The sequence below is a fragment of the Chionomys nivalis genome, chromosome 6 (assembly GCF_950005125.1).
Source record: "Chionomys nivalis chromosome 6, mChiNiv1.1, whole genome shotgun sequence".
NCBI lineage: Eukaryota > Metazoa > Chordata > Mammalia > Rodentia > Cricetidae > Chionomys > Chionomys nivalis.
Window position 1 is genome coordinate 1,141,671 of NC_080091.1, and position 71,503 is coordinate 1,213,173.

A 71,503-nucleotide genomic window follows, 5' to 3' on the forward strand; every position below is an offset into this window, starting at 1 on the left:
TCTAATTCTTTTCAGAGACTTCCTAAACCCCAGAGCAAACTGTAACATCCCCACTCGGGTACTCTGTCCCTGTGGCTGTCCTGAGTTTGGGCTTGGCCTGCTTCTTTGGAGACCCCAAAGTGTTAAGAGTAAAGGGGACAATAGGGAATCAAGAGGCTAGTGACAGCTAGTAACTGTGTGTATTAGAGTTTGGGGACAATAGTAGGCAGGCAGGAACAAGGAGGGGACAGACAGGTCATCTCCGCCTCCTTCCTCCTTCCTTCCTCCTCTGCCCTCCCCACCCCAACAGCCCCTATTTGAAGTGTCAGCCAGTGGAGCAGAAACCACAGATACTTCCTCAAAGCAGCAGCCTGAGTTCAGAGCCCACTCGCCCCCTGAAGCCACATCGCCCCCTAAGCCACATCGCCCCCGGAAGCCATGGTGAGTGAGTCCCCAAGCCCTTAGTAAAAGTCCATTCTGCCCAGAAACAAGGGGCACAAGCAAAAACTGAGAAACTGGTAAACAGGCTCCATGGGTAGCCCAGCAGAATAGAGCTGGCAACAGTCTTGAGGATGAAATGCTACAGGCAAAGGTAGAGAACAGCCATGTAGCAATCGGAGCGGCGGGCTATGTCCCCGGCACCCGGCCACCCGCATGGCTTTACCAGAAATAATTACACGGACCTGTATTTTTTTAATCACTGTCTGGCCCATTAGTTCCAGCCTCTAATTGGCTAGTTCTTACATATTGATCTAACCCATTTTTAATATTTTGTGTAGCACCACGAGCTGGCTTACCAGGAAAGATCTTAACCTGTGTCTGTCTGGAGTGAGAGAATCATGGTGACTCACTGACTCAGCTTCTTTCTCCCAGCATTTTGTTTTGTTTACTCCGCCTATCTAAATTCTACCCTATCAGAGGCCAAGCAGTTTATTAATTAACCAATGAAATAACAGATAGATACAAGACCCACCTGACTGCTCTTCGGGCTGCTGAGGGAGGGGGAGTTGATTGGGGGAGGGGGAGGGAAATGGGAGGCAGTGGCGGGGAGGAGGCAGAAATCTGTAATTAATAAATAAATAAATCAAATAGGGTTGTCTCCTTAAGGAGTATTGTCACAAAGACAGGGAGGAAGAAGAGGACAGACCCGTGTATTGAGATCATGCATTACAAACATGACAGAAGCTATGAGCTGGGGGAAGTTTTTGCTTTCCCTGGAAAGACGAAAACTGAGAGGTTGGGAACAGAGAGACTCAGCAGGCCTCCTTCAGAGCAGCAGACCTGGGATGAGCCCATTGGAGTACTCAGGGCTACGGGGATAGCTCCTCCAGCTGGGGTGACAGTGAGAAGCGGTTGGATTCCGGATGTAGACCAGGCTGGTCTCGAACTCCCAGAGATCCTCCTGCCTCTGCCTCCCGAGTGCTGGGATTAAAGGTGTGCGTCACCACCGCCCGGCCCGAATGTATTTTGAAATCAGAACAAAACAGGCTGGGGAGAACCTGGTGGTCAGGCAGGGGGCAAAGAGGGAACCAAATGGGAGCAAAAGGCGCAAAGGTTGAAGATATTGGGAAGTACTTCACTGACTGGAAGTACCGTGTGGGGGTCATGGGCTAGTAGAGGGCTAGGAGAGGCATCAGGAGCTAGGTCCTGTTAGAGATGAGGTTTGACCCAGCTTAGGTGGAGGAGTCAGGTTTCTGTGGCTTCCAGGAACCTGAGGAATAGTTCTTACCCAAAAAGAGAAGCTGGCTGAGGTAGGTTGAGGAAGACGCAATGGTAGAATGGGAGCCAAAGGGAAAGGGAGGGTGATGGGTTTGTGTGTCTATGACCAACTGTATCTGTAGGTACCTAGTTGTTTCTCCATCTGCTTTCTTGTATGAGACTCTTCCTGAATAATCTGTTTTCTTAGGGAAGCAATCAGGACTTCCGAAACCTCCAAGCTAAGTTCCAGGCCTCTCAAGAGCCTGGAGAACCATCCAGAAAACTCATAAAGCCTGAGTTCAACAAACTCCTGAAGAAGTTTCCACAGACTGAGTTAAGTGAGCAGCCCAAGAAGGCCTCACAGTCTGAGCTCAGCACAGTGTCCCTGAAACCCCTGCAGCTGCAGTTTACGGACATCCCCAAGAAGACCTCACAGTCAGAGGATCTCAGAAAGTCACCACAGCCTGAACTCAAAGATTTCCCAAGGAAGCCTCCACATCCACAGTTCACTAATCTCAAGAAGCCCTCCCAGGCTGAGTTCACAGATTCCAAGAAGCCCCCACAGGCCCAGTTTGCCAGCCTCCCTAAGCCCTCACAGCCTGAGTTCACTAATCTCCCCAAGAAGTCCCTGAAATCTGAGCTCAGCAATCCTGCCAGGCCCTCAGTAGAGCTCAAACCTACCACATTTCCCAAGAAGTTCTGGCAGCCTGAATCCAGTGAGGCCCCTCTGAAGTCCTTGCCCAAGAAGCCACTGCAGTCTCAGGCTGCTGGTTCCTCTAGGAAGTCCCTGACACAGGTAGAGTCCAGCGAAGTTCCTCAGACATCCAAGCCTGGGTCCAGTGAGTTTTACCCCCACTCGCCAGAGCCTGACGTCAGTACCTTTCCCAAGAAGTCCCTGCAGTCTGAGCGCAATGAGAATTTCAAGAAATCTCCATCTCTTCAGGCCACTGGTTGCACAAAGTATCCACAGCAGCCCATGTCCTATGAGGTCCCCCAGACAGCCCCCTGGAAGCCTGAGTCATATAATCCCCCATCTCACTCCCTGCAGCCGGACGTCCATGCATTGCCCAAGAAGCATCCACAGCTCCAGCTAAGTGACCTTACCAGGACATCCTCAGAGCCTGAAGTCTGCAAATTTCCCAAGAAGCCTCAGCAGCCAGCCCCCAAAGTGCTTTCTAAGAAGCCCTCGCATCAGGAACTGGGTCATCTCCCTAGAACATCCTCGGAGCCTGAGTTCAGCTCACTCCCCAGGAAGTTTCTGCAGCCTCAACATGGCAAGTTCTTCCAGCCTGACTTTCCCAAGGGTCTGCCCAGAAAGTCCAAAGTTCCTGTTTCAGTATCTGAGTGCTCCCTGCCCTCTGCCTTTGAGGGTTCCAGCCCTCAGTTGCCCCTCAGCCTTGGGTATGGAGTCTCTCGGACACCCAATTGGAGATCAGAAGACTTTCAAGTCCAGCACCCGCCCCAGCGAAGGCCTTTGCCTTCAGCCAGCAGCCTGGGATCTCCTCCAGCCAAGCCCCCATTACCACCTGTACCCATCAACATCCAAAGCTTCCAGAGAGCCTCAGCAACGGCCCCAGGTGAGTTAGAGTAGGTGGTTCAGGCAGAGGAGGGGGGAAATATCTGGGTAGAGCCACTTCCTTCCTGTCTTCTCTCTTCCACAGCTGTACTGAAGACTGGCTCTTCTGAGACCCTCTTCCCAGCCCAACCTCAACAGACCCTGCAGTGAGTGTTGGGAGAAAGGGGCCAGGCATGGGTATAAGGCTAAAGGAGGCCCTCATCTCAGGTATCCCTGCAGGAACCCGGACGAGATCTATGAGCTGTATGATGCTGTGGAAGCCACAAGTGACTCTAGTCTCAGCCCGAGAGGCAGAGGTTTGTAGGTGGTCTAGGTGGTTGGCTTGGGTACCCATGAAACATTAGTTACAAAGGCATGCTCGCATGATCCAAGTTTAAGAACACAAAGTGATCCAGACCAGACTGGATGCTGGTGGGCCAGATGGTAAGGAAGGGGAAGCCCAGAGCCAAGGAGCCAGGCTTTCTGTAGGTAGAAGCATTTGACAAGAGGCCTGTACAACAATGGAAGAATTGCAGAAACCACAGTTGGCAAACCAACAAGATGGCATATCAGGCAGGGAATGAGTGGTACGCTCCTTTCATATAACCTAGCACTCGTGCAAAGGAGTCATGGCAGGATCATGGATAAGGAAGGCATCAGGTTCCAAATGTACACCCCTGTAACTCCAGCATTTAGGCAGCAGGATGATCTGCCTTGGCTACTCAGCAACCAAGACCAGCCTGGATGAGACCCTGCAAACAAAACCAAAGCAAATGCCACCCACCAGGTTCCTTGCAGTTCATCCCAAGAGAATGTCCCAGAAAGATGTATACACGCAACAGCAGGTTTTCCTTCCTTCTAAGTCAATCTGAGGGGCTCCACGATTGGTGTCTCCATGGCTACAGCATGGGGTTTTATAGAGCTTTGATGATTTTGTAGCCAAGGGAGTTACCCCATTGCCAATGAGGAAGTTCAAGGCTCTGAGACTAGGCCCAGCCAGTTGATTTAGAGCTGTGGGGATTCCAACTAAGTGCCCTCCCCCCCCAGCTATTCCCTGTTTTCCTAGCTTACTAGGGCTCCTAGCAGGGTCTTTTGGCCTTGGGATGTGCTGGCTCTCACTGTCCCAGCTGGAGGTCCTGATACAAAGACAGATGCTTTCAAATTCTCCAGCCCTTGCCCCTTTCTGGGCCCTTTTTGTTTGCTTCTCCTGGTTCATCAAGAGAACGCCCATAGTGCTTCTGTGGAGGGGAGGGGTCACTGTTCAAAATCATGATCAAATATCAGACCCCTGAATTTCTCCGTTCAGAGCAATGTGTGAACCTTCCTGTGGCACAGAGCCTCTCCAAGTCTGTTTTGAGTATCTCAGAGTGATCTTTCTAGTACCAGAGTGGCCTTCGGACCACCTATTCTTTGGTTCCTTTGAAACATGGCAGCCCCCCTACATCTTTTGTCAATTGGGAACTCACCTGGAGGGGCAGGGTTCAGCTCTGCTCAGAACAAGCTGCAGGATGACCCAGAACCAGAGAGCCCAGTATTGTCATAGTACTCCAGCTTCTGGCTGTGAGAGCACTCAAGGCTGAAAAGCGGGTGCAGTACAGGTTCTGAGTAGGACCCAGATCTCTGCCTACAGAGTAGAAATCAAGCTCAGCACTGACTCAGTATGACAGACGCCCCTCTGTGGGCTATAATCAGAAAGGACAGTTGGTCAAAAGTGACATTTGGGTTATCAACAAAATGGGACCTCTGATTCAGATCCTCACTAACCCCGATCTTGAAGAGGCTGTCACCCAAGCCTCCAGCCAACAGTTGGTCTCATTCTGGAAGCCTGTCCTACTGCTGGGAAGTGATACAAGTAAACCCTCGGGGAAACCTTACCATTCAGTCTCAGCAGCGCAGCAGAAGGTTCAGGCTAAGAACTCCACCCCAGGGACGTGGTGGTGGTGGTGCAGGCCTTCCAAGGCAAAGGAAGGTGGATCTGAGTTCAAGGCCAGCCTGGTCTAGGACAGTCAAGTCTACACAGAGAAGACCAGCCAACCAACCAACCAACCAACCAACCAAAAAACTCCACCCTGGTTGCTCCTCCTTAGAGGCGAGCTGGATGGCTACAATGGAATTACTTGTTTTTAGTTCTGAATCCAAAATCTTATCACAACTCCCAACATATTCTGGGAGGTAGAAGAAAAATGGCTCCCAAAGTCTACAACTTATGGGCTGATCATGGTGACCACAGCTTTTAATACTAGCACTCAGGGAAACAGGCAGATAGACCTAGGACAGACTGGTCTATATAGTGAGAACAAAATCCAAACACAAAGGCCTACAAATCCATCCCATCTCTACAATTTTAGACAGTTAGCCAACTTCTCAGCCTTTATTTTCCTCACCAAAATGAACCTTACCCACAAGGACTGATAAACCCTAAGAAGAGTACAGAGTGGTCAATTCAGGGAAGCCCCGAGGATCCAGAGAGCAGACTCAACCCATCAAGTCACTAGGGTAGAAAGAACTAGGGACCTTTGTCCTGACTCTGCCCAATGCCCTCAGATGGAGTGCAGACTACCCAGCAAGTCACCGGATGGCCTCAGCAGGACGCAGAGCTCAGGTACGTGGGGCTGAGATCTGGGACTCTAACAGCGAACACTTCTCACTCATAGGACTCCAATGTCTGGGTCTTCTAGGAAGGGTGCTACTCAGGTACAGCAGCTGCCACCCACAGACCCCAAGCTGCTGAAACAGATCAGGAAGGCAGAGAAAGCTGAGAGAGAGTTTAGAAAGAAGTTCAAGGTGAGAACATGGAGTGAAGAACGAGTCCTGGGATGACTGGTACCCAAGGCCCATGATTTCCATCCTGGGGAAGAAACCAAGGTCACAGCAGATACAGAAAGTCTAACATTTTAACATGATGTTCCCCAAGTTTGAAGGTGAGATTGTGATTCAAACAAAGATGATGATTGACCCCAATGCCAAGACCCGGCGTGGGGGCGGCAAGCACCTGGGTATCCGGCGTGGAGAAATCCTGGAGGTGATCGAGTTTACTAACAAGGATGAGATGCTGTGCCGGGACCCCAAGGGCAAGTGTAAGTGTGTTTGGCCCACATCTAGGGAAAGGAGTGAGAGTGCTAAGGTTGAGAATCCATTCTATCTGCTCTCCCCTGCAGATGGCTATGTACCCAGAACTGCACTGTTGCCCTTGTAAGTACTGGTATTGCCTGGGTAGAATGGGGAACACCAAGGTTGGCTCCTATTGACAATATTATGCTCTCTGCCAGGGAAACAGAAGTATACGATGATGTCAGCTTTTGGGGTATGTACAGTGACTCCCATGGGGATACTTGCTATCATGCCTCTGTGGCACAGGATCACTTGAATTCATCCTTCTTTGCAGACCCTCTGGACAACCAACCATTTCCTCAGGGACAGTAAGGCAGACAGACAGGTGGGTTCCAGAACCACCAGCCTAGCCACTGCTCACCCAGGAGCCCTGGATTCCAGCCTGGCAAACAGATACCCAACATGACCACATAAAAACCCCCTTTCAAACATTCTTGTTTCTTGTCCTCTTCTTACTGACTAGAACACACAGCAGAACACAGGCACATGCAAGGGACCAAAGGTGAAAAAAAAAAAAATCAATTGCCCACCCAATAGGAAAGGAGCTGCTGAAGACGCACCCATACATATCCTAGATGACCAGTAGCTGTATCCCAAAATTCCTTGTAGGCTTCAGGCATTTGCATTGCCAAGTGAGTCTATAACAGCCCTTCACTGGCAGAACTCCTGCCTAACAGGACTTCAGTATGAAGTATTTCCCAAATAGTGACATTCTTAGTGGTCTTGAACAAAGAAAAGCCAAATTGAAGTGAGCTTCACTCAGTGTCTGGGACTCACAGAATAAAGCCACAGGATGATTTTCAGGATCGTTATTATCACTCCGGGGAAGATCTTGGATCTGTACTAGTGTCCCTACTATAACTAGGGTCTGCTCTCCAAACAGTGGGATCCACAGACAACAACAACTGGGTGAGATCCCTGGAGGTCACAGCTCCCAGGAAGGAAGAACCAGCTGCCCCAGTCTCACAGAACTCGGATGGCCACCTCTACAACACATACACACACAAAAAAGCAAGCCGCTTTCAGGAACTGGTATTTATTATCAAAGTCATATTTGATGTCAACAAGATGCCACAACTACAAAAAAAATTGCGCCCATTGCAATCTCAATGCAAACAGTCAAATGGAACCCCAATCATTAAAATATTAATTCAGATCACCCCAAAAAGCAACTGAATTTTTTAAACATCTTTATACATCCAGCCAACAAATTAAAATGGTTAACAAGAAAAAATACAAATTCAGAGGTCTGGTATTGATGTTTAAAAAAAGCAACTGCTTAAGCATTTCTATCGATTCGAACATCAATCTCTCGGCCACTCAGCTTCATGCCATTCATCATCCGGCAGGCTCTCTCAGCCACCTCTGGAGATTCAAACTTAACCACACCGCACCCCTTGGACTTTCCGTTCTCCATCTTGATGTCGGCGTACAGCACGTGGCCTGGCACAGGGAGGGAAGAAGAGACCACACGCATCAGGCAAACCCAGAGCTCAGCCTCAGTCTGGGCTCCACTCAGTCCAGATCACCTGTTGGATTTCGGTGACAGAGTCAAAAAGGAGAGAGGCCCTTGCGCATGAAGCGAATGCTCAGAACACCACGTATGGCGCCAGCAACTATAGCCCTCTCCACTCTATTGCCATTGTTCTCCTGCTGTGAAGAACTTGCCAAGCAGCTTCAAATGTTCATCTTTCTGCTCCAGCAAGTTACACGGAGAGGGGCCTATGTGGAGCCAACTTTTGATTAGAATTCTAGAGGCTTGATTGTTGAATACTACTATCTGGTCACAAGGCCACTACCAGTATGATACTTCTATACTGCCCTATGTAAGCCAGGTACACCTAGTGAGTAGCTTACACATATCTATTCATAGACCTATTAAGCACCCAGGTTATTAAGTACCCAGGTATGTGTCAAGTACAAAAGAAATGGGTCTATAATAGAGCAGAAGTCAAAGACACATTGGTGCTGTTATGGCCCATAATTCTTGTGCTAATAATAATAACGGCTTGGGGAGAGAAGACACTCCAGTGGCTACTCATGATAAAGTTCTGAAAGATATTAATGAGCAATTCATCAGAAAACATGCCTGCCAAAGCAGGACACAATGGTACACATCTGCAACTCAGCACGTGAGAGGTTAAAGCAAGATTTTGAGTTCTAGGCCAGACTGGAGCTACATGGCAAGACCCAGGCTCAAAAGAAGGGAATGGCAAGACAGAACTAAAGGAGGGAAGACAGAAAGGAGAAGAGAAAGGTAGCTCACCTGGAATCCCAGCCCTTGGGAAGTGGAGGTAGGAGAATCAAGAGTTCAAAGTCACTGAGAATGTAGCTCAGTGTATACAGTGCTTGTTTAGCATGCACAAAACCCTGGGGTTGAGTCCTAGCACTTATACAAACCAGGCACAGAGGCACACCCATGTAATCCCAGCATTCAGGAGTTAGAAGTTCAAAGTTATTTTCGGCTTTACAATAGTAAATTTAAGGGCCACTCTGAGTTCAAGAGACCCAATGTTAAAACAACAACAATAACAAAAGCAAGGCAAAACAAAACGAAACAAAAGACAAACAAACCAATCAAAAACAAAAACCTCAGAGTTCAAGATCATTCTTGGCTACATAATGACTTTGCAGTCAACTTGGGCTAGTTGGATCCTAGTCTCAAAAAGGAAAAAAGGGAAGGACAAAAAAGTAGGGAAAAGGGAAGGTAATCTTCTGGCAAGTTCAAGGGCAGTAGGGAGTTAAGTTTCCAGAAGATTTTGAGTTTGCATTTTTTTCAGAGGTGGGGAGAGTGGCACGTTCCAATCTGAGCTTTTGGAATATCTAGTTATAATAATGACTAATGTGAAATTTGCAATGGAGAGAATCAAAGAACCAGAAAAGAAGGTGGGCTTTGACTCTACAGCTTATACTAAAGAACCAGGGGAAAGCACTACTTCTGAATGCTGAGCCATTTCTGAATGAGGAAACAAGAAACAGGTGTTTTGATTGAGCTTTTAACTGAGAACGTGCAATGGTAAGGGAAGACTGCATCGTGGTCACCAAGGAAGCTTTCCAGAAAGGTTGCCTAGGTGTGCCTATGAATCCACAGAGACTTTCAGTCTATACTGTGTGCCCAGACCAGACCTACAACTGCTGAGCATATGTGTACCCTGGGCAACTAAACCAGCTATGGGCTTCATGGGGGAAAGCAACTTGTCTTGGATTTACTTCTTTTGTTTTTGCTTCTTATAAGTCTGTGACTTCAGAAAGATGGCTTTTCTGACTCTTATGTAAAAAGATGACAATATTGCCTTCTCTCAGAAACTGAGAGAAAACAGTGGTGGCATTTGCCTGTAGTTTCAGAACACGGAAGGCCTGAGAGGGAAAAGAATCATGAACTCAATTCCAGCTTAAGTTGTAGCAGAGACAGAGAGACTCTCACAAACTAACTAGAGAAGAACAGCACAGATGGAATGAGCACATGGCATGACACATACCAGGACACCCAACACCTGCCTAAATAGCTGCAGAGGCAGAACAATGGCAAGGCCATGGACACTTGAGAGCCCATGGACAGTGGCTAAGGCTAGGAAGGAAGCTTCACTGCTACAACTCAACAGCATCACCAACAAGCCACAACACAGAAATGCACATAGACAGTCTTTCTCAGACAGACACTTACCACATTCGTTGAATTTGTCTTTTAGCATCTTCCATGTAAAATCAAATGGGAGCTGAGGAAAAAAGAGCAGACTAATCTGTGATGCAACCAAATCTCAGTGTACAGACATCACAACAGATACAAGATTATGATTTGAAGGTTTCCATGGGCTGGGGGTGTAGCTTATTAGGTGCAGGGTGATTTGCCTAGTATGTGTATAACCCTAGAGCACCCATGTGCTCCATGCCAGCACCACCAATGGGGTCAATGCCAGGACCCATCCCCAGTAGTACCCCCAATTCCAAAACAATCTCCACTTCTCATCCCAGAGAGGCAGGCTGACTTCTTTATGAAAATGAGGAGAGAAGAAAACAAATCTCTAGCTTATGGGTATATCCTAAGAGCTAAGTGGGCAACCCACGATCCAGTGACAAAATATAATTCTATCACAACCACCTTTCTCTGAATCACTGTGCCAAGACTAAAGTGTCCCTCAAGCCAAGGGAATCAGAAACCACAAACCTTTAGAGCCCAGTCTACTCTACTGACCCACACATCCGAGGCAAATGCCAGACTACTATAATTTTGTTTGTGTTTTAGAGACAGGGTCTCACTTGGCAGCTCTAGTTAACCTGGATCTCACAGAGAACCACCTAACCTTTATCTCCAGAGTGCAGAAATTAAAAGAATGCCTGGCCCTGGGACTATTTCTTCTGTAAACCCTCAACCTCCAGTTCAGTTTTGGGGATGGTCAAGTTACATTCCCCATGCTACCCAGTTCTCTCTTCAGCAGAGATCCCTCTGGTTTACATCACTCAGCCCACTGATCTCCCCACCATTCATTCACAACAACACTGAGGAGCTCCTGAAGAACCACTTACATTTCTCACAAATATCTGGCAAGCCTTCCTGGCTACTCCAGGTGCATGGCCTCCAGCTCCGCCAAAGGAACCTGCGAAGCTTCCTCCAAAGTTGCCCCGCTCCATCTCAATGGCTCGGTCAAAGCTAGCACCTCCAGCGCCACCCATGGCCAGGCCCATTCGCTCAATGCCAGCGCCCAATGCCGGGCCCATGGCAGGGCCCATTCGCTCCAGGCTGTTGGCGCCCATTCGCTCCAGGCCCATACGCTCCAAACTGTTGGCTCCCATGCGCTCCAGGCCCATGCGCTCCAGGTTGTTGGCGCCCATGCGCTCCAGGCCGGTGGCCATACGATCCATCACAGGGCCCATGCGCTCCAGGCCGGCCCCCATGCCTGTGGGCACCATGCGATCCATGCTCAGGCCCATTCGCTCAATGGCCGGGCCCATGCGCTCGACACCAGAGCCCATACGCTCAATGGTCTGGCCCACTCGGTCAATGGGCGCGGCCATTCGCTCCAGGCCAAAGCCCATGCCGGCACCCATGCGCTCCACGCCAGAGCCAATGCGCTCCATGGTCTGGCCCATGCGCTCAATACTGGAGGCCATGTGGTCAAGACCTAGTGGGCCCATGCGCTCAATGCCAGAGCCCATGCGCTCAACGGAGCCCATGCGGTCCATGACCAGGCCCATGCGCTCAATCTCAGAGCCCACTCGATCCATGCCATGGCCTAGGCCTGCGCCCATGCGCTCCATGCCAGCACCGCCAATGCGGTCAATGCCAGGGCCCATCCTCTCGATCCCAGGGACACTGCCTCCAGCTCCACCTGAAACAGGAATAAAAAGTACAAGCAGAAGTCAGGGACTTGTGTAGGCATTCATATACCAATGCATGCCTGGCTGGGCACTTCAGATCCCAAGTTCAACCACAAATCAGGAAGTCATGCTCAAAATAATTTATTATTAAGAAAACCCAATGTTAGCAACAAGATCTCCACAATCATCCTTTCCACTCCATAGCACAGGCACAAATTTCACAACAAAATTTAAGTAATAAAAATTCACCCTCACTGGGTGGTGGTCACATACCAGTTAAACAACACTGGGGAGGCAGAGGCTGACCTGGTCTACAAACTGTAAGTTCCAGGGCAGCCAAGGCTACACCACAGAAAAAAACCCTGCCTCAAGAGGGGGTTTAAAAAAAGACAAAATAACAAAAACCAAACAAAAACAACACCCATCATAAAAAAACAAAAACAAAACTTCATCTTCATGCTGGTACCTATGACAAACCTGAGTCACACATCAATTCCTGAAAACTTTTTAGTTTCCTCATCAGCAGACATTGAGAAACCCCCTCAAAGAAGCACACAAAACTTCATACTCAGTAACTCATGGTAACCGATAAGTTACATGTAGACAATCCAAAGCCACTTACAACCTTTATCCTCTTTCAACTTGTTCCTCTTAAGATACCCTGCTGACAGCTAGTCTGGCTGCATTTCCTTAGCGCTTCCAGGGCACAGTGATTACACAGCCATGTAAGCAGAAGGTAAAGTTCGTGTACATAGGCACACAAACTGGTCATTTCCTGGGACCTTTCCTTCTGTGCAAGAAATTGACAGCTTGTGTATATTTATCTCATTGGCTTTGGAAGAAAGATGCTGACAGCAAGGCAGGGTCAATTATTGAAGAGGCCAGGGGTCAGTGACCAGTGCACAATGACACTCAACCATGGTGCTTGCAACCCTGGACAGGGAAGTCTGGCTCTATCCAAGCCCTGACCAATCACTTCACCATGCAGAGCTCAAAACCGAAATTTCGTAGTGCCCACCACCACTCAACACAGCAGTCTAGCCGATGGTTAGCTTACTACTGACCCAAAATATAAAATTCAAGCTGGGTGATGGTGGCACATGCCTTTAATTCCAGCACTTGGCAGGCAGATCTCTGTGAGTTCAAGGCTAGCCTGGTCTATAAGAGCTAGTTCCAGGATAAGTTACAAAGCTACAGAGAAACTTTGTTGGGGAGGGGGAGGTTCAACAAGAGAACAATCAGCAATTTTTATAACAGTATGTAACTCTAAAGTTATATGGCCTGGCACAAGTCAATTCACTTCTCTATGCCCACTTCTGTGGCTGAAATGCAGCACACACACATACACAAAAAAGCAAGCACAACTTCAAGAATGTTAGTGTTTCACAATAGAAATAGCTCAGAAAGTAACTTTTTCACATTACAAGAGGAAAACAGGTTCTGGCTTGACATATCAGGGCTAGCAATGATGCTGGCAGCCCCATGCCAACAGAAGCAAACCAGGAAAGACCTAAGCAGAGCTCCCATAAAAATGCCTGGCAAGTGGGCTGCCAAAGGAAGGCCAAACTTGAAGGCTGGAGGAAAAAAGGGGGAGGGGGGACTTAAAAGGTACAGTTAAGGCTAGAGAGCAAGCTCAGAGTTCATTCAGTTCCCAGCACCACACAGCTCACAACCACCTACAGTTCCCTGCCTCTAGTGTCTACTGGCACCTGTACTCATGTGCACATTCCTATACACACACACACACACACACTTACACCTTTTTAAAAAAAATGGTACATTTAATTCTAAGTGCTCATAAAACTATCATGTAAGAACATATACCAAAATATTTGCAATATTCATCAATGGACACTGGTCCTATAGATATTCATTCCTTGACTCTTTCTAATGACACAAATGTGTTTCAACAAGCATTTATCATGTATGAGGTGGTACACTTTTCAGTTTTAAAAGTTTTTACATGCACTGGCTCTTTTACAAGCTTATGAGGTGAAACCTATTATTCCCCCATTTTAAAGTCGAGCACTACAAACATAGGTATTGTCACTTACCACAAGCCACACAGCTATGGAAAGGCAGCGATTGCTCCTACCCTAGGTAATCTGTGTCAGAGCCCATGTTTTGCCACACTACTGTTGAGTCCCCATTAAATGCCTGTTCTAACAATAACAACAACAACACAGAATCAGAATATCAAGCTAAGTGATTCCTACCTCCTCCCTGCTTTGCAATGATCTCTCCTCTCTTCAGTGCATTACTTAGGATTTCTAAGGAAATCAGGAAAAAAAAATAATTAGTCAAATTTTTCTGCAACAGAAACCTTCCTATTATATTCCAGAAGCATAATAGTTTTTTGTTTTTATTCTTTTTAAAAGAAGTTTAAGAAACACACATAAACAAAATCAGTTTACAGAAAACAGGAAAGCCACAATGCTCCTTATAGCTTCAGAGTCAGGCCAGTTTGCAGGGGTGCCTGCAAATTTGTCCAGCAGAGAGGTGGTGTGCATTAATGAGCTAAACTCAAAGACAGGAGAAGAGGTCCCTCAATCTTTGCTCAGCAGCAGTTTTCTAGAGGTGTTCTGGACATTTTGTATTGAGGCTTTCCCAGTGAGCAGGAAACCAAGGCCTTTCTATGTCTTCTGCTCAGAAGCCTGAAGCCTGCCTGCACAGATTCACCCTTCTCTGCACCACAAAATAAATTGAAGCTGTAGTTGTATAGAACCAGGAAGTGAGAACCATCAGTACTCAAGGAGCAAGCAGAATGTGATACTGACAAAGACACAGGAGAATTATTTCCCTGCCCCATCAAGAAAACACCCAAGCCACCTTAAAGTCTGCTACTATCATTAATATCCTCCTCAGAAATTAAAGTTTTAGCTTCTATCATGTGAGAACAGAGCTACGAGCAGAAAATAGGTCCATAACCAATCACAGGACTTCCCAACTGTCAGAACTGTTTGCAACGAGATACAGAAAAACTTTTCTGGAATGATGTACAGAAGCAGATGTGTTTTCTGTGGGCGTGTGGCCATAGCAATCTTAAGAGCATCCTTGCCAATGGTAGGCCATCTGATAGTACAGAAGGAACCCCTACCCATTGTAACCTCTGTCACTCCTAAAGACCACTGTCACTAGAGACTCTGCCATCTCCCTTTAGTTGGGGAACACCTACTACTATGTAGTGTTTATAAGAGTAGAGGTGCCAGGAAGTGGTGACGCACACCTTTAATCCCAGCACTCGGGAGGGCAGAGGCAGGCGGATCTCTGTGTTCGAGGCCAGCCTGGTCTAGAAGAGCTAATTCCAGAACAGACTCCAAAAGCTGCAGAGAAACCCTATCTCAAAAAACCAAAAAGAGTAGAGGTAAGGGAAGTCACTGTGGTCATTTTTGCTGGATGCACGAAAGTATGGACAGTATTTGCAAGGTACCGGGAGAAGATTATTTGAGTGTACTACCCTGACTACTGATGAAGAAGTGGGATGATTGCCTTCTAGACATGCAGAAAAACTACGGCAGACATGTTGTGGGTGCCTAATTGGCTAACCACTTCATCACAGTTTTGAGAAGGTGTCTGAGCTGTGAATCCAGGTCCACAGTACCTGGTAGACGGGAGATATTCCTGAACTGCTTTTGGGAACAAAAAGTGAACTTCAGTCAGAAGGGAAAGCCTGTGATGCTGTGTTATTCAAGGACATTATACACTGGTCCATCTGTGTTGGAATAGCAAGAATAAAGCAGAGGCCTGCCTACCAGAAAAGGCAGGACAGCATCCCCCCAAAAGTTAGGTGCTTCTGCCAATATCATAGTCCAAAACCAGGAAGAATATGGCCTTCAAAACAGGTCAAGATCCTGTCATGGCTTCTGTTGTGTTCTAGGCACTCTGTGTCTCTCAGATGGAGATGGTTACAAGCTTTTGTGGTGAATAATCTGCATTACATTGGATATTTAAGTATTGTTGTTAGACATGATTTTCCCATTGCAACTGGAAACCAACATTACCTCATGGGCAACAAAATGCACAGAAAATGGAAGATCTATATTGAGGATCAGTATTCATCTGGAAATGTTCAACCTTGCAACATAAGACACCTGAGACTCATTTCAGGACATGTGTAGGGTTCACAGCAAAATACTGACACTTACTAAGAATGCCTACGACAGCTGGGTGGTGGTGGCGCACGCCTTTAATTCCAGCTCTCTGTGAGTTCGAGGCCAGCCTGGTCTACAAGAGCTAGTTCCAGGACAGGAACCAAAGCTACAGAGAAACCCTGTCTCGAAAAACAAAACAAAACAAAAAAACAACAAAAGTTTTGCTCACTGTCCTTGTATGTGCATTTGGGGTCACCAGATCATAAGGAAATCTAGGGAAATGATCACATTTAATTAGCTCCCATGGAGCTACTCATAGAGAACTGACCACCATCATAATCATGACTATTATTTGATGGAGGTGGGTCATCTTTCTATCTGTTGTTTCATTGGTTAAGTAATAAAGAAACTGCCTTGGCCCCTTTAATAGGACAAAAATTAGGTAGGCGGAGTAAACAGAACAGAATGCTGGGAGAAAGAAGCCGAGTCAAGGAGTCGCCATGATTCTCCCACTCCAGACAGATGCAGGTTAAGATCCTCCCTGGTAAGCCAGCTCGTGGTACTACACAGAATATTAGAAATGGGTTAGATCAATCTGTAAGAGCTAGCCAATAAGAGGTTAGAACTAATGGGCCAGGCAGTGATTAAAAGAATACAGTTTCCGTGTAATTATTTCGGGACCTAAGCTAGCCATGTGGGCGGCTGGGTGCCGGGGACGCAGCCCTGCCACTTTTATTACAACAGAGTGGCGCCCAGCGTGCTAATGAACTCCACGTAAAACCTGAGAGGGCTTAAAAAGGAGAGAGAGAGAATTTAAGAAAGCTTTTTGCTGTTTGTGGGTTGCGTGCCGCAAAGAAATTGTCCTGACTCAGCAGCAGGAAAAAACTGGCTGTTTTAAAATGCCGGCTTTCTGGGCTGTGCCACCATCACGATCTCTGTCTGGCTCCTGCGGGAGACAGAGCTTTTGAATGGAGCATTTGGAGTAAAGTGCTACGGCTTGCTTGATGGCAATGTGGACTACTGTGTGCCTGGAACTGTGAGTGGTTCAGGGGCACCAAACGGCTCAGAGGCACATGCAGCTCCACCACGCTACTGGTGCAATGTGCAAGGATCAGAGGCACGAGCGGCACCGCCATGTTGGACTGGGCGGGGCAAGCAAGCAGTACCTGTTTTTGTTAGCGATTTAAAAGCACAAAACAAAGTGCTCCTGGATAGTAAAAAAAATACAGATTCACAATAAAACAGATTCAGACATAAAAGATCACAGTGTTGGTGACTGTACGTAGGCTTGAGAGAGAGAAAAAAACAAATGTAGAAATAAAGTTAATGGTTTTAAAAAAAAGGGTAGTCTTTAAAGAGACAGAGTACAGATAGTTGTAGATTAAAAGAAATAAAGAAAAATAAGCCACGTAAAAATGGAAAATTCACAGAGAGTCTGGATTCTTTGTATTATTGTGTTTTCTTTAAAATTTTTGACTGTAAAGGAGCTAAGTGCAGAGAGACATTTCATTATATGGGCTGCCAAGCTAAACCAGAATGGATACAAGGGTATTATGATTTCAGAATATGGGTCTAAGGATATGATGCTTTGGAGAGGGTCTTCTTTTGTTTTCACAGAGGATGCGACCCTGTGGATTTCTTCTATCCCAATATGGTATGATAGACCACGCCCTCCTGAAAGGTTACTGTGAACACCCTCAAAAAATTACTTCATTCAACTGCCAACTGAGATGACCCTGACACACAGGTTACACCATGAAAGATCTGAATAACAGCGCCCCCATTCAGCAGGAAGCAGTTTGGAGAAAAAAACTGCGCCCATGTTCCCAAATATTGTTTATGAATATTCTTTTACATTTAAAGGGGGATATGATATAGGTATGAATAATTTGCATTGGTATGGATTTTAAGGTCAATTTTGTTATATGCATATGTATTTCTGATCTTGATTAAGGTATTGTGATTGTGTAGTTCATTTAAAAATGTAATGTATAATTAGGAAATATAGGTTGTTAATGGATAATCATCAATAATAATAAAGCTTGTAGTTATGTTAGTTAGATTTTCTAGATATATAGAGATATATTTCAATTAGATAGGTATTCTTCATATCTTTCAAAGACTGCAGAATATGGCATTTAATGTTTTAATAACTTAGGGCTTTTCATGACAATGAGACATGTCTGCTCCTGGCAGCACCAATCTACTTCAAGAGGATGATGGGCATCGAAGAGGCTCCTTAAGGAGTTTGATAGCCATTTGGGCAAGAAACTGCTCTTGCCTGAACTGTTGCATAAACTGGACACAGAGAACCTGCAGAAAGAGGACTGCTGAACTTGCCTAAAGGTGAGATGGTTTTTCGGGGTTCCTGACTCATGAAAGAGTCTGCGAGACATTCTGTAGGATACAGCAAAACGTGACTGAACTGTCTTTAAAATTTCCTGCTTGATGAAAATGTCTGCTGGATACTATGGGCCTAAAGGCTGAAGATGGATGCCCCAACGGTACAGAGAAACTTTGGATGACTGTCCAGGCAGCGAGATGTCTCTGTCATTTCTAGAGTTTGAAGTATCTTACTTCTTGTTTACTTAGGTAATATTATATCCTTCTGGAGTCTTTGATGGAGTTGAAGAATGGATAGATAGTTATAGTTTTCCTTAGTTATGATAAAATAGATATAAATATTGTAACTGTAATTTTTGCTTGATAACTGTTTTGCTATATGTAATCTTACTATGTCAAAGTGAACGCCTTTCTTTTTTGTTTAAACAGAAAAAGGGGAAATGATGGAGGTGGGTCATCTTTCTATCTGTTGTTTCATTGGTTAAGTAATAAAGAAACTGCCTTGGCCCCTTTAATAGGACAAAAATTAGGTAGGCGGAGTAAACAGAACAGAATGCTGGGAGAAAGAAGCCGAGTCAAGGAGTCGCCATGATTCTCCCACTCCAGACAGATGCAGGTTAAGATCCTCCCTGGTAAGCCAGCTCGTGGTACTACACAGAATATTAGAAATGGGTTAGATCAATCTGTAAGAGCTAGCCAATAAGAGGTTAGAACTAATGGGCCAGGCAGTGATTAAAAGAATACAGTTTCCGTGTAATTATTTCGGGACCTAAGCTAGCCATGTGGGCGGCTGGGTGCCGGGGACGCAGCCCTGCCACTTTTATTACAACAATTATTGTTCCATCAAAGTGTGACAAGAACTGATGGAACTTCCTGGAAACTAAAAATTTGTTGACAGCAGAGATTTGTTTAAACAGCAGAGATTTGTAGGCTTAGAAACTGGTATGTGGCTAGGAGGTGGTGGCATGTGCCTTTGGTCCCACTCTGAAGGCAGATGAATCTCATTAAGTTCAAGGCCAACCTGGTCTACAGAGCAAGTTCCAGGACTACACAAGAGACACCCTGCCTTGAAAAAAATTTAAAAAGTTTTTTTTTTTTTTTAAAATTCAAATAGACAAAAGGCTAAATATTTATAAAGCCAAAGCTTCTGGTCTTTTGGGTTGGTCCTTGCATTCCACAGTTGTGTTCTATTTATTGTTTTGCAAAAATAGCCATTTTCACATCTGATAAAGCATATCTATAAAAACAGGCAAGGAGAAAGTTACCTACTTTATTACCCTTTCTGTATTTTTCAAGGTAGGCAATTTTAACCTGTACATCATATAATAAAAGAAAATATCTGAGAAGGAAAAAAACTTACATTTCCCCCGTCTTTTGCAATGTGAGAAAATGTACTTAACTTTTGTGGTCCTTAAGCACATCAAAGCACATCTTGTACCATTATCCCTGTAACCACAAATGAAAAGCTAGCCCATCGCTGTTTGTTTCTTGTATTTCAAACACGTGGGAGGAAGGTTGGGAAAGTAGTGAGAGAGACAAGGTGGTTCCTGTCTGTTGGCAAGTACACAGTTCATTCCTCCATGGCACCCAAGATCCTAATATATCAACCTATTCCCTATGAGAGCTTTACATCACTAAACCACATATTTAAGAAGTTGAAACACTCAAACTCTTTCTACAGACATTCTTCACTAACTATTCCCTATGCTTCTCTCCAAACCAATATATATATATATAAATTGCCCTGTTTGCTGGCACAGCAGTTGCCTGTGCCAAAGCTCTGGGTTCTCCAGTTGTCAGCTTCAATTGTTCCTTTGCCCTGTTTCCCTACACTGTTGCTTTGGGCACAGCTTATCCCCTGGCTGTCCACGACAATCCTTTCTAGGTCTTAGCATATTTCATGTGCTGCTGATAGAGCCGCGAAGGGCCTGGGAACAATACTCTCACACACTTTCTCATTAGACTACTCTCCTGGCCTTTTATAGCTATTATCTCTTCAAGTGCATCCTATCCCAAGGTCAACAGCCACAGATACATTTTTGAAGCATGAAAAACAGCTGCTTGCGGGCTGGAGAGATGGCTCAGTGGTTAAGAGCACTGTCTGCTTTTCCAAAGGTCCTGAGTTTAATTCCCAGCAACCACATGGTGGCTCCAAACCATCTGTAATGAGATCTGGCACCCTGCTCTGGCGTGTGGGTATACATGGAGGCAGAAAGTTGTATACATAAAAAAATAAATAAATCTTTAAAAACAAAACAAAACAAAAAAACCAGATGCTTGTACAAAGAAGTGAAATATCTACTTACTGCCATGATATAAGAGACTGTGCAGGAGGTGAGAGAAATGAACAAAAGAACAACAATAAAAAAAAAAAAAAAAAACACAAAGAAACCAGAACAAACTCCAAACCAATGAATGCTATTACTCTGAAAATACAAATTAACTATTTTATTTGGTATAATCTGTCCTATTCCTTTGTGTTGCACAGGGAATTCAAAGAATAAATATTATCAGTCAAAAAAAAAAAAAGGGTGGCATAGTACCAAGGCTATCAAGGGGCAGTAAGGCCTGCAGATAATGTTTCCATCTAGGTCAGGACAGGACAAATTTCCTGTTGCCATGAGAAGTACCCTCACAGACCACTTCAGGATAGGAAAGGTTGACGCACTGGTCACATAGGTGAGGCAGGCAACAGAACTGCAAAATGATGGAAGATTCGGAACAAAACATCATGTCGTTTTCTTTTGGTCACAGACATGTTTTAAAACATATCTTTAATACAGGACAATTCTAGACATAGAAACAGTGGCAATAAGAAAAGTAACCTTCCTAGTCAGATACTCAGAGCAACCAAGTTAAGAAAAAGTAAAACCGTTTCACCTTTTTCAAATGTAGATGCCTTTAATTTTATTCTTTATTAACAAACCAAGCAGGGATTTCCTCATCCATTTCTATACCTACTAGGTTTTGCTTGACCTTTCCCTCGACTCACCCTCCCTAGGACGCTAAAACCCTTTCCCTCTCATAAACATCCCTTAAAGCCTCTTTCTTCTCTCTCTAGTCCCCCACACCCTTGCAGATTCACATATATAAAGTCATATATAAAGTTAATTTGTGCATCTATCTTCACTAGTAACCAAGTTAGGTTAGACTTAAGAAAACCATTTGTGGGATGAAGAGATGGCTCAGTGGTTAAGATCCACGGGTTCAATTCCCAGCACCCACAAGGCATCTCATACTCTGTAACTCCAGTTCCAAAAGATCCGACACTGCCTTCTGGCCTCCTTAGGTACCAGGAATGAAAGTAGCACATGCAGGTAAACGCCTATACATATAAACTACAATTAATATAAAGACAACCTGTAGAGCTGGGATGTTTACCTGAACACAACTAATATCAACCGGACACAAAAGTTGGCAGTTTGCCTGGGAAAAGAATCCATGATACTGGGATGAGCTGGGCCTCCATAACCTACCTGTATGCCCAAAAGTGGACACTGCCTACATGGAGCCCATGGAACCTTCTTATTCATTTCCCCTGTTAAGGGGTTCTCCAAAGCTCCAAGGCAGTCTCATTTCTGGTAAAATTTCTTTCACATATACCATACTCCATCTCTGTGGAAAAAAATATTACCCTAGACCTTCCTAGTAACATCACATGCTTTAAATATTAAGAGTTACAGACAAATAAGTTACACGAAGTCAATGACTAAAGCTCTTCTATAGGAAACTGCCCACTCACCCTTAGTCCTTAAAGATGGGAGGCACTGCACACAAATGACCTACCTTATTCTGAGGACTAATCTACAACTTCTGCCACAAGTACACAGTGGGTACACTCATCAACAAACTACCGACTCAAAGGCAGGCTACAGAGAAGTCTCTCACATAGAGCAGATGGTACCATCTACTAGGCATTAACACACATTAACCAAAAGCTGTTATCTCACCAATACTCGCAACCACCACTTCCTCTACATAAAGAAATCGAGACTCAAATCTCTTAGTAACTGCCAAAGTCACGTGCTGGTAAGCACAAGGCCAAGGCAAACTAAATGGAGAAATGTGTCTGGATACAAACTTCTACCCATTTGACCATACAGCACTATTAATACTGCTGTGAGCTCTCTGTCATCCTTTACAATACAATGTATTAAAACATGCAGAAGCAAGCTGTGGGGGGAAGGCCAACCACAGTGGATACCTGCCCAAGATAGTCTTTCATGGGGCTGGAGAGATGGCTCCAGGGGTTAAGTGCAGAGGAGTTGGGTTCGCTTCCTGGCAGCATAGACTTACAACTGTTTGCTCCAGTTCCAGCAGATCCAACACTCTCTACTGACCTCCAAAGGCACCAGCCACACATATAATGTACACACATACACAGATACTCACCTTCACAAAATAAACTTAAAAAACAGAACCTTTTGTGTGACTCCTATCGCTGCCTACTTTCTTCTTACACATATGTGCCCATCTCTCTCATGCAAGATACAAATGTGTTACCACTTTGCTTTTCTCCTCTACTGAGAGGCTGTCAGATAATCTAGTAGTATTGGATAGGGGAGTATGAATCCGTGTTAAGTTTGCCTGGCATACATGAGGGGAAATAAAAACATTACTTTTCCCCTTGGGAACACCAGACAAATTGGTGCTGTGCAGTAGGTACCTTTTAGTGTATAAGTTTGCTTGCAAGCAGCTTGCAGCCTGATCTTTTCAAGGAAATAAACAATTAGAGGCGGAGCAGGCTTAGGCATACTCTCACATTTACTTGTTTAGACTGTGTGTGTGAGTGTATGGGCAAGTTACCATAGAACAACTTGTGGAAGCCAGTTTTCTTCTTCTACCACATGGACTCTGAGAATGGAACTCAGTTTATTACGCTCAGCAGCAAATGCCTTTACCTGTGGAGCCATCTTACCAACCTGTTAACAATTTAATAAAGACTCTGGGCAAAGGTGGAACTACAGCTTGAACCAACCCAGGTAAAGCCCATAGATCAGTCTTTTTCATTTTTCAAACGTGTCCAATTTGAGTGTGAAGATGGAAGGCAAGAAAGTTAAGTCTAACGCAGGCCTTACTACATAGGTAGAGGCCTTCACCATCCATGTGTTAACAGGGTCTTCTTATGGCCCCAATTTTACTTATAAAAGTGAAATTTATTATGAAATGTTGTTCTGTTATCTCACTAACATTACCACAACTTTATCTATACAGATTGATTCACTGGCCTGAGAATCTATCTATATAATGTCAATAATCATTACATGGGACCAAAAGGGCTGAATAATGATTATCAATTAAATCAAAATGCCCACATCTCTTTTTAGTTTCTTTTCTTCCCCCTTTTAAAACATTTTATTTAAATTCAATGGCTCCAGAGCTTGGTTTGTCTAAATCTCAGAACTTAGTTGCTGCCTGTGGAAGTCTCTGTTCTTTGTTGAATGGACAAAGAGGGAGATACAACAAATACCTGCATCTAAGAACACGTAAGAACAGACTGTATTTCTCCAGCACCTTAAATCTTAATTGCTGTACTAAACCCCTTACTTTCCCAAAGCCTTTATTACCACCTCAGCAAGGCTTCAAGGCCCACCCCATTCATTTTTATCTACTCCAAAGGTACACCACACCCCAGTTAGAACAACAATCACATATCCTTCCCAATGACTTATCTGAGTCAACATTATATCAAGCCAGACAGACTTTTCTTTCATTTTTTATTAAACACACACAAGTATGGGTGCACACTGAAAACATAAACCTGTCTCTGCATCACTGACGGTGTAGCCATCCTACATCTCTTCACCACATCTATGTATGTTAGGTACCAGAGAAAAGGTAACAAAAGCCACATATAACTGTGTTCTCTGGAAACCAGACAGTGTGCTCCTCAAAAACACCTTAGAAGATGCTCCAAGTCTGCCCCACACTACTTGGACACTTTATTACAGACCAGCAAAGAAACATGTAAGCATAAATTCTTAATTACTCTCATTCCAGTAAAACTTTATGAATAGTAAAAGTAGCATTCCAGCAATTAGAAATCAAACTTCCACTGGCATACAGAGGATTTTCAAAAGCAAAGACATCCAGTTTCTCAGCATGAGACTGCCACTGTGCTGGAGGCAATTCTAAAAGGCAGGATGGAGGCATGAGGAAGAGGCTAAAGACAGGCTGAATCCACATCATAGTATCCCTATTTACTGGCCACATGAGTTTAGGTACGTTACTCTCTGTGCCCCAGTTTCTGACAAAATGAGAATAACAATACCTACTCATGTGAGTCCTTAGAAGGACTGAACATAGCAACACTGGTTGTTCTTTGTTTTTAAAATATATGTGTTGGTTAATGTGTCAAGTGTAGGGATGATGCTGGTTGTTTTTTGGACCATCATACTGGCACCAAGACCTTCTGATCTTAGTTTATGTGCGGAAGCCATCTAAATCAGACATGTTATGGTTGCCTGAGCAATTAAGTCAGGTGCTTTAAATCTTTCTGAGTATATTAGAATGAACCACTTCGCCCAATATAAGCAGCTGTTCCAAGATTTGGAAACACCTGTAGTGAGATTTCTTTATCACCGCGTGCCTTGTAGCTCCACCATACTCAAAATATTGGCCTAATGCATTCTGGACAAGCTTTTGTCTTCTCAAATAATGGGATCTCATTAATTCAAGTAGAGCCAAGGATCCATTCCTACACTGTTCAAACCCAACTGTATAGTAGGTAGTTACCTGAGGTCTTGTTGCAACTAATGTGACTTCATCGGTAACTCTTAGGCAATTAAAAATCCCACTGAGCCGGGCGGTGGTGGTGCACGCCTTTAATCCCAGCACTTGGGAGGCAGAGGCAGGTGAATCTCTAATCTCTGTGAGTTTGAGACCAGCCTGGTCTACAAGAGCTAGTTCTAGGACAGGCTCCAAAGCCACAGAGAAACCCTGTCTCGAAAAACCAAAAAAAAAAAAAAAAAAAAATCCCATTGATTAGAAAAGAACAACAAAGATTCTACGAACCATTATGATCAAGCAATAGGTCAGAACTGTCTATATAAGGTCATGTCTACAGAAGGCCAAGTAAAAAAGTTAGCAAGTTGATGTGGTCAGCATCGTGTGGCCTTGGTGTTCTAAAGTTACCTGAGGATTTCAGAACCTCTTCTCTACTTAGCAAAACATGACCTAGATCTTATCAACTGAGCAAACAACAACCCCCAAGAGCAGGTTAAAGTTGTGTTTAGGACGGATGAAGGTAGGTGCCTCTCCCTTGTAACTAGTGTCATTAAGAAATTAAATTCTCCAACAACAGAGGCAATCAAGTGTGATACCTTGATACACTGACTGGGAGGAATCTGTCTTGTCCACAGAAATTTTAAGAGTATATTAGCAGTTATGGGGTGGAAGAGTCCTCAGTGGACCCAGGTCAAGCATACATTTACCCACTCCTGCTATGTCTTCTGCTTCTTTGACCTCAGGAACATTTGTGTCTAGGGGATACTGTGACCCTCTATGAAAGAATAAACTTGGGGAGAGGTCCATGGTTGAATTCATGAACATAACATTACGTAAACCAAACAAGGATAGCAAGGTGGTATCAACACACCGTTAATATTCTAATACTAGAGTTATATTCATTACAAGGTTGTAAGGGATATTAAGATGTGTTACGTAACTAGAGTTTATAAATGATTCTGTTCACAACTTGAGAGTCATCAGCAAAAGAGATCAAGAAAGAACATGTCCAGCATTCCAAGTCAAGGGCATTTTGGAAAGCATCCTTTAAAACACCAGGAGCTGGAGGTTCAGTGGTTAAGAGCACTGGCTCCTCATCCAGAGGTACTGAATTCAATTCCCAGCAATCACATGATGGCTCAGAACCATCTATAGTGGGATATGATGCCCTCTCTAGCATAAAGTCTTACATGCAGATAGAACACTCATATACATAAATTGTGTGTGTGCACATGCACACGCACATCAACATTCAGAACCTATAGAGTTTAACTGTAGGTTGTCATCATGTGCAAGAGCTGTGTGTACTCTCCAGTCATTGAAAGACATTTTAGAGTGTGCAGAGCATAACCACTGTTGCTTATGTGTTTGCTGTAGGCAGTAAGGAAATTGAAAATTTTATTGCTTAAGTACTGAGGGGATCTGATATGGTGGTTACATTCAAGGGAACCAGGTCTAGCTAAGTCTACCGTTTTTAGCAGTTTAAAAAAGTGATTTTTTTTTAAAGATTTATTTATTTATTACATATACAGTGTGTTCTGCTTGCATGTATACTTACAGGCCAGAAGAGGGCACCAGACCCCATTACAGATGGTTGTGAGCCACCATGTGGTTGCTGGGAATTGAACTCAGGACCTCTGGAAGAGTAGTCGTGCTCTTAACCTCTGAGCCATCTCTCCAGCCCAAAACAGTATGTGATTAAGTGGAAAAAAACATGGGACTTATACACAGCAGGTTTACAGTCTAAAGGACAGCAAGAAGCCCTTAGCTACAAAGGATAGATAAGACACAAGCTAGAGGAAATGTTATTCTTACCATTTATTCGGCCCATGTTCATCCCAGATCCAAATCGCCCCATGTTTTCCATACCACCACCAAAGGGTCCTTCCATGCCTGTAAGAAATTATTTAATGTCATCCCAATAAGCCTACTCACATTCATTAGGCAAGGAAAAGGGTTTTTATGGTTCATTTTTGGCATTTATGTCAAGAGCTTACCAAATTTTAGAGCTTTCGGGTGTGTGTGTGTGTGGGGGGAAAGTTGGTTCCCTTTTTTAAAAGGTAGCTTGATCCAACCCCCTCAGTGAATAAGCAAAAAGGAGTCCAGAGATGGAACCATTTGCCCAAGGTGACAGAGCTAGCTACTAAGAAAGCCAGAACCAAAGTCAACACCCATTGGAATGAATAATGGACAAATAAAACAAGTAATTCCTAGACTCAAACTAAAAAACCAAAGGAAGAATGGCATGCAGAGCTTCGAAGGCAGGAAAATAAGAGGAAAACAAAATAAAAATAATTATACATGTATTTCATTTTAAATCTTACCTCCAATTTTATTTATTCCAAATCCTATGCCTTCCATTCCCATTCCTTTAAAATAGAAAGTCAATGCAAACAAAATTTATGTCAAAATAGTAATATTTAAGCTTTAAAAGCATAAAATGCCAAACCAATAAATGAATACAAAACTCTCTGATGTTATTATATTTCATTAAAGGTGGGGTGGCCACCACTTCAACTGTAAGTATCGTTATTTCAAGAAAAAACTTTAAACAGACTAAGTTTAGGGCCGGGCGGTGGTGGCGCACGCCTTTAATCCCAGCACTCGGGAGGCAGAGACAGGTGGATCTCTGTGAGTTCGAGACCAGCCTGGTCTACAAGAGCTAGTTCCAGGACAGGCTCCAAAGCCACAGAGAAACCCTGTCTTGAAAAACCAAAAAACAGACTAAGTTTAAACGTGGCTTAAAATTACAGTCCATGTAGTCTTATTAAGTGACCAAGCCGGACACCATTAAATATAAAATATAATGATCAAGCACAAAGTATGTAAACATTCTCTTTTAAGAATGTTATTGAACAGAAATAGATGTTTAATAAACCCTCATTAAAAGCAAAATTTAAATAATAACAACAACAACAATAATGTAGCTTCTAAAATAAAAAGTTCGTTCCCATATTCTCAACCAGAAAGGGTATGCTACGAAGGGTAGAGCCATGAGACCAGGAATGCTAAACAGACAGTGATGAGGCAGAGGAGCATTGGCATCACTACTTCAAATGACTCTAAGAACGGCCCAAGTCTAGATCCAACAAAAGAATCAAATACGCTTTAATAGCATAGATATATACTACACACAAACTTAAAAGTGAACACAGCTAAGCTTTCACTCATTAGGTTTTCTTCATCTTCCTGAACAAAGACATTGGCCTTCTTTTCTTGTGACCCATGAGTTTTGTCATACATAGAAGTTTTTCAAACTCCTTTTACTCTATCAGGGCCCACAATTCTAGAAAAAGCCCTGTCAACCTCAGGGGCAAAATGGTCTTCTTGACAGACTTAGGGTGCCAATGGCAGTTGCGATCCTGCAGCCAGCAGCCTGCATTGTTACTCAGTGTGACCTTGGTTGAGACCAACTCTCTATCTTGCCTCCTTTTACTGAATGACCTATCTCTGCTCAAAAGTTACCATGAGGCTAAGATGAAGAGACATTGCTCTTGTAAACACGAGGCTGAGATGAAGAGGGGATTTTGACCCAATGGCATTTATCCTCTTTGAAAAACTCCAGATCCCACTACCCGAACAGTGGACTTTATACACTGAATTTCCCGTTATCCTCAGCGCAGGTCACTGCAGTTCTCACCTGCGGGCCCTAGATTTCCCATTCCAATTCCTTTGTTCAGGTGGTTGGCATCAATCGGCTGCCCTCCAGGTCCTAACCCCATGCCAATACCACCAAGTCCATCTGGAAGAAGCAGAGAAAGTCAGGAGTACGGATTCCCTTTTTCAAAGTATGGTGACCCCCCTCCCCCGCCGCCCAAAGGCAAGATAACCGCAATGTTCTGGCTGCCATGCTTCATCCCTAGATTAAGCAAGCCCAGAGTCTAACTTGACTTCAACACCTATTTATGAAGGTGTACCTTTTTACACACAGTCAGACCAGAGTATGTAATATGTACTTAAACAATAAGGGCAGCCAACAAGTCATTTCACATCCTGGCAAAATGGCTTAGGAGTAAAAGCACTCACTCCCAAGTCTGACTTCCAGAACCTATGTGATGGAGAAGCTGGTACCTACAACTTGTCCTCTGACCTACAAGTCCACGCAAATGCACACACATACAGAAAATAAATAAGTGCATTAAATAAATATATAAAAAATTATATAGCCCATTATATTGCCCTGTAATGGCCTCAAGCTCACAAAGATCCACAAGTCTCTGCTTTCTGAATACTGGGATTAAAGCTATGTAGAACATCTGACCCTCCCCAGCCTATTTTTTTCTAAAGAGATTTAACCTTTCTCCCTCACCCTTCACAGATTTGTGCCACTACCTAAAGAATTACTAACCTGACACCCAGGGTATCTTCACTGCTATGTGCCACAAACTCAAAGAATACAGACTGGTATCTGAAAACAGCCACTGAAGTCTGGCACTTTAAAATAGAGGTAACAACAAAAATCCACGACAGGCTCTAGGTATTTAATCTGGCTAACAACTAGGTTTTTTAATTGCATGGCAACAGCTCAAAGAAGTCACCAAGGCTTACTACTCCAGAGCACGCAAAGCTCTAAGGTCAACCCTTGAAGCACACCAAGAGACCAAGAGCCAGGATAATGGGCTCCCTGGGGCCAGTGCTCCATTATCTCTAGAACAAGCATCAAAAGTCACAGCAAACATGTTTGTAGGCAGTGGTAAAGAAATATGGTCCTTTCAACAGACAAGCCATCTTCATCTCCCTGATCCTTTTTGGGTGCTGGGCAATTTGAAGCCCTAGGCAAGCACCTGACCACTGAGCAATACACCTGAAGTTCTGATTTCCTCTTAAAGCCACAGGCCTCTTTCAAGCCAGCAATCATCGCAATTTCACTGACTTTTTTTTTTTTTAATCACTCCAAAAAACCTTCATCCCTGGTAGCACTGAACTATTTGCTGCCTTTTAGATACACCTGTTCTGGGCATTGCCTGCAGTTAGAATCATGTCTGCATTTCCTTCTTCCTTTTTCTTTTTTGACTAAGTACTATTACATCAATAGAATCTGCCAGACTTTATTTATCTACTCATAAGCTAATGGATCACCTTCCAATACCCAACTCCCATTTTGAAACAGGATCTACCTGTTGTATATCTATGCAGGCTTTGAACTAATTATTCACTTGCTTCAGACTCTGAGTGTCATAACGGTGTGTACCATCAAGCCTGGCTTGACTTTTTGACTACTGAGTCATGCTACTCTAAGCATTTATGTATCATTTCTTCGTGTGGACATAATAGTTTTCACCCTTGGAACATACCTGAAAGGGGAACTGCTAGACCGTAAAGCAAAATCCAGGGCAACTTGGCATTCTTTACCTTTGTAATTTGTTTGCTCAACCACCCCAAGACACTTTCAAAGTGCCTAATTTTGCTCTTTACATCTGCGCAGCCTGCCTTGCCACAGTGTAATCCAAGATATAGATAGACAGACAGACAGACAGACAGACGGAATTGTATGTGAGATATAAGAATACCTTAGCTACTTTTTCTATTCCCATAATAAGACACAGGGACCAAGACAACCTATACAAGAAAGTATTTAATTTGGGGGCTCATGATTCCAGGGGATTAAGACTCTATGACAATTACAGCAAGGAGTGTGGCAGCAGAAAGGAAGACATGGTGCTAGAGAAGTAGTTAATAAAAGTTCACATCTCTACAAGCAGAGCTAACTAGGAATGTTGTGGGCCCCTGAAATCTTAAAGTCAGTGACATACCACCTCCAAAAGGCCACACCGCCTAATCCTTCCCATACAAGACTACTAACTGGGAACCAAACATTCAAATATATAAGCCAGTGAGGGCCATTCAGACCACTACAGACAGAGAGCATGCATGTCTTGGTGCACAAGCAGAGGGCAGAGGACAACTTGTAGGTCCTCTTCCTCCACCATGTGGGTCCCAGGGATTGAACTCAAGTCATCAGGCTTTGATTCAGATGCCTTTACCCTCTGAGCCAGCGCCAGCATCCAAAACTTGTGGATTTCTCTACTCATGTCTTACCCTGAAAATCTACAGAAAAGACTGGTCAAAACATGCATGGCAGTGCACACCACAAATCCCAACACTTGGGAAGCAAAGGCAAACAGACTTATGGCTAACAAGGGCTTTAATATATAGTGTGAGGTAGGGTGGGTGACAGGACTAACATACTGATCAAGAGAATCCCCAGGCTAACCTTCCACAAGCGTAAACATAACTAACCATTTTCTGTTTAGTATAACTCTAATACTTACGGGGAAGTTGCTGTGGTCGTTCAGGAGGGAAAAAATCTCCCTTTGGTAAGGCCCTCTCATCCTGAAGAGAAAAAGAAAAAGATCTCAACATCTACTGCAGTACCAGCACCAGCAAAAGATGGAAGCAATTTCCAATAACCGGCCAGAAACCAGGTGCTGTGCCGCACACTTGGAATCCTAGGATTTGAGAGGCTTAAGAAGAAAGAATCAGGAATTTGAGACCAGCTTTGGACAGAGGGCAAGTTCCTGGCCAGTCTGAATTACAGGAAATTGTCACAAAAACAAACAAAAATACAAGCAATAAAAGTAGAGAGTCAAGTTTAAAGATGTAGCCTAGAAGGTATGACATCAAGTGCAAGGCACTGTGTCAATCCCTACCACTAGGGAAAAAGAAAAAGTTTAAAGAAACTAGACAACCAGTTAATAAACTATGGCACAGAATAAGTATATTAAACACAAAGAGATATATGGGAGCATTGTTTTTTTTTTTAATCTTCTATGCCAATAAGCAGGATAAAAACACATTTGTATTATTGGGTGGGTGGGACAGGACCTAAGCAACAAGTACCAGTGAGGCTCAAACTCTATTTTCCTGTTGAGGACTATAAATTTACTAGCTATTCAAAGAATTAAACTGTTTGAAACAACAAAAATTTATAGCTCCTTTTATCTTATTCCTGAATCTGAATCCTAACCAGACTGCCATCAACATTTCCAGTACTGTTTCTATTAATCATTATCTTTGGCAATGCAATAGCAGGTCTATTGTTTACTAAAACTGAATTCCAATAGACCTTTAAAGGCTGTATGAATCAAATACTTGGTCGCTACAGATGTATTACGAAACACTGCATGTAATACTTTAAAAACTGGAGCTATATGCAAAGGATTCTTTGTAACTCATCACTTGTTCAAGCAGAATACTCCACAGTCTTCCTGAACATAGCATTTAACAGTCAACCAGACAAATCTACAAATAAGATGTGCATGAGCAAAGGTGCTCATAACTCTACAGCCTACTAAAACAATGACATGAAGGTTTAGTTTAAGGGCTAGATGCACAGTAGAATTACAAAAATGCAAAAATGTAATTCTACATTTTTGCTAACATATTACAAAGTCATCCTAGTAACTCACCATTTTGACGTGCATTGGTCTATCAAACAGAAGCTGGCCATTAAACATAGCTGGTATTACAATTAAGGCTATTTCTAACAACTGTTAAAGCATGCAAGATAAAATGATTAAAAGGGAATAACTCTGTAACTACCAGTCCTCCCAGTGAATTTATGAGCAACTTGAACTCTTAAGGGTGAAGCTTTATTCATGATCTTACATTACAAAATCTTTCTGGTAAGTAGTTACAACAATTTTCTATATGTTCAATGCCAAGAGTCCTATCATTTCTGAAGTATTATGTTTTCTGGGTGAGACCAGGAATGGCCTCCCGAGTTCAATTCCTGGAGTCATGTGATTTTAAAAATATATAACCCCAGGGCAAGCTTAAGGCAAGGAGATAGGGGCTTCTTCAGATCATGTCTACTCACAAGAGACAGAGTCCATAAGGATATGATAAATATATTAAAGGCCCTAGTTCTCATAAGTGATCCAGTTCCTAAACTACTCTGAAAACACCAGAAAATACCATTCATAGCAGGTGCCTATGATGCAACCACACCCTCTAACCATCTGTGTTATACTCCAGAAATTTTCAGATTTTGTAATTTATTCACTCCAGTCACAGAGAAAATAGTCATTTCTACCTTATTATTATAATACACTTAGGACTATTAATGCCTAACAGTGCTGTGGCCACTGTAAGTCACGAGTTTAACTCCCACAGAAGGATACATATAGCTTGCACAGCTTCAATGGATTGTTCAAAAGTCACAGTGCCTATTCCACGACTTTTTCCATCTTTATCTTCTAGAATGTCTGCTCGGACCACCACACCAGCCATACTAAATACTTCCTTCAGTTTCTTCCAGCCAACTTTATAATCCAGCTAGGTGAAAGAAGAGGATAAAAATCTCAAGGTAAACCTCTTGGGGGAAAAAAAAGACATTTTTACCTTATTAACAAGACTTGCTTTGACTGACTTTACAAGAAAATCAACTTTAGTAGAATTTTTCAAGTATGAAAAATTGGCCTTTTCTCTTCTTCACTTTCTTCATTTACTGAACTAACGCTTTCCCCACCATACCTTAAAAAGGGGGGGGGGGTCATCTAGGAGGTGGGTGGCACACATTTTTAATCCCAGCACTCAGGAGGAGGCAAAAGCAGGTGCCAGCCTGTCTATCTACCCGGTGAGTTCCAGAACAGCCAGGGCTATTCAGAGAAACCCTGTCTCTAAAAACTGAAATGAATGAATGAAAGAAAGAAGCCGGGCAGTGGTGGTGCACACCTTTAATCCTAGCACTCAGGAGGCAGAGGCAGGTGGATCTCTGAGTTTGAGGCCAGCCTGATCTACAAAGTAAGCTCCAGAGAAACTCTGCCTCAAAAAAAAAAAAAGTACATGAATGAATGAATAAAAGAAGTCATCCCCACTTTGTCTTAGCAACAGTCCTGAGCCCACTTTGTTCTAAACTTATCTGTCCTTGCAGAAGATAAAGATATCATCATTTACTCCAGACAAAACAGTTGTGAATATACTGTCTCTGTCCACTCTTGTCCTGTACCAAAAACTACAGTAAATAAACCCTAATAAGGATGCAAACCCAGCTAATGCTTTAGTAAACATCTGAAAACTTCAGTAAACAAGCCCCCAGAAGGACCGAGGTCAATCCTGAAGCCACATATGCAGTGGTCACAAGAGAACAAAGCCCAACACAAAGGTCTTCTTTAAAATAAAAACAAGCTATCTTAAGCCTACTTTAAATTACTTGTTTAAAAGTGACAAGATCAGTCTATTTTTCTGTTTTAATTTAATTTTCCCCCCGACATGCACACTGTTTTCATGTTTCCATCCCTCCCTGTTTTTCTATTTTAGAGACTGTTCCCATTTACTTACATTTGCTACAAATACTGTGCTTCCAAGTCTTCCAGCCTGTAATGCATGGATAATCTCATTTGGGATGTTAGGATTATTTAGGATACTGGGTGGGATATTAATCATTCCTGGGCCACCTGGTCCCATACCCATCCCACCAGTCGTAGCCATCACCTTTTGCATTGCTCTCCTTGCATGTTCACCATCAGGATCCTGAAAGAAGCACAAAGTGTTACAGCCAGAAGTAGGATAGAAGTAGACTTGCAGGGATTAGTGGGAACTGCTGGCTTCACCACTACTGGGGTGCAGCTCAGCGATAAGAGTGTTTACATAATATTCACAGGGGCAATCCCCAGCATCATTAATTAAAAAAATAAAAATTTAAAGTGCTCTCAGTAAAACATAGTAGTGTCAATGGTAAAGGTCTGTAACCTCAACACTCAGAACTGCTAAAGCAGTTCAAGGCCTGCTTGAGCTACAGATCCAACTCAAAGCCAGCCCAGGCAGCTAAGTGAATCCTTGTCTCAAAATAAAAAGGTAAGCCTTAATCCCACCACTTGGGAGGCAGAGGTAGGCAGATGGCTGTGAGTTCAAGGTCAGCCTGGTCTACAAGAGCTAGTTCCAGGACATGCTCCAACCACAGAGAAACACTGTCTCGGAAAACCAAAAAAAAAAAAAAAAAAAAAAAAAAAAAAAGTAAAAAACTCCAAATGGGACTCTGTTATAGTCCAGTCTTTCTTCTGAGCCCGAGGATACAACTTAGTAGTGGCAGAGCAAGGTATGTACCAGGCACTTCCATTTTCAACACTGAATAAAAACAAAAGAAGCAAACAAAATAAAACTGCGGTAACCAACAGACTGTTTGAAAGGTACTTCTTAAATTATTAACAAGATGAAATGAACCACAGCAACTAGAAGCATTCTAGGAAGAGCAACAGATAAGAAACAAAGAACCTAAAAACCAAAAGCGGGAAACAATCTTCAATTTAACTAAAATGAAAAGGAATGGAAGGACTGGCTGACCTGAGTTGAAAATTCTAGACTGAAACAAGATCTTCAGCCATGGCATGGGTGAGTCTTACGTGTAATTTGTGTAAAACTCCTCAATGATTTTTCAAAAAGTTTGAAATAACAGTTCTATAACCCCAGGTTTCCCAAAAACTCCTCAAGGACACCAGGTGCTGGCACTGAAGTATAGTCAATGCAGTGTATTGCTACATAAACAAAGCATGGAAATCTGATGATGGCATGATTATCTTATTATGTCTGTGTCCTTATAGGGGTGTATGGTACATGTGTGTGGATATGCCAAGAGAGGCCAAAAGAGGCATCAGATTCCTTGGAACTAGAGTTACACAGGTGATTATGAACATCTGCACTTGGGTGCTGGGAATCAAACACAGACCCTCTCTGGAAAAGCAGCAAGTGCGCCTAATGACTGAACCATCTTCCCGTAATTCCTAACCCAGTCTCATCAATTTAGCAGCAACACATAAGAAATGACTTATACCCTACCACGCTTTCCTGTAAGTCCCAAGTAAGTTGTCTTCCTTCCAAAAAAAAAAAAAAAAAAAAAGTCAAGAAGGGTGGCACCTGCCTTTAATTTCAGGTAGGTAAGGATGATTCTGAGTTATAAGCTAGCCTGGACTACACAGCAAAGAAATCTTCTCAGACACCTAAAATCACTCCCTCCCCCAACACAAAAAGAGTCAAGGAGGTAAATAATATTGACAGTAATATTAACAAAACAACATCCTCCTAGAGAAAAAAAAAGTGCTGGAGGTCAAGAAACACAGTTCAGTGACAGAATGCTTGCCTAGTATGCAAAAAGCCCTGGGTTCAATCTTTGGCACCAACAAACAAACAAAAAACAACAAAAGAAACTTGGTTTGGATTTGACAGAGATGAGCAATAAATTAATTTTACAAAATTCAAAGGGGAGTGGAGAGATGGCTCATGCCTAAGAGCACTGACTGCTCTTCCAGAGGACCTGGGTTCAAGTCCCAGCACTCACACGGCACCCATGGCAAAATACCAATGCACGTAACAAAAATAAAATAAAAATAAACAAAACTGAAAAAGGGATAGAGAGAAATGACTCAGTGGGCAAAGTGAGCAAGCCTTAGTACCTGAGTTCAGATCCTCACACAAAAGCTGGGGTACTGGGGCAGGCTTGTAATCTCAGTGCTGAAGGGAATGATGAAAAGGAAAATCTCTGGAGTCTACTGACCCCAGTTTCAGTGAGAACACCTATCTCAAAAGCTAACGTCAAAAGTGATAGAGGAAGACACCTAACATACACCACTAGCATTAATACCTGTGCACACTGTGTACACACAGGTATATATAAACACAAAAGTAAAGAGGCAGGTGTACTGTGACACATCACTACGATCACTGCACTTAGGAGGCTAAGACAGAAGGATCTCAAGCTTGAGACCAACCAAAGCTTTATAGCAACATTGTCTCAAAAAACAACATCAATGACAAAAACAAAAGATGGGCCAAGAATAACATTCAGACTCTTACACAATTCCAATACTAAAAATCAGAGGCGCAGAATATGTATTCCTGAGACAACAAGGATTGAAGAGTGGTCATTTAGGTTACTCAGGATTTGCTCAACCACTGTTACAAAGTTCTTGCAGAAGTGGCTGCTATCTCAGCAGTTAGGAAAGGCAGGAAGATCATCAGCTCAAGGCCAGTCTTAAAAAGGACAAAGAAGGGGGCTGGAGAGATGGCTCAGTGGTTAAGAGCATTGCCTGCTCTTCCAAAGGTCCTGAGTGCAATTCCCAACAACCACATGGTGGCTCACAACCATCTGCAATGAGGTCTGGTGTCCTCTGTTGGCCTGTAGGCATTCACACAGACAGAATACTATATGAATAATAAATACATACATACATACATACATGCATGCATGCATGCATACATACATACTTAAAAAAAAAAAAAGAACCAAATAAACCAAAATAATAGGTTGGTCTACTCAATAAATTTTAGTCAAGAACCATTCTTATCTTCACCAAACAATTATACCTTACTTTTGAGCTGGGAATGTAATTCAGTGGCAGATTGTTTTCTTAGTATGTACAAGGCCCTGGGTTCCATCACCAACACCAAGGGGAGGAGAAAAAAAAAAAAAGAGCTCACTTCTTTGACTTTCAGTGGTCTTCCACTCAGACTATGCTTGTTTAAAACTTCAGCAGCTTTTTTCATGCTCTCTTCCATCTTGAATTCAACAACACTATAAAAGAGTCAAAAGTAAATACATAAAACCAGTCCTACAACTTGGAGAATTCAAATCCCACTAAGTGTAAGTAGGTAATACTTACGCACATCCCTTTGAAAGAGGCCACAGACCAGTCAGAAGAGCAAGGGAGAGAAAAAGAAAAAAAAAGCAAAACAGTAAATATCAATGACAGTTAAGAACAAATTAAAGATATGATTTATGTAACAAAAGCCAGGATTTTAAAAAAATTAATCCTTCTAAGGGGAAGCTGACAGAAGTGCATGACCTAGCCTTCCTTGTAAAAAACTGGGGGCTCCTTAATCTCCTTTTCCTACATATTACCAGCACTACACTAAAGCTGTTAAAAGTTATAAGCAGACCTAAATCAGGTTCTCCAAGAAAGCACACAAACTTTCGATCTGCTTCCCTCTGTACTCAATCAATCCTTACCATACTCCTACTAAATCCATCCTTTCCATAAACTAAGCTCGTCCTTTTGATTATTCTAAGCCATTCTATTGCACGACAAAAAGTAGTTTATATTCTCATTAAACTAGACCAATTTTGAACGTTCAGGTTTGTAATATGTGGTTTACAATTTACTGGCACAAAGGCTACTTTTCAGAATCTTTGGTTCACACAACTTTCAAATCAGCAAACAACCAAGAATAACATTTTCTAGACAAGAACACACTTTTACTTATACCACCGCTAAAATTCCATGCATAATTCACACACAGCCAATTCCTGTTAAACAAAGAGACAATGCTGCTATTGGTCCCCAGTTATCCAAATTGGGCATCCAAACAGAATACCAGAAAGCTCTTTGGCCAGCCATTTGGAAAGCGGGACTCCCATTTGCAAGCCCCCTCCCACCCTACTGAAATGTTGGCAAAAATCAAACATGGCTACAGTAACATGAGCACTCACTGCCTTCCTGATTGCATTCGAGTCCACGCCACCATACAGTTACATTTGTCATGTAGTAAATCCACAGAAGAAATTCTCTCAGACACTTACCCTTGACTTTCCTTCAGCGTCCATTAAGAGCTCCACGTATGTTACCTCACCAACTACAAATCAGTTTCCAGACGACACATAAACCAAGGGAGAAAAGCCAAGAAAACAATGGGAATTTAGAACAATCATCAGCAACCTTGTATGGAGCCTCTGCCTTATAAGAAAGCCCAGAAACACTCCATATTCTCTAAACCACCAAACTAGGCATTACAGGTGTGCAGTAAATAGGTGAAAACTCATTAACAATATGTCCTTGGTTTTCCTCCCACCACAAACACGCTACTTCCACAGATTTCCATTATCACTATCTGTAACGCTCACTCATGACTAGAGGCAATCCAAATCTACAGGAAAGAATTCTGCAAGCCTTACTTTCAGGGGAAGGAAAAATTCTTACTCTTAATGGTGAAGTCAGATAAACACCACATATACCACAACGTCACTGAACTGACCTCACATGACACAAATACAGGAATGTGTCCATACATAAACCAAAAGGCATACAGACACACAACCTCGGGGCCAGTTTTGTGTGTGCAAACTGTGCTGATTTTTAGCATCATAATGAAACTTCTAATATGTCAACAAGAGGACCGTCATTTTTGTACTAGGCCTCACAAATTCTATAGCTGAATTCTGCACACAGTACAAGGCACCAATGTTTGGAAAAATATTGACTATACAATCGATAAATCAGAATAGCATCAGGCCTTATTCTTAAATTTTCTAAAATACCCATAAAGAGGGTACAAATTCAAGTTTGGGACTCAGCTGGCAACAAGATAGTTAAAGAGAGTACAATGATTCTACGCTACATGCAAAGGGAAAAATAGCAAAGACTTCCAAAATTTCCGCAGACTTTCCTCAAGGTTTGGATTGCCAATTCATGACCACCATAACCAGATGTTAGAATCCATCTAGACAACCACCAAATGGCTGCTGAACTTGAAGATGGCTCAAATCATTAACTTGTAGAAAACAACCTCTAAATCCCATTTCCAATGTTTAAAAAAGGAGGTGGAGAGGATTTCTTAGCAATCAATCACTCCTTAGAAGGATGATTATGATATTAAAGTATAAGGGTAAATATAACCCATTAACGGCCTCGACAGGTCCTCCCTACTTACAACTCCTTTGTTCAAAGAAATTAGAATTGGGATTTTTTGAATAAATACAAAAAGATTCAAATGGAAAACAAAATTATTTCACAAATAAAATGAACATTTTAAGAATGTATTATTAATGGAGTTGCACAGTGGTTGAAGGCCAAATGCTCAAAGTTTATTTTATAGCCTCACCCTCCTTGTCCTTTCCTGAAATATTACAGAACTCATACTTTGCACAAAACAAGGAGAGTCGGTGCAAAGAAAGAAAAAGGAAATGGGAGGGAACATTACAGTTGACTTTGAGTACATATTTTGTGTAGCCTAACAACAACAACAACAACAACAAAAAAAAAACCATCACAGCCAATGGATGGATGGCTTTATTTTACCCTCACGAATGTTAAAGCAGTTCCAAAACTCCATGACCACTTTCTGAAGCCACATTAAAAGCCAGTTATTTCAACAACAGCAGCCATTCAAGGACCAACAGCTCTTATCTCCTCTGATGAAAAAAATGCCTAGTGTCAAACCAGTGAAGAAATCGCAAGTTTTATCTCCTTCCAGCTACAACTACTGCCCAATAACCTTAAATAAAAGAACCACAATATCAACCTCAAGACAACTTTTAAGTTTGTCAGAATCCAAGGACTTTTGCATTTGAAATTTCTAGCTTGTGTCTATAAGACACTTAAATCAAAACAATGTTATTGCAATCTAGAAAACAACAAAGTCCAAAGCCAACTTTTTCCAGTAATAGCCATTTTAACAAAATACCAAGTTAAGAAAATTATAGCTTTTTCCACTTGACATTCTAGTGATGACACACACCCAGCTTCAATCATGTGCTCTAAAGTTTGATTAAAAATAATCTCCCTCTTAGAAATGTTTTCTCTGTGTGTCAGAAATAAGTATTCCTAAACTGGGGCACCATCAGCAATTACTATGATCCTGACAAGTTTGTAATATTCCAATCTGGATTCCACAAGAGACTTCATGTGGTTACTCCTGCTTGTAATTCTCCCTTCTCTAGAGGAAGGCAATCATGAAAGCTTTTAAAGACAATAGAAGCCAGTCGGTGGTGGCATATGCCTTTAATCCCAGCATTTAGGGAGGCAGAAGCAGGCAGAGCTCTGTGAGTTTGGAGCCAGCCTGGTCTACAGAGTGAGTTCCAGGACAGCCAGAGATACACAGAGAAACCCTGTCTTGAACTATCCCCTCCCCCCAAAGACAACAGCCTTTTTGTTCTAGCTAGTATGTCAAATATTTGTTTTGTGTAGTCAGTACACCTTAGCCGCAAGATTATAAAGCAGAATTTGTCAGCTCAAGAGTCAGGAGGTAAATCAGGGTAGCAGCAGTCTCACAAGTGCAACTTAAAGTTACTGAAAAATGCTACGCAGCTCCTTGATCACCAACTTGGACAGAACTCATAGAATCCCAAGAGCAGACTGCTAAGACAAATCTACTGCAGCTTTAAATGTCAAAGTATCTAAATTAAAAAAAAAAAAATGAGAATACAGAAACCAAAGTTTTCCTGAAGAAAATACATGTGTGTATGCTTGTCCAATGTAGGACCTTTCAACTTTCTTGGAATCTTTTTATGTGTTTGTGTACATATGCACACACTAGTGTGAGTTGGGGAATGTGTTCCATGGCACCTCTGTGGAGGTCAGAGGACAACCTTAGGTATGTTAGTCCTTGCCTCCCACCTTGATTATGGCAAAAATCTCATTTTTTGCCTCTGCAGCTTGTAAGCTTCTAAGGATTCTGCCATCTCCTTATAGGACCAGTGAAATTACTGTATTTTAGTTGTGGGGATTCAAGAGCCAATCCTTGTGCTGTTTTTTGGGACAGGGTCTCATGCCTATAAATTCTCAATCCTTCTGCTGGGATTACAGGGGTGTGCCACCCTATGTGGATACCTTTCCTAAAAATAACCAAGACACACTGGTGAGCATGCTTTCTTAGTATCATTCAGTCAATCTAAGGGAAAATTGCACAGATTAAAGATACATTTCATAAAGACAACTTTAGCTGGAAACATGCCTTGGAGGGAGGTAGATCTCAAGGCCAGTCTGGTCTAACAGAAAAGCCTTGTCTCAAAAAGAAAAAAGGAGACAACTTCAAATATGGGAAACCATTCTCTACAACAATGAGATGACCGAGCCAAGTACATGGTGATAAGCACAAACTTTCTACTACCTACAGTAACAAGCGGATGAAAGCTCCACACTGCCTGGGACCACAGCAGTACTTACAAAATAACAGCTCAATTTCCATCAGGAAAATATGAAAAAGAGCATTGGGCAGGGACTTGACTGAAATTGAAAGTAGCTCTGCCTCAACAACCCACAATGCAAATTATTGCAGAGAACCAGGAAAGGCTTTCTATTGGACTACATGCCCTCTGGGCCTCAGTTTTATGTCAGCAGCAATCTGAAATTTACTCAAAGTGATGATCATTAAATAATAACAGATGGATTAAAAGCTTAAAGAAATCTTTGTTTATACAAATTAAACTGACTGCTGTTAAACTAGGATTTGAGAGTAAACTATATCACTCGCTTTCTTCCTTAAACTGAGCACCCTGTTAATTCAACAGTGCAGCTAAGGCCTGTCTGAGTGGCAGCTGCCCCAACTCCACACTGCTAGCTCACTAGGCAGACCAGGAAACAAGAAGCCCAATACCCAACTGTCTTCATTCTGAAGATTTTAAGTGCTCCTCCAGTTAACTTAAGACATTATTATTATTATTATTATATTATTATTATTATTATTATTATTATTATTATTATTATTATTATTATTATTTTGTGTGTGTGTGTTTTTTTTAAGACAGGGTTTCTCTATGTAACCCTGGCTGCCCTGGAACTCGGATCTGTAAACCATACTGGCCTCAAACTCAAGAGATCCACCTGCCTCTGCCTCCAAAGTGCTGGAATTAAAGATGGGAGCCATCATCACCAGGCAGACATTTTTTTTTAATATTTATTTATTATGTATACAGTGTTCTGTCTGTATGCCTGCAGGCCAGAAGAGGGCACCAAACTTCATTGCAGATGGTTGTGAGCCACCATGTGGTTGCTGGGAATTGAACTCAGGACCTTTGGAAGAGCAGGCCAATGCTCTTAACCACTGAGCCATCTTCTCCAGCCCAGACAGACATTATTTTAAGATGGAAAAATAAAGATAAATCACCTTTTGTTTAAAAGAAATCTTCATTCTGGTACCCAATCCTTACAGTGAAATACTTTTTTAAGATAATATCCCATTTTCTGAGTAGCTATGGACAATGAAAGTTCTTTCAAACATAGTTCTGTTTTTCTTTTTAAAGATTTATTTATTTATTATGTATACAACATTCTGCTTCCATGTATACCCACACACCAGAAAAAGGCACCAGATCTCATTACAGATGGTTGTGAGCCATCATGTGGTTGGTTGCTGGGAACTGAACTCACAACCTCTGGAAGAGCAGTCAGTGCTCTTAACCACTGAGCCATCTCTCCAGCCCCTCAAACATAGTTCTTTAACCTCTATTTTAAACTCATGTAAAAAATGGTTCCCAATTGTATTTTCAAACCAAGAACTCTCTGGTGCCACAAACAATTGTTACTTGTAATGCCTCCATTAAAAAAGGATGCTCAAGTTATGGAAGCCACCTGTCACCACAGTACTTGTCCGAAGCAACCTAGGATATATGAGAAACTGTCTTTAAAAAAAAAAAAAGTCAAATAAACCTTTATGTTGTTCTTCTGGGACACCCTGGAGCAGGAAGCAGGTATTCAAGCAAAACAAGCAAAGAGTAAGGTACAAAAACAGTATCTTTACCCAGGACCTTCATTGATAGGAGCTGAGCAAAACAGCTGCATAGCTCAGAGAAAAACAAAAAACATTCTCCATGAATCTTGTCTTAAAAATGGGCAATACTGATTTCACCACAGCACCAAACAAGTTTTGTGTCACTTTCCAAGGGGAACGTGTACATGACCAGGTTTTTACCCGATCATTAACAGACTACCCTAAAATGCTGCTAAACAGGTAAAAATGAAATACACTTGCAATGACAGGGACTGGAGGTGAAGACAACTAATTTATTCCTCTTATTCCAGAAGGACAGAGTCTCAGGGTAGGCTGCAGATAGAAAAACTGCTCTGATTACACCAGCTCATATCTCTGTGATCTGTTCAGCTATGGTTACTACGAAACAAATCCTTTTAGGGTTTAAGTACCTCTATCTGCTACTTAAACTTTCCAAAAACACAGGACTCTCTGACAACACATTAAATTAATGTCTTTAATCCCAGTACTCTGGAGGCAGAGGCATTTGGAGCTCTATGGTCTCCACAGAGGCTATTGTGGTCCACACAATGAGTTCCAAGACAGCCAGTTACACATTAAGACCATTTCAGGAAAAAGAGAGACAAAGAAGGACAGATAAACTAGTAATATATTTTAAAAATCAAAATAAATAAATAAATAAAAGCCTTTAAATCTCATAATGAAAACAAGAACATTTAAGAAGCCATACATATGTAAATATAGTACATGTCTTTAAACTTCGCACACTAAACCTAAATGTTACTATAGAAAAATTAACCTTTCTCCTATGAATCACTTTATTCCCAATCCTATACTGTTAATTACTTAGAAGAGTAATCAGTTTAACCTGTACAGAGGAGGGCTAAACAAGAACATTTTAACATTCAATAAAAACAAGATTTACTGCACACCTGTAATTCTGAGTTGCACCACCAAAAGTACACTGAGAGGGAGGAGCTCCCGCACCCGTGGCAGTATGCCAGGGGAATATGAGAACCAGTTTGGAAGGATCCAAGTAAACCACCAGGCTGGCTCCACACTTAATACAGGACAAAATAGTAAATTGAGGTGAACGGCTTCTACATCCAGAAACGTCATGTCTGCTGCTGCTGCTACCAGCTTCATGGCTTCCAAAACTGAATTACTGAATGATAAAGCAGTAAAAAATGTACCTACTTTATCCATCATGTCCCAAAACTGGTTCACACACTCCTAAAAATGAAAAAGTAGTTTGGCCTGCAATCTCATACAAAACTCTAACAATTGCATTTTCAAAGCCACATTCCTGGTTCTTGGAACTACTATACCTTATTATCAATGGACATAGCAATTCAGTGGCTCAACCAAATCACAAGAACACAAATTTGGGTTTATCCCAAAAACTAATTCGAATGAGATCCAACTGTACTATACAGAAATTCTAAGCTTGTGTTAAAGCAGCAGTCCCAAAGAACCAAGAACACTGTATCTGGGATGCCACATGACACTCCCTTCAGACAAAGACACTTCACTCTTGCTCTAGGAGGATTGGCAGGAATGATTTGGCTGATCAAGGCAGGAACAAATCTCACACCAAAACATTTTTTCATCTGTTTATCTGAGAAATACCACATGGGAGCAGCACATGTGACTGTGAAGATTCACGGTGCCTAGTGCTTCTTTCATGTTATGGCCAAGTAAGTAATGGAATAATGATGGCAGTGGCCACTCAGTTTCAAAACTCAATGCAGGGGCACCAGTACACACACCAAAGGGCCTTCCAAGTGGCATCTTGTCACTAGAATTAATCATTCGACAAATCAAGCTCAAATCTCTCTTCATTATGAATGTCCCAGAAAACCAATACCTTTCCGTCCTTCAAAGAGACTCCATTAAGGGTGATTTGATCCTAGGTTCCCTTGGGTGAGAACAGGAGCTCATGGCACCCTACCCTGCAATCTCTTCAGTCCCGAGAGCCACTACCAGGGCTAAGAATCATGAAGGAAAGGAGGACAAGAGCAAACAGTGCAGGAGAGGGCGATGCACCAGTGTGCAGAGGCAAGGCAGTCCCCTGGGACCTCCAGGTGGCAGAGGCCCTTGGTCGCTTGACCTATCTTAGGCCAGGATTGATTTGGATGCCTGGGGCCAGGATACCATATACTCTTATGGATCACATGCACAGATGATTTGAGCTCTCCTACTGCCCATCTCTGACTTCAGAGGAGAAGAGCTTAAGTTAAAGCAGAAGATCCCGTTGCAGAGTTTAGAATCTGAGCAACAGACATTCCAGGCACCAAAATTTGACCCTAGAACACCCACAGAATTTAAAACTATCTCCTAGCCAGACTTTTAATAAACTTAAAAGATAGAATTAAAACACACACACACACACACACACACACACACACACAAAACAAAATAATGTGAAGATTCTGGTAATTGTCCTTAACATAGTAACACTCCCCTCAACCCTAACTGAAATCCCAATAACCATATTAAGCCAGTAAAAACATTTTTTATAGGTCAAGGGACCATATAAACCACCCTATTTAGCACGTGGGCATGAACACAAAAAAAGGGTGGGGGACCTAGGGGTAGCTCTAAACCTGAACAGAACACATGCTCTTCCTAGAGCAGCTTCCACTGACAAAAACAAAACAAAAAACAAACCAAATCAGATTAGCCACAGAGGATGGCACAGCAACCTTCTTACCCTACTCCATCACCAGTGCCTTTACCTTTCTCTTTAACCAGGTCTTTAAGTGACTGCCATTTCACATCAAAAGGTATGTTGGTGATGAAGGCTCTGTATCTTTTAGTTGGATTGGTGTATGGCTCAAAGCGATTGCCTCCTCTTTTTATGTTTTTCTCCTTCCTCTTCTCATTCTGTGTAGGTCGTTCTCCTTCACTGAATTCAAGAGAAAAAGTTTCTGTGTTAGTACAAGGAAAAGTCACTATCTGTGGTACCAAGTTTATAATCCCACACAGATATGTGCGACACGAGGCCAATTCTGGTTCTGATTTGGATCATTCCAAATGCAGGTCTCCACAGAGCAGATATTTGCAATTATGCATGCTTTACAGCCTAGTCGCGCCCCCCCCCCACACACACACACATACACACAGGCAGTAGTGCATGCCTGTAATCCCAACATCTAGAAAAAGGCATCAGGGTCAGTCTCAGTTACATGAGAACAAACCCACCTATCAAGAACCCAGGCTCAGGGGCTGGAGAGATGGCTCAGAGGTTAAGAGCATTGCCTGCTCTTCCAAAGGTCCTGAGTTCAATTCCCAGCAACCACATGGTGGCTCACAACCATCTGTAATGGGGTCTGGTGGCCTGCACACATACACACAGACAGAATATTGTATACATTGTATATATATGAACCCAGGCTCAAGAAAAGAGTACTATCCTAGGCTTAGGTATGGTTCTTTATGCTGCATAACACAGAAGGAGGGCATGAGGCCAACTCCCCAGACATGGGGAGGGGGGCGCACACGTGCATCACCTAACACAATATTGCCAAACATAACACAATCTGCCAATGCATCTCTAAATGTTTCTTAGGAAAACAAAAAGAGTTTTAAAATTATACATCAATTCACTTGTCACCATCCACCAAAGGATCTATGGATAGAAATGTATTAAAATATAACTTTCTTTTAAATTCCAAATATTCAAAGGTTTACATTAAAAAAACATTAGTAAGTGCTGGGCAGTGGTGGCACACACCTCTTTAATCCCAGCATTCAGGAGGCAGAGCCAGTTGGCTCTCTGCGTTCAAGGCCAGACTGGTCTACAGAGTGAGTTTCAAGATAGCCAGGGCTATAAAAAGAAACCCTGTCTCAAAGTAAAAAAAAAAAATTATTAAAAAAAAACCCAGATCCATAATGGTTGATACTGAAACCGCCCCTCTTAAGCAGAAAATAAATACATATTTATAGAAAGAATTGTTTTTTTTGGTTTGTTTTTAAGACAAGGTCTCACTATGGAGCCTTGTATGACCAGGAACTGGGTATGAACACCAGGTTGGACTTGAACTCTGCCATCTGAGTGCTGACTTATAGACAGAATTTTTTGTTTTTTCTTAATTATTGTATGTATGAGTACACATGCTGTATGGGAAGCATGTGGTGGGGACAACTATTAGGAGTCGGTTTTCTACTTTGACCATGTTTTAACCACTGTGTCTGAGTCTTGCTGATCCTTTGTAGGCATAAATATTCTAAATCTGGAAGATACTGAAAATGAGACTGATAAATAAAGTACCCGCAGCAAAAAGAATCTTCAATTTTAAAATGAAAATTCAAGATTATATCTATTTTGTAGCCTCAGTTAACTGTTTGGGTAATAAAAACAGTATTCAAGAAAATTAAAATTCAGCTGGGCTATGATGGCACACACTTTTAATCCCAGCAGAAGCAGGTAGATCTCTGGATCAGAGGCCAACCTGGTCTACAGAGTAAGTTACAAGGCAGCCAGGACTACAGAGAAACCCTGCCTCAAAACAAAATAAAAATCCACAAAACAACAGCAACAAATAATTTAGTTTACAAGCTTCATATAAAAGTTTCATTTATAAACTCTGTCCATATACAAAATTAACTCATAATGGATGTCAATCTGAAAAAGCAAAATTGATAAAATGATCTTCAAAATTAAAAATATCTGCTCTGAAAAATGAGTAAACCAGCCCTGGCTGCACATACTTTTAACCCCAGAACAAAGGAGGCAGGGATATGATCTCTATGAGTTGAGGCCAGGCTGGTTTATATGAGATCCTGCCTCAGAAAACAACAACAACCCCTGTTGCCAGATGGTTGTGGCGTGCAAAGTCCTTCTGTATACATGTTGCTTTTATTGGTTAATGAATAAAGAGGCTGCTTTCAGCCAATGATTTAACAGAATATAGCAAGGCTGAAGATATAGACAGAGAGTAGGAGGAGTCAGTGAGAAGCCATGTAGTCTGCAGGAGAAAGACACAAGCTCGCCGGTCTGAGCAGTGGGAACGAACTGTCTCAGCCAGCACCTCTGATCCCAACACTCACAAGGCAGAGGCAGGCGGATCTCTGTGAGTTCGAGACCAGCCTGGTCTACAAGAGCTAGTTCCAGGATAGGCTCCAAAGCTACAGAGAAACCCTGTCTCGAAAAACCAGAAACAAAAAACAAAGTAGAGTTAGTGATTTAACTCAAGAACAGAACACTTATCTAGCAAGCACAAGACCCTAGGTTCAGTCCCAGGACAAGGAGAAAGAGAATGAGAAGATGATAGCTCTTGGTTCTACCTATTGAGCACTGGAACTACTGTTAAACTGCGTTAAACTTTACACTTTCTTCTCGTGTTTGTTAAACTATCCAACATATGCCAGTAGTTTGACTTGTAACTTTAACAAAAACTAACAAATCTGTAATCTTTCAAAGAACCTGCAGACATAACAGGCAGATCTACCTAAAGCAGCTAGTAAGTTCTTTACCTAACTGGCTCTCAATACCAAATTGCCAAAGAAAACTAGATTCTGGCACCCATTTACTCAAAATTCTAAACAAGTACAATAAAATAATCTTTTCTAATAGTCTTAATACATTATTATATCTCATAATATATTGCTAAGGCCTAATATATGTTAATTATCTTCAAGATATTATATCAACAGCTGTTTAAAGATTGAGTGCCTTCAGGGCTGGAGAGATGGCTCAGAGGTTAAGAGCATTGCCTGCTCTTCCAAAGGTCCTGAGTTCAATTCCCAGCAACCATATGGTGGCTCACAACCATCTGCAATGACATCTGGTTTCCTCTTCTGGCCTGCAGGTGTACATGCAGACAGAACACTGTACACAAAATAAATAAAGAAAACATTAAAAAAAGACTGAGTGCCTTTATATAAATTTATATAAACCACAAAGGGCTACTTTATTCAGTACACTAAAACAGTCTCAAGACCTGCATGGATGGTGGCACATACCTTTAATCCCAGGACTGAGGCGAATTTCTGAGTTTCAGGCCAGCCTGGTTTGTATGAGTACCAAAAACAAAACAAAACAAACAAACAAAAACCCACAACAAAACCCATTTGCACCCACTTGAAAAAAAAATCAAAGGACAAAGTAATGGCAAAACTCTGACAGTACACATTCAAATACTGAGCCTCCTAGTCTAATCTTGAGCTAACAATCTTATGTGCCTTTGTCTCCCTGACATCTCTTATGTCTCAGGACACTGCTATGCATAATTATTATTCATACTATTTTTGTAATTTCTCAATCAAGAGAAGAGTATAGTTTGGGAGAAAAATAAATCTCAATACCCTGAAATTCTGATCACATCTTCGGAGACAAGAATCCATGTTCCCCTCTTGAAAACAAACTCTTTCATAAATCAATCTTCACAAAAGTCTTTTAAATTCTGAGCTCTTAATGGAACACTCTTCTAGCTACAGATTATCCACTTAATGGACCACACAATTCAGCCCGTTTCCAGTGTGGCTCTTTACTAGCAAACCTATATATAGCCTGTATCCATAATAGAACACAGGCTTGCTGTGAGGATCAACAACAAGGATGTGTGGGAGTATGCACCCCTATGTTCAGCATCTAAGAAGCAGGGGCAGAAGGCCAGAGATGCTTAAGATCTTGCCTTAAAAACAAAACAAGCCAGGTGGATCTCTGTGAGTTCCAAGCCACCCTGGTCTACAAAGTTTCAGGACAGGACAAAGACTCCTGTCTCAAAAAACCAAAACAACAAAAACAAAACCCCAAAACCAAAGGAAAAAGAAAACACACAAAGACAGCATAACAAAAGCAGTTTGGGACTTTTGAGAATATTCTTCCCAGCTCACTAGTCCAGCAATGTTTCTCTTTGCAAATAAATAGTCTCTGCCCAGCATGGTCGAAAACACTTTTAATTCCAGTACTGGGAAGGCACATGAAGGTGGATCTTAGTTTGAAGCCAACATGACCCACTGTGAGAACCTGTCTCAACAACAAAAACAAGCAAACTGTCTCTATTCCTATTAAAAAAAAAAGGGGGGGGGCTAGGACCAAAAGTAAGTTATATATGTTAAGTACAACAAAATATGTAAGGACAAGTTCTATAGGCAATTGAGAGCTAGGGTCTGAATAATACTCGTTATAAGTGGAGACAACTACCAAGTTACAAGTATTCAAAAGAGTCAGAACACAGCACACCAATAATAATTTTGAGAGGTGTTAAAAAAGAAACCTATTTCCTCCTAGACTTTTAGCACTGCATCCACTTGGGGGATTTGGAAAAAATTCCAATCAGTGTCCATCACAGAAAAATAGCTAAACACTGATTCCACTATAACTACCAAAGGGACAAGTCAGCTTTAACTCTAATATTGCAAAAAGAGTAATATGAGAGCCCATTTGGGAAGCCTCAAGGAAGGGGGGAAATGGTAAAAGCAAGCTTATCTTTGCAGGCGGCATCTGTCTCCCTAGTAATGAAAAAACAAAAAACAAACAAAAAAAACCCCAAAGGACAAAGTAACAGCAAAGCTCTGACAACACACACTCAAATACAGAACCTCCTATTCTAATCTTGAGCTAACAGTCCTAATGCGACTCAAAAATCCTTTTCACCAAGTATACAATCACCTTTCAAAGTACAGCAAACAGAGCAGGGCATGATGGTACACATCTATTATCCATAGCACTCAGAAGGAAGCAGCAGAATTCAAGGCCAACCTGATCTACAGGGTGAAATGCTGTCTCAAAAAACCCCAACAATGGCTCAGTGATTAAAGAGTACCCAGAGCTCCCAACTTTGTTTAGCTCAGGTGATCTGACACCCTCTTCCTGCCTCCAAGCACTGGCACTCACCTTCATGCATACACATTAACACTTAAAAAATAAAAAGGCTTCTTCTCATTCGGTATGTAGCTCAGGGTGGAGTGTCTGCTTATCATGCAGGATGCTATCGATGGCCTCTACCATCAAAAACTAAATAAATGGACTGGAGAGATGAATGGCTCAGTTGTTAAGAATACTAGCTGTGTCAGGAGCTGGCGCACGCCTTTAATCCCAGCACTCGGGAGGCAGAAGCAGGCGGATCTCTGTGAGTCCAAGGCCAGCCTGGTTTACAGAGCTAGTACCAGGACAAGCTCCAAAGCTGTACAAAGAAACAGTCTTGGGGCCTCTTCCAAAGGTCCTGAGTTGAATTCCCAGCACCCACATGGTGACTCATAACCATCTGTAATGAGATCTGGTGACCTCTTCTGGCCTGCAGGCATACACGGAGGCTGAACACTGTATGTATAATAAATAAATAATTTTTTTAAAAAAAGCCTCGAAAAACAAAAACAAAAAAGGAATACTAGCTGTTCTTCCAGAAGACCTGGATTTAAGTTCCAGCACCCACATGACTGCTAATAATTGCTCTAACTCTAGTTCCAGGAGATCGGATGCTCTCTTCTGGCTTCCATGGGCACTGTATGCATGTAGTGTATAAACAAACATGCAGATAAAACATTCACTCATATAATATTTTTTCCCCTTTTCTTTTTTCAAGACAGAGTTTCTCTGTGGGCTGTTCTGGAACTCACTTTGTTGACCAGGTTGGCCTCAAACTCAAGAGATCCACTTGCCTCTGCTTACAGAGTACTAAAATTAAAGGAGTGTGCCACCACTGCATGGCTCACATATTTTTAATAAAAAACAAAAACCAGTTAGTGAGAAGGTTCAGTAGGCAATGTGCTTACCTTATAAGCATGAAGATCCAGGTTCGATTCCTAGCCAAAAAGTGGGGAGGAGGCACTTCTCTATTCTTTTAAAGTTTTACCGTAAGAATTGTGTAACATACACACATGAAAATAAAACAAAACACTGTTTTCCAATACAAAGGTGTTTTAGGTGCTGCCACTTTCTCAAGTATTCTCCATTAAGCCAGTCTCAGACCACTCAGGTTCTTTCCAACAAAGGTTATATGAAACTTCCTAGGCACATACTGTTTTGTCAAATGACTCAGTCACAAGATATCTATTTGAAAATGAATAGTGGAAAATTTGAAAACTGTACTGTGTTTTAAAACAAATTCAACTTTTCCCCTAGAAAGGTTCTAACAGCAATTCATCCTGTAACTTTTCTTAAAGCCCTTCAAATAAGGCCATCAGGAATCCTACAAGGTGAGACAGAAGTGGTAGTTGATTCCAGTAACTGGGTAGCAGAAGCAGGGGCAACGTTCCAAATTCAAGGCTACCAAAGTCTACACTGTAGACTCTAAAAGCTAGTCAGTTATCTATCTCAAAAAATGGGGAATAGCAAAAACTGGAGGAGAAAGGGAATCGGAAACTACAAGGCATCTCTAAAGCAAAGGCTGAAGAAAGTGACCGTGAGACTGACTGGAGGTGCAGCTCAAAGGAAAGAGTGCTTACCTAGCACCCTCAAGACCCTGGGATCCAAGTGGGGTGGACAGGGAAGTAAAAATGAACACACTCAAAGGCTGAGACTTTCCATCGTAAAGTGCTGGGATTAACTAAAGACAGACCCCTCAGCCAGGCGGTGGTGGTGCACGCCTTTAATCCCAGCAGTTGGGAGGCAGAGGCAGGCGGATCTCTATGAGTTCAAGACCAGCCTGGTCTACAGAGCTAGTTCCAGGAGAGGTTCCAAAGCTACAGAGAAACCCTGTCTCGAAAAACAAAACAAAACAAGACAGACTTCTCTCTGTGTGTTGTGGGATGGAACCCAGGGCCTTGTGCATCCCGGGCACTCCTAATGAGCTATAACATCACACGTTCACACATTTTTGGTTTGTCTGTTTTTAGACAGAAGCTCATGTAGCTTGGGCAAATCTTGAACTTGCTTGAACTTATGTAGCTGGAACTGGAGAACTCAGCCTCCCCAATGCTGAAATCACAGACATGAACCAATTAAGCAATGGTGTTTAATTCTCCCTAAAATAAAAGATCTGGAATTTCCTCTAGTAACAAAGTAGCCATTACTTAGTAAATGCTTTATCAACAAGTGTTTAAATTCTCTCAGCCCCCCAGAACCCTAAATCTTCTGGAGTCTTACAAATCTGATGGCAGACAAAATTCAGAGACATAAGCTGTTGGTCTTAGAACCAAAATGTTTCTCTACTCACTTTCTCAAATAATGGTAAGAGTTCCACAGAGGCAGAGTCAGAGGTTTTCCTCCTCCAAAAAACTTATTTGGCCCAGGAAGGTTCACCATGTGAATCTAGCTCCTCTGGAGGGTCAAGGCACCGCTCTATTACTTTCCTCGATTCCCAGCCCGCTTTCTGAGACGTGGTCTCACCCAATTTCCCAGTACTGAATGGTAACCTTGACTGAACTCACTCTACATAGCCTGGCCACACTTTGCTCTTTCGAGCTTGCAGCTTCAACCTCCTCCCTAAAAACTGGGACTCACCGGGCCGTGCTAATAAACCTACAAAAACAAAACGAGGACTCTTGACAGACCCCAAACAGGATTCCAAAAAGGGGATGACGAAGTCTGGCTATCCTGATTTCTGAAACCCTGAAAGCCCGAGAGGTGCCTTCACCCGCACACTATGCCCGTCGCTACGGATGAACACCGAGCAAGCAGGGATCATTCTCCCCACTGTTACCAACTGCGCACTCGCGAGGAAGAAGGGCTAGGAAGAGGCGGAAGGACTCCGGGCCAGAGCCCGGGTCCAGGGGCCATTCTCCCGCACTTCCTGCAGGAGAGCTGGACGCCGGGGCTCTCGGAACCTTCTCGGTCCTGCCGCCGTTCGCTGCTCGCACACGTGATAACCGGGCGCGTTCCTCTCCCGCCCCTAACTTCGCGGATCTGAGAAACTGAGTCGAGAGCAGCCCGGCAGCACGGTTGTAACGTGGAGGGGTGGAAAGCACTGCCTTCGTGGCGCGCCCCTCGCGACCCCGTCAGAGGAGCAGCGGGACGGGGCTCGCGCGAGCCTGCGCGCCATCACCGCTCCCAGAGTAAAGAGCAGGCCACAGGCCTGAGGCCTCGACGGCGCCCGGCCAGGCGGGAGGCTGCGGAGGGAAGCGCCGACGGAGGGGGCGGCCCCGTCAGGCGCTCTCGCCTTCGTCGTCGTCACGGCCTCCGCCGCCCCCGACTCTCGGCAGGGAGAGGCCTGCGCAGACGCCGCGCCGCCACGGGGGAAGAGAAGCGGCCAACACACCTAACGGAGCTGCGGGAAGAGGAGGGCAAACTGCGGTTAGAACACTCACCCCTTCGGGCCGGGAGCCCCGTTGCCGCTCGGCACGCAGGGCGCGCCGCTCTCTTCCTCCATTTTGGGCTCTGTCGCTGCCACTTCAGCCGCCGCTTCGACCCCTGCCGCCATTTTCTCCGCGCCTGGGCTTTGTGTGAGCGAGCGAGCCGTGCGGAGCTGCGCCTGCGCGCTCACGTGACCCCGCACGACCAGTAACGCCTGCGTGTGCGGCGACCGGCTCCCGCTTCCTACTCGCCTCGGGTCCCGCCCCCGGCTCCAGGCCACGCCCCCGGCTCCCAGGCCACGCCTCCCGGCGCCGGTGGGCTCCGCTGTGAGCGCACTTAATGACCTAGTCACTTTAGCTTACTTTTTTCCCTTCTGTTTTATTAATTTTTCTTGTTTCTTTTTTGAGGCAGTGTTTCACTACGTAAGATCCCTTCAGCCCCTACCTATCAAGTACAGGAATTAAAGACATGCATCACCACGTCTATTAATTAATTTATTTATTTATTTTGGTTTTTTGAAACAGGGTTTCTCTGTGGTTTTGGAGCCTGTCCTGGAACTAGCTCTTGTAGACCAGGCTGGTCTCGAACTCACAGAGATCCACCTGTCTCTGCCTCCCGAGTGCTGGGATTAAAGGCGTGCGCCACCACCGCCCGGCTATTAATTTATTTTTTAACAACTTCATATATATTTTGAGTTTGCTTGTGACTTTGTGGGGGCGGGCCTTTCGAGACGAGGTTTCTCTGTGTAATCCTGGCTGCCCTGGAATTCACTCTGTACACCAAGCTGGCCTTGGAACTGAGAGCTCTCTGCCTCCCAAGTGCTAGAATTAAAGGCATGTGCCACCAATGCCCGGCTGGGATTTTTTTTTTTTCTTTTTGAGACAGGGTTTCTAGTCAGTGCTGACCTGGAACTCCGTGTAGCAGAATCTGGCCTTGAATGTCTGGCTACCCACCTCCACATCCCGAGTGCTGGAATGATAGACTAGAGAAACCATGTTCAGTTCGTTCGGTGCTAGGAATGGAACCCAGGGACTTTAACATGCTAGGCAAGCACTCTACCAGCTTCAATCCCTGACACTATACTGTATTTTTTTTATCATATTTACCTCCAGTTACTATCTTATCCCCCTTCCCACTGAACCTTCCATGTCGTTGTTTTGTGACCTAGTGAGTTAGGATCGCTCACATGAGCATAGATGCTGGGTTTATTTACCTGAGCATGGGCAACTAAACAGTGGCTACACTACTGAAGAAAATGACGCCTCCTTCCTCCAGCAACTACCACCAATGGGTCCTCAGGGAGGGTGACGCTATGGTTTCGTGGGTGGCAGCAGCCACGGCAGGCCGAGACACCAGCTTTCTTTAAATGGAACCAGGACAGGAAGAAAACGAAAATTCTGTCGACAGGAATACTTTTTATTAGCGTGTTTGTGTGTGTGAGTGTGTGTGTGACTGAATATAGGTTTTGAGCATTCCATGGCCTGCAAGCTGGAGTTATTTTCTCTTGGGTTCTGAGAATCAAATGCAAGTTATCAGATTTGGTAGCCACAGCGTTGGTCCTGTATGCAGAATTCTCGATAGGCTAACATCAAACTAAAACTTTCCATGCAATTCAAAGTGTTAGGAGAGATGTACACAGAACCTCCCTCCCCGCCTTTCCCCTGCCCCCCTTTTCCCTCTTCCTACTTCTCTCCCACTCTTTCTCTCTCCTTCCTTCTCTCTGTCTCCTTAATGGCACCTCCTAGGGCACCCTTACGCCATCTCCAGAGGTGTTAAGTTAAGGTCGGTGCCAAGCTTGGCAGGCCAGGAGAGCAAATGTGCCTTGTGTAATTATGTAAGTTTCTATAAGACCTATAGATGACAATTCACCTGATCATCTTCGCTCTGCTCCTCAACCGTACTGTTCCAGCCATGAAGTCTCCCAGCCTTCTCTTGCTACAGGCCAAACAGATCCCAGCCTCTGAGTCTCAGCCTTCTGCAAAACTGGCTTTCCCTTGTCTTTCCAGTCAGGGCAACGAGATATTGTTTTCTGGTTTTTTTTGTTTTGTTTTGTTTTGTTTTGGTTGGTTTTCTCGAGACAGGGTTTCATCTGTAGCTGTACCTCTTATAGAACCAGGCTGGCCTTAACTCACAGAGAACCACCTGCCTCTGGATTAAGGGTGTGCACCACCGCCTGGCAAAACACTGTTTTTAATGTGCCGCCATGCCCTACCCTGCCCTGAGAATGAGCTCACGGATTAGGCAAGGGAAGGACCACATTCTATCGGACTCATTGGGAATGCCGATGAGCATAATGTTCTGAGGTTCCATTTGCTTATCTGAAAGCAGAGTTAATAAAAGACGCACCAAGCCAGGCAGTGGTGGTGCACGCCTTTAATCCCAGCACTCAGGAGGCAGAGGCAGGCGGATCTCTGTGGGTTCGAGGCCAGCCTGGTCTACAAGAGCTAGTTTCAGGACAGGCTCCGAAGCTACAGAGAAACCCTGTCTCGAAACAAAAACAAAAATAAAAGACTCTCCAGAAAGCACCTTTCAGAGCAGCCCTGGGTATTAAATGCAGGAAGATGCCAAGTGCCCTTAACTGTTAAGTAACTCAGCATGCAACAAGAGCTCACAGGTGAGCTGGTCAGGCATGATGGCCCATACCTGTAATCTCAGTATTCGAGAGGCTAAGACAAGAGCATTGCCACAAATTTGAGGCCAGCCAACAGGGGCTACATATTGAGGTGAGGCCAACCAAACAAAGAAAAGAAGACAAGGAGCAACAGAAGCTGTTACTGCTATGGTCACATTCTACATCTTTCTAGAGTCTCTTGGGGGGGGGTTGGGTACAAAGCTTAATACTGGGGCACCCAGAATCCCCAGCTCCTAAAGCTGTAGAACTTCAGATAAAATTTTATACACTGGGCCTGGGTCTTCCCACCTTTAAAATGTGAACCAGGCTTAGAATTGCGTCTCATCCATGGTAATCCCAGGTAAGAGTGAATAGTATCACCATTAGTTATGAGTATAAAGGGCCTCAGTACATAGGGCTCACTGAAAAAACAAAGCACGCAGAAATTGTCCTTACCTTTCTCCTTTGGGAATGGAAGAAGGGCCTCCTACATGCTAAGCATGTTTTGTGCTGTTGGGCTACATTGATACTCTCATGTTGGTTTTTGTTATTATTGTTAATTTGCTTGTTTTTAAGGTTTTGAGGGTTTGTGGGGATTTTTATTTTGTTTGATTTTGATTTTTAATAGGATCTCTCTATTTAGGCTGTTCTGGAACTCCCTATGTAGACCAGTCTAGCCGTGAATTCAGAGATCTTTTAGCCTCTGTCTCCTGAGCACTAAAGGTACTAAAGGCGTGTGTCACCACCCATGGCTTATTCAATCTTCTTGAGACATGGTCTCACTATACAGCCCTGGCCAGCCTGGAACTCACTATGTGTTTCAGACTGTCCTCGAACTCACAGAGATCTGCCTACCTTTGCCTCCGTGTGCTGGGATTAAAGATGTGTGCCACCACAGAAGGCCCTTTGTGATCTGTGTGTATGGGTGCTGGCCTACCTGTATGTCTGTACCATGCGTATGCTTGGTGTCAGTGGAGACCAGAAGAGGGTACTGAATCCCCCAAAACTGGAGTCACGGTTGGTTGTGAGCCATCACATGAGTGCTCTTAACCACTGGGCCAATTTTCAAACACACCCCCCCACACTTTGTTTATTCTTAAAGTTGTTTGTTGCTGAGGACATCCCTCCATAGAGAGTATTTGCCTAGACTATGTGAAGCTCTGAATTCGATCCTCAGTACCATTAAAAAATACACACAATATATAAATAGTATAATTATTTTATACGTATGTGTATATACATATATATATTGCCAGTGAGATCTCAGTGCATAGTAAGATCATGTCTCAATAAAATAAAATTATATATATACATACATATATGTGTGTGTATATATATGTACACACATATGTATGTGTGTATATACAAACATATTGCCAAGAATGGTGTTATATGCCTTTAGTAATGCCAACACTCAGAAGACAGAGGTAAGAGGATGTTTTTGATTTCCAGGCCAGTCAGAGCTACCCACAGACCCTGTCTCAAAGTGTGTATGCATTACTGAAGTATATTAAAAACTATATTTATGTAATGATCTTGGAACTCAAACCCAGAGCTATTCAAGTATTCAATCACTGAACTACATCACCAACTAAAATATTTTTTTAAAAATCATTTAAAACATAAATTTAAGGGCTGGAGAGATGGCTCAGAGGTTAAGAGCACCGCATGCTCTTCCAAAGGTCCTGAGTTCAATTCCCAGCATCCACATGGTGGCTCACAACCATCTGTAATGAGGTTTGGTGTCCTCTTCTGACCTGCAGGCATACACATAGACAGAATATTGTATACATAATAAATAAATAAATAAATATTTTTTAAATAAAAATAAATAAATTTAAAAAGAAAACCATTTATTGGAGCAGGAGAGATGGCTCAGTAGTTAAGAGTGCTCACTGCTCTTGTAGAAGACAGAGGTTTTGTTCCTGGCACTCACATGTCAGCTCACAACCATCTGGAACTCCATCCAGTTCCTAGGAGTATCTTGCCCTCTTCTGGCTTCTTTGGGCACTGCATGAACATGGTAGTCATATGTGTGGGGAAAACAAAACACTCATAAAGAATAAAATTTTGAAAAGATCACTCATCATAAATCCTGCGCAGACCAGTGTGGTGGCCCAATGGGTGAGCGCACTTGTGCAAACTGGAAGGAGGTTCTTCCCACCTCCCCCTTGTCCTGCTCTTTGTTTTCCTCCTGTGTGCACATGCGCATGCACAGGCCAGAGGTTAATGCTGGTGTCTCCATCATCTTCTCCACCTTACCCACTGAGGCAAGGTCTCTCAGCTGAACCCAGAGCTTTGCCCATATGGCTAGTTCAGCTAGCCAGCTTGCTCTGAGAGCTCCTGGGTGCTGGGCTACCATCACCAGGGACACACACGTAAACACACCCCAAATCTATATATTTAGGAAGTCTGGTCTTCTTCGTGTTCATGTAGCAAGCGCTTTAACCACTGAGCTGTGTCCCCAGGCCCTGCATCCTGTTCTTGATCTAACACTGTTTTCACTCCATCCTTAGGCTTCCGTGCTAGCTTAACTGTCAGCTTGAGAGAATCACGGGTCCCTGGAGAGCTGAGCCTCTGGGCATGACTGTGGGAAGCACACTTTATTTTTTATGTGGTTTCTCGAGACAGGGTTTCTCTGTGGTTTTGGAGCCTGTCCTGGAACTAGCTCTTGTAGACCAGGCTGGTCTCGAACTCACAGAGATCCGCCTGCCTCTGCCTCCCAAGTACTGGGATTAAAGGCGTGCACCACCACCTCCGGGCCCCTTGATTGTACTGATTGATGCAGAAAGACTCAACTGTGCCTTGATTTCCCCACCATGAGGGACTGTAGCTGGAGCTGTGAGCTAAAATAAATGCTTTCTCTCTTAAGTTGCCTTTTTAAAAATTTTATGTGTATGGGTATTTTGCCTGCATGTACATATGTACACCACATGTGGGCAGTGTCCGTGGAAGACAAAAGAGGGCACTGGATCCCCTGGAACTGGGGTTAGGGACAACTGCAAGCAGCCATATGAGTGCTGGGAATTGAACAAGAATGGCCATTGTTCCTAACCACCGAGCCATCTCTGCACCCCCACTTAGTTGCTTTTATCTAAGTACTTTATCATAGAAATAAGAAAAGAAATGAAGCCAGGCAGTGGTGGCGTACACCTTTAACCCCAGCACTCGGAAGGCAGAGGCAGGCGGATCTCTGTAAGTTGGAGGCCAGTCTAGTCTGCAGAGGGAGTTCCAGAACAGGTTCCAAAGCTACACAGAGAAATCCTGTCTCAAAAAACAAAAAACAAAAGGAAAGAAAAAAGAAAGAAAGAAAAGAAACCAAGACAGCTTCATAACAGATCCCTCCAAACAAGCCAAGTGTTTTCTGCTCTGCCCTCATAGAACCACTCACTTGGAGCAGTTTAGAAATGTAACTGATGAGTCCATGTTAGCCAGCAAGGGCTCCTTTTATTCATTCAGGGGTGGGTTTTTGAAATGCAGTGCAACTTTATATAAAGTCAAGAGTGCCAGGAGAGCAAGCCGGCCAGGTGCAGAGCAGTGCTAGAAGCTTGCTGGAACCTTCCAGCCCACGGGCGCCCTCAGCACAAGCAGCCAAAGCTGCTAGCCACGGAGTGTCAAACCGATCTCAGAATGAGATGAGGGTGCCTGCTCCATCCAAAGCTCAGGTCTGTCCATCTGTCCCTGTCATGTACAATAATGTGTAAAATAAAACCCTTGAAAACATGTTCACCCAGGAGCACAGGGCAGGGATTGCTGTGGCCCTTTGCCTGAGAAGCATTGTGGCTGTGCATGAAAGGTCAGGCAGCTTCCATCCTTCCAAAGCAAGGCATTGTCATCTGCCTCTGGTTTCCCCACTACCTCAGGGCTCTGCCAGTCTGGTCTTCACACAGGGGTCTCCTCTGCCACCTTTTTTAAGAGTCCAGTAGCCAGCAAGGAGTGGTGGGGGTCCTCGGAGCCATCTGCTTCCCGAATCTTCAGGCGGACTTTCTGATTGGTCTTCCTCCATTCTGAGTACAGCTGGCAATGGTATCGGAAAGAGACCTGCAGGGGCGGTCCTGCAGTGGGTGAGAAGGTAGAGACAGGCCTCTGCCCGGGGGAGGGGCCCTGGCATTTGCCATAGAGCAAACCTAGAAGCAGTACCACATCTGGCACTTCTGTATACTGTACATACACTCACCCACTGATCCTTGGAGGATACTCTGGTAAGTTATGAGTCCTATAAAAGTGAGGGCTCCACCATCTTAACCCCAGCAGAAAGCAAGGCTCTTCCCTTCTACAGCTGATGAGAATGGAGTCCTACCAGTCTCTTGGGATTATTTAACCCTGAGCAGTCACACAATGGCCCAACCTGGAAGCAACCTGTTCCTTCATAGGTAAGAGGATAAAAACGGTGATGTGTTTAAGGGACTGGGAAGATGGCTCAGTGGGTAGGAGTACTTGCTGTATAAGTTTAAGGACCTGAGTTCGAATCCCCAGCATCCATGTAAAAAGCTGAGCATGATCCTGTGCCCTACCTATAACCCCAAAACTGGGAAGTGGAGGGAGACAGAGATAAGAAAATTGCTAGGACTCACATGTGTACACACACATACACACTCATGAATACAGACACATTTACACACAGTCACACATGCACATTCATACAGACACACTCACGCATAAAGACACACAGTCAGATGCACATATCATGCATGCACACTAAGAGAAGTGAGAGCTGGAGCCACAACTCAGTGGGAAAGTGCTTATCCAGCATGTGAGAGGCGCTGGATTCCAACTGAGGTACCATTAAAAAGAGAGTCCAGCTGCTAGTGCGGGAAAGCGACCCCAGCTGCTCATAAGACTAAGACAGGACAATCGCAAGTCTAAGGTTAGGACAACAGAGTGAGTTCAAGGCCTGTCTGGGCAACCTAGTGAGAAACTGTCTCAAAACAACATTAAAAGCCTGGGAATGTAACTCAGCAGTGGCAGGCTTGCTCAGCCTGTGAGAGCCCTGGGTTCAGTCTTCAGTATGGAACAACAAAAGTGAGCCGTCAAACCAGATGCAGCACGAAGAAAAGTTGAAGTCACATAACCAAGTGAAAAAGGATGATTTGAAGTGACTATATGCTGTTTGAATCCAAGTACACAACATTCCAGAAGAGGAAAAACTATGAAGACAAGAAAAAGATGGGGGCCAGGGGTGTTGGAGTGGGGAGGGAAAAACAGGTGGAGAACAGAGACACAATTAAAAAATACACTAGTGTTTGGGGATGCGGCACAGTTTGGAAAGCGTTGAAAGTGCACCACAGAAACCAGGTGTACTGGTGCACACAGGACATCCGGTAGTCAGGAAGTAGATGTGAGGATCAGGAGTTTAAGGTCTTCCAAGCCACCTGGGGCCCTGACTGGACAAACAGCTCAGTTGATCAAGGGTCTGCTGGGCAGCATGAGATGTACATGTAACACCAGTATCGGGAGTCAGAGTCAGGCAGATTTCTAGAGGTCCCTGGCCTGCGAGCCTAGCAAACCAGCAAGCTCCATGTGTAAAGACTCTGTCTCAATAAAAAGTGGAGTGCTGGCCAGACAGCTCAGTGGATAAAGGACACTATGACATGTTTAAAAGAAAATGGCCCCCAATGGGAATGGCACTATTAGGAAGTGTGGCCTTGTTGGACGAAGTGTGTCACTGAGGAGGTGGGCTTTGAGGTCTCACACATGCTCAAGATACCACCCAGTAGCCGGGCGGTGGTGGCGCACGCCTTTAATCCCAGCACTTGGGAGGCAGAGGCAGGCGGATCTCTGTGAGTTCGAGACCAGCCTGGTCTACAAGAGCTAGTTCCAGGACAGGCTCCAAAACCACAGAGAAACCCTGTCTTGAAAAACCAAAAAAAAAAAAGATACCACCCAGTGTCTCAGACCACTTCCTGTTGCTTGTGAGTCAACATGTAAGAACTTGCAGCTCAGCCGGGCGGTGGTGGCACACACCTTTAATCCCAGCACTCGGGCGGCAGAGGCAGGCAGATCTCTGTGAGTTCGAGACCAGCCTGGTCTACCGAGCTAGTTCCAGGACAGGCTCCAAAGCCACAGAGAGAAACCCTGTCTCGAAAAACCAAAAAAAAAAAAAAAAAAAAAAAAAAAGAGAAAGAAAAAGAGAAAGAAAAAAGAACTCGCAGCTCCTTCTCCAGCACCCTATCAGCCTGCCATGTTGCCTTGCTTCCCACCATGACGATAACAGGCTGACCCTCTGAAACTGTAAGCCACCCAACTAAATGTTTTCCTTTATAAGAGTGGCTGTGGTCATGGTATCTCTTCACAGCAACAGAAACCCTAAGACAGGCACTGAGCCTGACAGCCTGAGTCTCATAACCAGGACCTAGAAGGTGTGGAAGGGCAGCACCAACTTTTATATGTTCTCTCCTACCCAGCACACACACACACACACACACACATGCACACACAGAAGGGGAGCACCAACTTTTATATGTTCTCACCTACCCAGCACACACGCACACACACACTAAATGTTTTTAAATTATTTTTAAAACATGGGTATCATACCAGACAGTGGTGGCTCATGCCTTTAATTCCATCACTTGGGAGGTAGAGGCAGGCAGATTTCTGTAAATTCTAGGTCACACTGATCTACATATCAAGTTCCAGGCCTGCCAGGGCCACATCACAAAAAAAAATAAATAAATAAAAATAAAAAAAAAAGTGGATGAGCTGGAGAGATGGCTTGGAGTACAACCTACGTGAGAATCCTCACGGAAAAGGAAAGAAGAGAGTCATTCATGCTGTCCTCTAACCTCCACATACATGTCATGGTACACATGCTCTCTCACACACACAAATAAAATAAATGAATGTAATGATAAAATATAAAAATAAGATGGACAGTGATTGAGAAAGGCACCCAAAATTGGCCTCTGGCCTCCACATCTATGTGCACTGTGCACACACTTCTGTACCATATACTATGAACACAGAAAAATATTCCGTATGTGCTAGGGACTAACTCCATGGTAAAGCACTTGCTTAGACTACTCAAGCTCCTGGGTTCCATTCCCAGCACCACAGAAAGGAAAGAGAAAGAAGGAAGGAAGGGAGGGACGGAGAAAGGGAAGGAGGGAAAGAGGGAAAAAGGAAGGGAGAAAGAACTTCATTGGTAGTGGCCCAAAGTACTATTCGTAACAGGGTGAAAAATCCCCCACATTGCCAAAGTAACAGATGAGTCAAAGGGATTGAATAAATATGGTACACCCATACAATGAATGGGTGTTCTCGGTAGCTGCCCCCTTTTCTTTTTAAAGGACACTATCAAAGGATAAAACAAGCATGTGTAAAACAGTACATATGTCTTCATGTAATTTATGTATTTTAAAATATGTGTCCGTGGGCTGGAGAGATGGCTCAGTGGTTAAGAGCATTGCCTGCTCTTCCAAAGGTCCTGAGTTCAATTCCCGGCAACCACATGGTGGTTCACAACCATCTGTAAGGAGGTCTGGTGCCCTCTTTTGGCCTGCAGACATGCACACAGACAGAATATTGTATACATAATAAATAAATAAATATAAAATATGTGTCCCTTATGGCAGGAATGCATCCTGAGAACTGCATTACATCCTTGCTGTGCAAACACTGGCAGTTGATGTGGGAGGTCCTTCTGTATATGTGTTGCTTTTATTGGTTAATGAATAAAGAAACTGCTTTGAGCCTATAGCAGGGCAGAACAGAGCTAGGTGGGGAAAACTAAACTGAATGCTGGGAGAAAGAAGGCAGAGTCAGGAGAAGCCATGGAGACCAGAGACAGACGCCAGAAGGAACCTTGCCGGTAAACCACAGCCACATGGTGATACACAGATTAATAGAAATGGGTTAAATTAAAATGTAAGAGCTAGCCAATAAGAAGCTAAAGGTAACAGGCCAAGCAGTGATTTAGTTAGTAGAGTTTCTGTGTGATTATTTCAGGTCTGGGCAGTCGGGAACAAACAAGCGGCCTCCTACAACAGGCAGGGTTTAAGATGCCTTTAACAGCATTAAACAATGTGAGTATGGTAGTTAGGGCCTGTAATCCTAGTACACAGAAGGCTGAGCACGACTATTACAAAGAGTAAAAGGCCACCCTAGATGGAATAAGGTTCCGTTGTGGCAGCGTTCGCTTACATGTGTGGCGATGCACACCTGTCACCCATGCAGAGAGAACTGGGAAGGTCAGAACTTCAAAGCCATCATCAGCTACGTTCTGAGTTCAAGTACGGGCTACTTGAGATCCTGTTTGTTGTTGTTTTGTTTTTCAAGATAGGGTTTCTTTGTGTAGCCCTGGCTGTGCTGGAACTCACTCTGTAGACCAGGCTGGACTCCAACTCAGAGATCTGCTTGCTTTTGCCTCCCAAGTGCAGGAACTAAAGGTGTGCACTACCACTGCCTCACTAGCTTTGAGACCCTCTTTAAAAAGCCCGTGTGTGTGTGTGTGTGTGTGTGTGTGTGTGTGTGTGTGCTGCTAGCCTGAAACCAAGGGTCTCTCTCATGCTCAATATGAAATCTACCACTGATCTGGAAACAACTTCTCGACACGAGGAATGACCCACAGCTGGACAAACGGAGAATGCAAGACTCTGGACTCCCTCTCTGATCAAAGATGTCCCTGCTTGCTTTAGTGGTACTCCTACTTTATCTTATCACTTTTTGTTTCAATAACAGTCGTAGTGTTCTCTACGTTCCCCTCCCCTTTCCATTCTCTCTCTCCCTCTCCCTCTCCCTCTCCCTCTCCCTCTCTCTCTCTCTCTCTCTCTCTCTCTGTCTCTCTCTCTCTTTAGTTTTTCTAGACAGTGTTTCTTTTTTAAAAAATTTATTTATTATGCGTATAGTGTTCTGGGCACCAGATCTCACTATAGATGGGAATGAGCCATCATGTAGTTGCTGGGAATTGAACTCAGGACCTCTGGAACAGCAGTCAGTTCTCTTAACCTCTGAGCCATCTCTCCAGCCTGAGACAGGGTTTCTCTGTAGCTCTGGAGCCTGTCCTAGAACTCGCTCTGTAGATCAGGCTGGCCTTGAACTCACAGAGATCCGCCTGCCTCTGACTCCCGAGTGCTGGGATTAAAGGCGTGCGCCACCACTGCCAGCCTCCATTCTCTTCCATTCTTCCTTTTAACTACTTTTTAAATGTATTCTTACTACATGTGTGTGTGTGCACATGCGTGGACATCAGAGGATAACTTGTAGGAATCAGCTCTCCCTCTCCACTATGTGGGTCCCAGGGGGGTTGAACTTAGTTTGACAGCCATGAAGGCAATTGCCTTCACCCACCAAACACCAACTCACAACTACTTTTTAGTTTAAATTAATTTCTTTCACAGACACATAGAAACCAGTAAATGTTACAGGGTAACCCCCCACACACATTCATCGTCTATTTCCTGTGCTAGGGATGGAAGCTAGAGCCTGATACATGCCAGGAAAGAGCCCTATCACGGCTCCACACTCCCAACCCCTCAATTTGTCAATCAATACACCTCATACAATCTCTCCTAGCTTATTTTGTCTTAAAACTTAAAAAAAAAAAAAAAAAGTTGGTTGTTCTTGTTAGGGCCTTCGTGTGAAAGCCAGAGGCCAGATCTGTGGAGTCAATTTTCTCCTGCTACCTATGAGGGTCCCAGGGCTGCACCTGGGTGGCCAGGTTGCCAGGCAAGCACTTTTACTCAGTCAGCCTTCTTGCCAGCCCTGTTTTGGTTTTTTTTTTTTTTTTTTTTTTTGAGAGAGTCTCATGCAGTCCAGGTAGGCCTCCACCTCAGGTGTCTGTAAACACAGCTGGAAGACGTAGTGTCCACAAGTACTGTATCAACTGAGCCACTCCTCAGTCCTGTATTTTGGCTTCAATCCCTCATTGTCTACTCAGGTTCTTTGGATGGGACTATCCCATGTTACCCACACTGTCCCTAAGTCCTGGGGGACTATCCATGTTACCCACACTGTCCCTAACTCCTGGGGGACTATCCATGTTACCCACACTGTCCCTAAGTCCTGGGGGACTCATGCTCTATCACTGTCAGCTCCCAGCCAAGTTCTTAATATCTCTCCCTTCATTTTGTTTTTTCTTTTTGAGGCAGGGTCTCTCTATGTGACCCTGGCTGTTCTGGAACTCTGTATGTAGACCAGGCTGGCATTGAGCTCTAGATCACAGAGATCTACCAGTCTCTGCCTCCCGAATGCTGGGATTAAAGGTGTGCCCCACCATGCCTACCCTTGTTTACTTATTTATTTGTTTGTTTGTCTATTTATTAAATTTAAGTTCTTCTTTATTATTTATATGTATACAGTATTCTGCCTGCATGTACACCTGCAGGCCAGAAGAGGGCATCAGATCTCATTACAGATGGCTGTGTGCCACCATGTGGTTGCTGGGAATTGAGCTCAGGACTTTAAAAGAACAGTCAATGATCTTAACCTCTGAGCCATCTCTCCAGCCCTGTCTATTTATTTATATTGTGACAGAGTTTCATTGTATAGCCCAAATTGGCCTTAAATTTGTTAGCCATCCTCCCGCCTCAGAGTCCTGCATACGAGATTTCAGGCAGTGTAAATCAGCACAGCTGACTTTTGTCTTATTATTTTTTTTTTTTGTTTGTTTGTTTGTGGTGCTAGGGAATTAATCTAGAGCCTTGTACATGGACCAGTGAGGAATCTCTAGCTGGGATTTAATTTCTCCTGCATTTTTCCTCTATTACTGTGGGGTGGAGTGGGGTGCACATGCGGAAGTCAGAGGACAACTTACAGAGTCTGTTCTCTCCCCCAGTGTGGGTCCCAGGGATCAAATCAGCTCATCAGACTTAGCAGCAAGTGTTTTATCTGCTGAGCTGTCTCACGGGCTCTCAATTTCTCTCTCTCTCCCTCCCTCCTTCCTCCTCTCTCCCTCCCTCCTTTTTCCTCTCTCTCTCTGTTCCTTCTCACTCCCTCACCCCTTCCTTCCTTTCTTTCTCCTTACCTTCCTTTTCTTTTTGAGACTGAGTCTCACGTATCCCAGGCTAGCCATGATCTGACCATGTAGCAAAGGATAGCCTTGAACATCTAACCCTCCTGACTTGCCCTTCTCAAAGCTGGGAACCAGAGAGAACGGCACTGGGATTCCAAATTGGGCAAGCACTCCACCGACTGAGCTCCATTCCGACCAGATACCCCCTCCCTCTCCCTCGTTTGCCTTTTACAGTTACATATATGTCTGTAATACATTCTGATTGCCCTCACCCCACTCTCGTCCTCCCTACAAAGTCTTTCCCCACACTCATATCTTTTTGCTTTGCTCTGTGATACACTGAGTATAAAGGAGGCCATCTGTGTGCTCATGGGTTGGGTATACAGCAGAGCCTTGTGGGCACACAACTGAAGGCAACGTCTCTTCCTTCTCCAGTTGAAAGTAGTCAACAATTCAGTAGGGAGAGGTGTGTCTCATATTTTTTGGAAGGTTTTAAATCTCATTTTGTTGTTACATTTATTTAATTATTTCTGGGGCAGCATATGCCATGGCACCTTTAGGTTAGGACAGAGAGTGACCTGGAGTCAGCCCTCACCTTCCACCACACAGGTTCAGGGAGTCAAACTTGGGGCCAGCTCCTTACTGCTGAGATGTCTCACTGGCACTCGGCTCCTTACTGTGTATCTGCTCTGCCCCTCTTTCTTCCAATCTTTTCCTTGCCTCGGCCTATTGCTGCCTGTCCCCTTCATCTCCTCTGACCCTTGGAGTGAAAGGCTCACTGTGTGCTGGGGTGTCCCTGGACCTGTGTTACAGCGCCAACCTGGGGCCACAGCAAGGGTGAGCTGAGGGGACCCCCTCCAGCAGAAGCGACACTCACGCAGTCCAGGGGTCCCGGCTGAGCCCTCCTGCTGGGCTGTACCCACTCACCAGTGTCCAGAGCACATAGATGGTGAAGAGAGCGATGGTGAGGGCGATGAGCCCCACAGCCTCCAGCCGGCTATGCAGACGGAGGTGGTCCTGGGCCCCTCGAAGGCACAGCCAGCCTGAGATGGCGGCCAGCGGTGTGATGAACACGAAGCACACCATGTCACAGCACAGCGTCCGCTTCTCAGTGCGAGGCCCCGGGTCCTTCAGCCACTGCAGGGGAGCAGATGAGGGAGAGGTGTTATATATGGAAGGGGGGTACAGAAGGGACGGGATAGGGGCAGGCTGTAGGCCTGAATATTCATACGTTTTTAAAGTAATAATAATACTTTAATATTATTATTAAATTAATAATTTAATAATCCTGAGTCTGCTGAGGGCTCGCCTTCATTTTACTGATGGGCAAATAGAGGCAATGGAGGAGCTAATGCATTTATGCAAATTCACATAGAGGAGCTAATGCATTTATGCAAATTCACATAGAGGAGCTAATGCATTTATGCAAATTCACAATAGAAGAGCTAATGCATTTATGCAAATTCACATAACTAGAGCAGGCTGGCTACTCTATTCTGAAAATCTACAATCCAAAAAGTTCTAAAATCTTTAATTTCCAAAACACCAGCATGATGGTCGTGGGGCGGGGGAGGCAACTGAAGAGCAGGACCAGAAGATAAGAGTCCTTGCTACTCTCCCAAAGGACCAGATTCTGTTCCCACCATCCTTGTCAAAGGCTCACTACCCAACACCTGCAGTTCCAGCTCCAGGGCATCCCACGCCCTCTACTGGCCTCTGCGGGCAGCTGCACACAAGTGAACACACTACACAGACATGCACACATATCTCTAAATAAAAAATAAAAACAAATCCTTTACTTGTTTCTTTGTTTGTTTTTTGAGCCAGTATAGTCCTGGCTGTCCTAGAACTCACAATGTAGACCAGGCTGGCCTCGAACTCACAGAAGTCCTCCTATCTTTACCTACCCAGTGTTGAAATTAAAGGTGACCACCCCTATATCCAGCTTAAGAACAAATCTTTAAAATGCTATCATGGTAGCACAAGTAGAACCTTCCACACCATGAAATGTTTTATATATACATCACCACCAGCACCACCACCACTGTGGTGGGTTATTATTGTTTTCTGAGACAGGGTCTCATGCAACCCATGTGAGCCTTGAACTTCCGAACCTCTTGCTTCCAAGTATTGAGAATGTCCCTACAATGTCCAGCTCAGAATTATTTAAAATACTGTATCTGGCCCATATATGCTCATATATTTGCATATTTGGTACTCAATTGGTGAACTATTAGGGAATTATGAAGTCTGGCAAGTTGGAGATATGTCACTGGGGCAGCCTTTGAGGTTTCAAAAGCCCACGTTATACTCAATTAGTCCCTCTTTGTCTCCTACTTCAAGGTAAAATGTAAGCTCTCAGATACTGAATGGTCTCTACCTGCCTGCTGTCACACTCCCTGCCATGATCATGGACTCACCCTGAAACTGTAAGCCCCCAATAACTCTTCCTTCTATAAACTGCCTTGGTCATGGTGTCACAGCAACAGAAAGAAGGGATGACAGATAGATGTGCTGGGGAGTGGTGGCCTGCTCTACACAGGCTGTCAGATGTGCTGGGGAGTGGTGGCCTGCTCTACACAGGCTGTCAGATGTGCTGGGGAGTGGTGGCCTGGTCTACACAGGCTGACAGATGTGCTGGGGAGTGGTGGCCTGCTCTACACAGGCTGACAGATGTGCTGGGGAGTGGTGGCCTGCTCTACACAGGCTGACAGATGTGCTGAGGAGTGGTGGCCTGCTCTACACAGGCTGTCAGATGTGCTGGGGAGTGGTGGCCTACTCTACACAGGCAGTTCCAGGACAGCTAGAACCACAAAGAGAAACCAAAAAAAAAAAAAAGCTACTTAAATATTTTACATTTGTACATACAGGCGCATGCGTGTGTGCGTGTGTGTGTGCGTGTGTGCAAACAGACTGTCCTTTCACTCCAGTTACCAGACCCAAATAATCACACAGAAACTATATTAATTACAGCACTGTTTGGGCAACAGCTCAAGCGTATTCCTAGTTAGCTCTTATATCATAAATTAACCCATTCCTATTAATCTATGTATTGTCAAAAGGCTGTGGCTGGGGCTAGAGAGATGGCTCAGTGGTTAAGAGCATTACCTGCTCTTCAAAAGGTCCTGAGTTCAATTACCAGCAAGCACATGGTGGCTCACAACCATCTGTAATGAGGTCTGGCGCCCTCTTCTGGCTTGCAGGCATATACATAGACAGAATATTGTATACATAATAAAAAAAAAAAAAAAAAAAAAAAAAAGGCTGTGGCCTACAAGTAAGGTTTTCCAGGCGTCTTTTTCCTTCGGCAGCTACATGGCATCTCCTTGACTCTGGCTACTCTCTCTATATATCTGTTCCAGCCTGACTAAATTTTGCTAAGCCATTGGCTGAAACAGCTTTATTCATCAACTAATAAAAGCAACCTACAGCCGGGCGATGGTGGCGCACGCCTTTAATCCCAGCACTCGGGAGGCAGAGGCAGGCGGATCTCTGTGAGTTCGAGACCAGCCTGGTCTACAAGAGC

At 43.6% G+C, this 71,503-nt stretch overlaps 3 protein-coding genes across 7 annotated transcripts in view; 1 reads left to right on the top strand and 2 right to left on the bottom strand.

Moving 5' to 3' along the window:
* The first annotated feature begins 323 nt into the window (after positions 1 to 323).
* On the top strand, positions 324 to 6,822 carry Pram1 (PML-RARA regulated adaptor molecule 1). The gene is made up of 10 exons (XM_057772624.1): positions 324 to 420; positions 1,886 to 3,254; positions 3,339 to 3,399; positions 3,473 to 3,549; positions 5,777 to 5,834; positions 5,911 to 6,016; positions 6,147 to 6,309; positions 6,391 to 6,424; positions 6,502 to 6,536; positions 6,618 to 6,822. The coding sequence occupies exons 1-10, from the start codon at positions 418 to 420 to the stop codon at positions 6,653 to 6,655; spliced, it is 1,944 nt and encodes a 647-aa protein (XP_057628607.1). The 5' UTR covers positions 324 to 417; the 3' UTR covers positions 6,656 to 6,822.
* A 538-nt stretch (positions 6,823 to 7,360) lies between these two features.
* On the bottom strand, positions 7,361 to 54,603 carry Hnrnpm (heterogeneous nuclear ribonucleoprotein M). 3 transcript variants are annotated; one of them, XM_057771655.1, is made up of 17 exons: positions 54,430 to 54,603; positions 45,975 to 46,144; positions 38,333 to 38,385; positions 37,416 to 37,423; positions 37,234 to 37,327; positions 34,255 to 34,293; positions 34,102 to 34,137; positions 32,943 to 33,096; positions 32,229 to 32,278; positions 31,092 to 31,152; positions 28,460 to 28,561; positions 27,144 to 27,188; positions 26,635 to 26,712; positions 13,876 to 13,929; positions 10,868 to 11,670; positions 10,008 to 10,059; positions 7,361 to 7,786 (listed from the first exon to the last, which is right to left on the bottom strand). In XM_057771655.1, exons 1-17 carry the CDS (start codon positions 54,540 to 54,542, stop codon positions 7,623 to 7,625), a joined length of 2,076 nt encoding a protein of 691 aa, XP_057627638.1. In that variant the 5' UTR covers positions 54,543 to 54,603; the 3' UTR covers positions 7,361 to 7,622. The 3 variants fall into 3 exon arrangements, with proteins under 3 accessions (XP_057627638.1, XP_057627637.1, XP_057627636.1); XM_057771654.1 differs by having other exon boundaries at positions 34,102 to 34,293; XM_057771653.1 differs by lacking the exons at positions 37,416 to 37,423; positions 38,333 to 38,385; positions 45,975 to 46,144; positions 54,430 to 54,603 and having other exon boundaries at positions 7,733 to 7,872; positions 34,102 to 34,293; positions 37,234 to 37,321.
* A 3,626-nt stretch (positions 54,604 to 58,229) lies between these two features.
* Marchf2 (membrane associated ring-CH-type finger 2) overlaps positions 58,230 to 71,503 on the bottom strand; it is a 35,804-nt gene continuing 22,530 nt past the window's right edge. For 2 of the 3 annotated variants that reach the window (XM_057772526.1, XM_057772525.1), the window contains exons 4-5: positions 68,905 to 69,114; positions 58,230 to 61,067 (exon numbers count right to left, since the gene is read on the bottom strand). In XM_057772526.1, the coding sequence (XP_057628509.1) occupies positions 60,909 to 61,067; positions 68,905 to 69,114 (369 nt within the window). In that variant the 3' untranslated portion in view covers positions 58,230 to 60,908. Of the gene's footprint in view, positions 61,082 to 68,904; positions 69,115 to 71,503 lie in introns of all 3 variants that reach the window. The other variant, XM_057772527.1, reaches the window with a different exon arrangement.

Excerpts from the sequence above, each read along its gene's own strand:
- Pram1 (XM_057772624.1), top strand. Across the intron at positions 6,017-6,146 it reads AGTTTAGAAAGAAGTTCAAG|TTTGAAGGTGAGATTGTGAT; the intron begins GTGAGAACATGG and ends ATGTTCCCCAAG. Across the intron at positions 6,310-6,390 it reads CCGGGACCCCAAGGGCAAGT|ATGGCTATGTACCCAGAACT; the intron begins GTAAGTGTGTTT and ends TCTCCCCTGCAG.
- Hnrnpm (XM_057771654.1), bottom strand. The coding sequence starts at position 54,542 with ATGGCGGCAGGGGTCGAAGCGGCGGCTGAAGTGGCAGCGACAGAGCCC. Across the intron at positions 46,145-54,429 it reads GGGGCTCCCGGCCCGAAGGG|TGAAGGAGAACGACCTACAC; the intron begins GTGAGTGTTCTA and ends TCTTGAATTCAG. Across the intron at positions 38,386-45,974 it reads AGACCTGGTTAAAGAGAAAG|TTGGTGAGGTAACATACGTG; the intron begins GTAAAGGCACTG and ends ACTGATTTGTAG.